Source organism: Equus quagga, chromosome 9, assembly GCF_021613505.1.
Source record: "Equus quagga isolate Etosha38 chromosome 9, UCLA_HA_Equagga_1.0, whole genome shotgun sequence".
Lineage (NCBI taxonomy): Eukaryota > Metazoa > Chordata > Mammalia > Perissodactyla > Equidae > Equus > Equus quagga.
Window position 1 is genome coordinate 99,982,248 of NC_060275.1, and position 72,089 is coordinate 100,054,336.

The following is a 72,089-nucleotide window of genomic DNA, read 5'->3' on the forward strand; positions in this document are numbered from 1 at the left end:
ATTTTAATTCTTTTTCCCCTTAGCTCAAATTCATTTGCTTTTCATCTATTTTCAAATGCTTTCAAAGATAGTAAGTATATAAAAAAAACAAGATTCCTATTTTTGTTAATGCAGTAACGAGTTTATGTCCTGTTGTTGCCGTATTTTCAGGTAAGATTTAGAAGCCTGGTACTTGAGTTCTGAGCCTTGAAGTTTCATAGCTCTATGATCTTATGAAAAGTTAATCTCTCTGAGTATTTATTATCTTATTTTAAAATGAATATATTACCAATCTGCCAGAATTTATATTGAGGAATAAAAATGATAATATGGGTAAGTGCTTTGTGTAACCTGTAAGGTTCTATGTACAAGTTATTTATATGTACTAAAAGGTTTCATTCCTCATCTGAAAACGAAGTGCTTTCAAAGATATTTTAATTGAAATGTTTCATCACGGAAGCTCTTAAAGTACAATAGAAAATGATGCACTAAGATAACAGCCAAAAGACTGTCATATCTGGCTTGACTATTTGTTTTATAAACATAACATTTTGAATCTCTTCCAAATAATTAACACTTTTCCTACAAATAAAAGGGATGGACTATGAATTACATGGGGGATACAGATGTATCAATTCTTCCATTTTTTTGCACTTAAAAGATCTATTTTTAGCTTTATTAACTACTTTATACATTTTCCTTGAGTTGCCATTTTTGATTTTTTTAAAAACCTGAGTTAAATACCTCATTTATTGATTTTTAATTGTTTGTTTTATGACAGTGAAATAGTTTATGCTATTTATTTTTTCTGATATAGGCTTTAGCAATATCCTAGATATTTTAATAGGTTGAAATTTCAATGTTGTAAACTTATGGCTATTTACTTTTCTCTGGTTCAATCACTTTTAGGAGATTTTTCAAATTTAACAATGATTGGATTATATTGTAAAAGCATTTGTATGTGGAGTCCATTATGACTTTCTAGGTACAAAAATATAAAAATTATTTTTGTGCTGGTTTCAAGAGCATGAGAAAACGTGCCTAAATCAGTGTATTTTCAACTTTTGATTGTAATCCACAATAAGAAAGACATTTTATATTAAAATTCAATATATAAGCATATGTACACACACAAAATCGTAGGCATATACAGTACATGTGGAGCAAGAATTTGATTAGAATATGCATGGCTTATAAGATACAGTACACTCTATTCTGTTCCATTCCATTTTACCTATTTTATAACATCTGGGTGTGACATCTTAATGATTTCCCTGACCCATGGTTTGAGAAATATTGTTTGAAATATACAAGTATTTGATTATATTATGGAAAAAATATGAGTTTTTTAATATGTTCATGGGAACATTACAAAAATATATTGATTCCCAATATACCGAATACTCCCTGCATTATCAGCCAGTTTTTCTACTCCATTCCAACATTCTTGGTGCTGGCCACACTTTTTAAAAATAGTTTCATTTAGTGAGAACTTAGAAACCATCACTTTCATTAGTTAGATAATAGTCTTTAATCACAAATTCGTTTTTAAAGCCAAATGGATGTTAGATATTTGCTTCTAGCTTCTCCACTGCATCAATAAGCTCTCCTTTCAAACCTGCTGAAAGGGAACTACGTGCTAATCAAGTTCATCAGGCTGGAGAATTAATGTGTGCACTTATTTCCTACTATTCAAAACTGTCCTTCTTTGTTCTCCAGTGTTTTCTTTTGGGCTCTGTAAGTCATTACTCAATAAATCTGTACTCCACTTTATCCTTGAAAATACACTGATAATTATGTATGAATGAAAGAATGAGGGATGAAAGCAAAAGTTCTTTATTTACATACTTTATTACAGTATATTAAACTAGTAAAGATAAGGTACAAAAATAGAGTATCGATTTAAACTAATATACCAAATAAATATGTAGTTGTTTGCGAATCATAACAATTGACAAACAGCTTTATAAAACTTCATGTTTAACTCTACACTTTAGGAAACTTTGTATCTAAAATTCTTTACACCTTTCATTATTTGTTTATATGTTAATTGCAAAATAAGTATTTAAAAAGAGTAATTTTGACAAAAATCTCACTTCTAAAACAGAGTACGTGAATTATCTATTACTGTGTATTTCACCACCCCAAAATTGAAAACAGGTATTTAATTTACTCACAATCCTATGGGTCAGATATTTTGGCTGCTATGTGCTTAACTCAGAGGTTCTTCTGCTTGTTGTCCTGATATATTCATGAAGTTGCCTTCATCCTGTGGTGTGTCATGTAAGATTGTCTCATTCATGTGTCTAGTGTTTGGGGGTGATTCTTTTTTTCCAGCTTTATTCACATAAAATTGACACATAACACTATGCAATTTTAAGGTGTACAGCATGTTGAACTGGTACAATTATACATTGTGAAATGGTTAGCACATTGAGTTAGTTAACACTTCTATCACATCATATAATTACCTTTCCTTTTTTGCAGTAAGAACATTTAAGATTTCCTTTCTTAACTTTCAAGTATATAATAGTCTTTTTTTTAATTTTTATTTTTTTCGGATGTACATATTTCGAATTCTGTGTACATTACATCATGTTCACCACCCGAACATTAATTATAGTGCATCCCCTCACATGTGAGCCTAATCACTCCCTTTGCCCTCCCCCCTACCCCCTTCCCCAATGGTAACCATCAGTCCAATCTCCAATACTATGTGGGGTTTTTTTGTCGTTTTTATCTTCTACTTATGAGTGAGATCATATGGTATTTGACTTTCTCCCTCTGACTTATTTCACTCAGCATAATACCTTCAAGGTCCATCCCTGTTGTCACAAATGGCCGGATTTCATTATTTCTTATGGCTGAGTAGTATTCCATCATGTATAAATACCACATCTTCTTTGTCCACTTTTCCCTTGATGGGCACCTAGGTTGCTTCCATGTCTTGGCTATTGTGTATAATGCCGCAATGAACATAGTGTAGAATATATTCTTGTTAACTATAATCACGAGGCTATGCTTTGTATCTCCAGAACTTATTCATCTTCTAACTGGAAGTTTGTACTCTTTGACCAACATCTCCCCATATCCCCCATACCCTAGCCCCCGGTAACAACCATTCTACTTTCTGCTTCTATGAGTTTGGCTTTTTGAGATCCCGCATATAAGTGAGATCATACAATATTTCTCTGTCTCTATCTAACGTTTCACTTAGCATAATGCCCTCAGGATCCATCCATGTTGTGGGAAATGGCAGGATTTCCTTCTTTCTCATGATTGAATAATAGTTGTGTGTGTGTGTATATATGTGTGTACTGTATATGTGTGTACTAGTTATATGTGTCATATATATATGTATATATATACACACACACACACAAATACATACACATATACACACTTTTTACCAAGCCTCTCTCTGCATGTGGTCTCTCATCCTCACAGAGACTGAACAGAGTTTCTCTTCATAGCCCTCTCAGGAGTTATGGAACAAGAGCGTGAGAGCCAAAGAGGCAAGATCTCTTAGGGACTATTCTCAGATATCCTACAACATCAATCCTGTGGCATTCTTTGGTTAAAGCAAGTCATAAGGTCAGCTAAGCTTCTAGGTTGTGTAGAAGGAGATCTTATTTCTTGAAAGTAAGAAAATAAGTCATGTTTCAAAGGGTGTACATAGAAGCGTAGGATGAATTTATGCACATTTGTGAAATGCACCCCATAATATATCTCAAACTTTAACAATATTAGGATACTCTTTAAATAGAAAATGAAATTCTTATGCACCAATGTTGGCATGAATTTTTTAAAGAACTTAAATTACATATCCACTAACATAACTTGCTCTTAAAATCCTAACTCATATGATTTTCATTCAAACAAATTTATAAATTACATAAAACAAAATTGAAATCCTATAAAATTGATTTAAATATATTATTTTAATATGATGAATCGTGTTTTCTGCGTGGTTCAGTTCTCCAATCTCAGTTTAATAGAAAACATATGCATTTGTATTTTCTATATTTGCTTGCTGTTGACTTGCTTCTTTTTGATTTTGAGGATGAGGAACTATCCCATTAATCAACATTACCACTGTGGAATAATAAATATTTCCATTTAGCAATCAGTTAATATAACCAATTATTAGCTATGCTTTGAAGGGGCAATGTATTTAAGATCTAGAATGTTGTACCAAAGAAAAAATATTGTTCTATGAACGTTTCCTCATTGAATATTGTAAAGAGCATATTATTTTGGCTGTTCCTGCCATCCATTCTTTCTGCAACGTCTTTATTTTGGTGATACTTTTCCAATCCTAATTCAGTTGATTCAAGTTGGTCTGATTCTGTCACTTTATTTCAGCAATTAACTTATATCTAGGTCAGCCCATTAAATGTATACTTTTTCTCTGGGAACAGATCTTAGTTTGGGCATTGCCTGGTAAATCAACATGGCCAATTTAGAGTGAGACTGGAGACTTTGAAAAGAAATATTGACATCTTGGTATTTGTCTTTATCTGGAGCTGCTGGTGGCAATCTTTTCTACAATACGGACTTAGCTTACTCCAGTACTGAAAACAGAACTAAAGGATATAACATACAATGTCTTGATGACATTGACAATGCCCAGAATCCAGAATGCTTCCCATCAAAGTCATCTCTGGAACGTTTAGATTCATGACCTCTAAGCTTCCAGTTTTGCTTAAGTCACTTAGAATTGGTTTTCTTTCACAAGTCATATAAGTAGTGCCAACAAATGAAATCTTCCTCAAGACTCTTACGTCAATATAATATCACAAGTGGGTATGAGCAAATAGAGAATCAGTGCAGTAAATCTGTTGACTTTGTGGAGATGGTACTTTCAGTTCATTTTTATTTCAATGTCTATTCTGTGTATGGAGCATATTCTATTACTGTCTTTTGCTATTTGGAATATCATAAAACTTCTGTTCCTAGAACATGGTATGAGGCCATTTACCCTTTACTTGGCATGGATGCATAATTGGCATATTAAATTGAATAATTTTATTTATTTCAATTAAAGCATACTACTTCTCATTTTCATTGTGTCAAAACACAATTTCAGTAATACACTTTATAGTACTAAAGTGCAAATACTTTTCAGTCGAGTTTTTTAGGGCAGAGATATAGCAGAACTCAATATTAGCACAGGATGATTTCAATTAACATTAGTATCAAGACATATGTGTATATGAGCAGGTAGGCATGCTTGCAAATCCATCAAAGTGTGAAGCAGAAAACAGTTATGAGCTTTGTGATAAATTTTAGATAACTAAACATTTTTCACTTAATCATTTTTATTTAAATAGTTTCATTTAACCATTTCTCAAAAATGATTTGAGAAACTCAATTTAAGTGACTTTTTTTTTGCTGAGGAAGATGGGTCCTGAGCTAACATCCTTTGCCAATCCTCCTCTTCTTTGCTTGAGGAAGATTAGCTCTGAGCTAACATCTGTTCCAGTCTTCCTCTATTTTGTATGTGGGTCACTGCCACAGGATGGCTGATGAGGGGTGTAGGTCTATGCCTAGGATCTAAACCTGAGAACCCAGGCCGCTTAAGTGGAGTATGCCAAACTTAACCACTGTGCCATGGGGCTGGCTCCCTTTATGTGACCTATTTTTAAATACAAATATACATGGAATATTTTGTCTATTGATAAATAAATGACAATCTGTTTTTCAAATTGCCATAGTTTCAACTTCCTAACAAATCTCAGGGAAATTTGTTTCGTTGATCAACGTCATTAATTAAGATTGGCAACTGTTCTAAAGAGGCTTATATTTCATCTATTAAAACATGATCTCTAAATAAATGGCCTCCAACTCAGGATCAACATCCATTAAGGAGTCTGTAGTTTTCATTTCAAGTGTTGAAAGTGCATGCTACCCCAGGAAACAAGTATACCTCTGTTTGAACTTTGAATCAAAACAAAATAACTCTGTCTCAATACAAACAGTAATAAATGCTTCGTTGCTTTTCTTTAACACAATATAGCCAAATATTGTCTAAGAAAATTGTGTAAAAATTATGTAAAAGTATAAAGAGGGAAAAGAAGATATGGTGGTTGAGGAAGAAGAGGAGGCAGTCGAAGGAAAAGGGAAGCAAAAGAAGAAATTTTAAAAGAAAAAGTAAAACTAACAGAAAATACCAAGTTTCCGGGATATAGCTTTCTGTTTCCATGAAATGTAACATTGATAGCATAGATTTCGAGCGGTTTAACTTCCTTAATAATGCCAGAAAAATTTCTTTAGATACTTCCACTATTAAATTCAACTAAGAATTTAAAGATCTGATAATTTTCTACTGTATTAATACTTCCAAAACAGAAAAAGAAGGAAAACTTTAAAGTTATTTTTAATCGTATATAACATTTTAACTAAAACCTAACAAAGATTGCCCCCAAAACAAGTAATTGCATACCAATCTCGATCATTAATATTAATGCAAAATTCTTAAAACCATTAGAAAACAGAATTTAGCAGACTGTTAAAAACTGACCAAGTCAGTTTGTCCCAGAAATGCAAACATAGTTCAATGATGGAAAGTACATAACAATTAGTCATCATCTTAATAAGCCTAATGAGAAAATTTATCCTCTTCACAGTGAAAGGTGTTTGACAAACTTCAACACATATGCTAGATAAAGACATTCAGAAATAGACAGGAACTGTCTTAATGAGGTGACACACATTTCAGTGCAAAAGCCATCATCACCCCGACAGTAGCGAAACAATGAAACACCTGCGACAAATCCACTAAAGCCAGGACCAAAACAACAATAGGAGCTGATTTTTGTGCCTGTTATTTATTATCCTATTAGCAATATTAGCTTATGTTAGACAAAGGAAGAAATTGGAAATGTAACAATTGGGAAGGAACAGATAAAACTATTCACCATTGATATTACTGTAGAATGGAATGATCTTCAGAGTCAAATGAAAATTATTATCAACAAGAAGAGAATACAATCAAGCAGTAGTGTATAAAGTTAATGTATAGAACACTGTTCCTTTTCTGTGTGTGTATTAGGTGAAAGATTCATTTTATTTAATTTATAAACATATATGTATACACATGTATGTATCTCAGGGGAAATATATGATAAAAGATCCATTTTACAATTTTTAAAAAATCAAGAGATAACATACTTAGAGAAATTAATAAAAACTATGCACTGCTTTCTAAGACAAAATATAAAACCCTACTGAAATTATACAAAAAGAATCAATTTCATTAAAATGACAATTGATTAGAGTGGTGTTTTAAACTAGATTTTAGTAATTTTCTCCGTTTTCTTGACTTATGAATCTAATTAAAAAGTAAAAAATATTTGAGTTACTGATGCAATATAGTTGTGGTGTTGGTCTCTGGGTGAGCAATATTCACTCCAAGAACGTTTTCTGAGTTCTCACCTTCTCTTCCCACCACCTCATGTGACACATCTGTCTTAGAAATAGCAAAAAAGGAACAAAGCTTGCTTTCAAAAAACAGCAGGAATAGAGGCTCATGTGTTGTTGCACAAAGATTTATGTCAAGCAGACAAAAAGGATGCTAACCTCCTCTGGTGGACAGTACCGCCTCCTTCTAAATGATGCTCTGGTTTGTCTCACGCTTTGAAAACTCTCACAGTCAGAATATTCACCACGGAATGGCAATCTGGCAACTGGGTGTGTTTAATGTCATTTATCTATAGAAAAGGCTAAAATTGCCCCAAACAGCCTCTGATAAACAGTACCTCTTCCTGCTAATATTTCTATTATCTGGTTTATTGTTCAATGAAAATGGTTTTTTTCCAAGACAGCAATGCTATTTGTATTCGTAAATGCCTATAAAAATTAAAATATTCATATAGTGATTATATAGAAAATAATCCATACAGCTTAAAAATCATCTTAATTTAAAGGTAGTATGAATTTCATTCTCAGTTTTCAACAAAGCATATGATAATGAAATGACGCTATGAGAAATGAGGCTATAGCATCTGAGTCTCCGAATCAGGAGTCTGGTTTACTTCTGTCAATATATGCAATAAATCAGAATTATTATCAATATGATTCAATGTTAAAATAAATTATAGCATAGAGGATAAAATCATAAATTTTGAAGCCAAGTTGCCTTGGTTTGAATCCTGGATACTCAACATATGACTGTGTGATCAGGCAAATTACTTAGTTTTCTATACTCAGTTTCTTCATAAGTGGAATGAGGTAATAAAAGTAATTCTTCAAATGATGACTGTGAGAATTAGAGGAGATAAATCTGAAGCAATCAGAACGGTATTTATCACTTAATCAGAATTCTGTAAGTGTTAGGTGTTTTTATTATCAAGATTATTATTATTATCCCTCTTACCAAGATGCAGCACATAATAAATTGATTAGCCATAGAACATTAGAAACCAATTACATTGCCTGGTTCTTTTATATTCTGTTTGGCCCATTTCTTGACATTAAACTAACACTTCACTCACAACAGTCAATACATTTGAGATAGATCATATAATCCCTTAAATTATTATCCTAATATTGCTTCTAATTGGCTATTCATAGCCCACGTCAATCCCTGATATGCTTGGTTCTTAAAAAATGATAACATTGTAGCTATCAACTTCAAGGTCGAGTTAGGAGATTGAGCACATATTACCATATACCCACTTCTTACTGCTCAAAACCTATGAATGTAGTTGGAATATATTTTAAAATAATACATCCCCAAATGCAAAGGCAACAAAGAGAAATCTCAGAATGAGAAGGGAGAGGAATCTGTAACACTGAATGTCAGAGAAATAAAAGTTGCAAAATGGATGCTGTGTGGAGCTCAAAGGCAGACATAAGGGAGTGTGGTTTGAAAGCCATTTTTAGACAGGAGCTGGGGCCACTGCCCCAGAGTACCACAGAGAGCCCACTCTGGGCTTCCTGTTGCAAAACAAAGAAGAATTATGCATAAATGCGAACCAAGGTAACTCTTTCATCCTTAGCCATATTTGCAGCAAAAAATAAATCGGCCATTCCTCACCATGCTGATACAATGAAAAAATTGATAGAAGGCAGGAGAATACTTTAAGGTCAGGACAAATTAACACACATACATACATATGCAGACTAAATATAAACCTCCACTACCATGGGATGTGCTGGAGTGATTCCTGGGAAAGATGTTATCGAGGAAAGATAAATTCACAGCAAAGGAACACATACACAAACACAAAGTGAGAAAGTTGAAAATCATAAAAAAACATTGTAGTCACTCCCAAGAAGGCGTGAATTCAAACACAATATATGAGAGTACAGAGCAATCCCAAAAGATCTTAATTTAAATGTATTTAAAATTTTGAAGAAATAAAATCTATTCACATTACCCACTGAGTACAAATAAGGAATTACTATAAACAAAAGCCACATGTTTAAAGTAATCAAGGAGGAATATATCATAATGATACAAATAGCAGCTAAAGTATATTGACTGCTTAACATATTCTTTTTCTAAGGCCTTTATATGCTATATCTCATTTAATCACTACAAAACCATTATCACTAGCCTCGTTTTTACATATGATGAAACTGAGTCAAAAGGTTATACAATGGCAACTATAACTGGAAGTGTCTTTGAGAACGTGTTTAAATGTAGAATTTTTAATATCCATTTTACATCCGTCATCTACAACAGCTAAAACCAAGACACATTGTACTCTGTGAAGCTGCTTCATAGTCAGTCAGCCAACCTGACAAAATTCAAGTGACCCATCTTAATCCTGGAGTAATGCAAAGAGAAGGGTCAGCATGCCCCTTATCGTTCCCAAGCATCCATATTTCAGCTGAGCATCTGCCACGAATTGCGATGATCTCTCTTTGTTGTGGGGGGCAAAAAAAGCAATTGACAAAAATGTGCTAAGTGGAAACAATATAGGCAGCTATTTTCAGATCAATTCTTTAGAGAAAATTCATAAGCTGTGGTAGAATATTCTGTGTCAAATATATATATATATATTTGTTGTTTTGTTTTATTAATTTAAGACTTCTAGAAATATATGCAGAATAATTCACATTGTAAATCTGAGTACAAACATTTCAATGACAAAGAAGCATCTGGATTTTAAATGAATGTATTTATTTGTCTTCTGGGGCTTTTCTATTTTGAGGTAAGGTGATAGCTTTTGCCATTCATGATTCAGACTAATGCCTCACAGGAGACCTTAAGTAATCTTATCATTTGGGCTACTCTGGAATGTTGCAATACACCTGAAGATTCTTACTGGGAGACATTCTTTTTCATTTACTGCAAATAATATATTAAAGCCATTTTTGTCATTCTTCAAATCAAATGATCAATGCGAGTTTAGATAAATATAAAACTATAATTTCTGATTTATTCTTTTCGCTTCACCTCTCCTGCATTTTACCTCAAAAGCAAAGCATGTGATGGTTTCGAAAAGGACTAGATCAAGCTCGTTTTCAGCAGTTACCCACTTCCCCAAATGTTGATTCTTTATTTCCCCCTTTTTGACATTCCATTTTAGGGGTTGAGTGCCCTCTTTTCACTCCGTTGTCTCTCAAGATTTTTCTCCACTTCCCCTGCCCCCTTATCTTCCCACAGAATATTGTTTTGGCTGTCTGACAATGTATTCAATGTCCATACACTTTCCTTTTACCGGCCTGTTTATTCATATTAATATGTAAACAGATTCATGGTCACATCATAATGGCTATGGACAGCTGGTCACTCTCTTTTCCAGTTAACGGGTGACTCCAACAGGATTTCCCGATTTCCAAGCTATCTTTTTCAACTGCACATCTTAGTCATGACAACCCTCTTAGTCTGAGGCAGGTTGTATTTGACCCAAAGAAACATGACAGAGAGGATGTTCAAGTGCTGTGGCTAGCCAGAGGCTTGCTATTTTGGGATAACTAAGTCTTGGGGCAACCAGCAAACATATACTGAAGTCAGCTTATTTATTTTTTATAGTTAAGTGGTAACTCACTCCTCCATTAGAGAAAAATTAATGAGAGAAATAGCGTTCAGCTTTCCCCATGGCCCATTCAAAGGCGGTGGCTAGAACAGCCCCATGTGATGCAGTGGAAATAGATGTGTATCGTCTATGTATATATCCCAGATATCAGAGTGAATTTTTTTTTAAATACCCTACTCTGCTAAATCTGGATTAGGAATCCTAACATTTACTGGGCTTATTACACTGTCCTTCTCCATTCAAAGTCCTTTACTTTCATTGTATTGTAATTGCTTTTTTTGTCTATTTCCCTATTGCTATTCCTATTCCCCCCCATTGCTTATTTTGTCTATGTTACAAATTCTGCGAAGGAAAGCTGATTCTTCACTTTGCTGTGGCACTAGGCACAAATTTGAAGCGCAGGAGATGTTAGTCAACAGAAATGGAGAGGGACTGCTTTAAAATCTCTCTGTATAGTCAGCCTGCTCTCATAAATCCCACATTCACTACAGGTTGGAGAAGTCTAGAGTGTTTAAAAAATTATCCACTGTTTGGTTTCAGACCTCTGAAAACAGGCACATTGTTTGCCCTTTGTTTTACTTGAAAATCTAGAACTTGTCAAAATCACAGTTAACTAGAGGTAAATGTCCCTGAACTAATGCTATTGTATCAGCGATATGTGACACACATGAATGGGTTTGTCAGGACTGTGATATCATTAAACCAGTCCCCAGTGTCCTCAAAGAAAAGTCACTGTTTTCATGGTAATAAACCACATTTCTGTGACATCCCATTCAGAACCATCTATAGGCTCACAGAGCTACAACGACCAAGTCATCAGACAAGAGAAGCCCCAAGTACACTTACAACAAAAGATTTACTTAGCTTTATAGAAAAGTTAGAATCAGCAAGTCACTTGTGTTAACTCAGAATATTCTCACTCAAGTGAAAAATAGTGCATTTGTGGAAAAGAAAGAATATATTTGAAATAGAAATAACTTCCTGAGGTAATGTGGCAGGTCAAATATGGCAAATCATGATGTTTAGCAGGAGAAATAAGGTCTGTTTACAGGGAATGACTGAGCAAAAAAAAAGGTGTTATGAATTGGAAAAGCGTACCATGAAACAGCAGCTAGAGATGTAAATTATTAAATAAATTTTAAATAAGATAATTTGAAAATATTTGCATGTAGTTCGATGAATTCATCTTTGGGCGTATGTAAATACAAGAGGAATTAAATTGTACTTTGATAAAATGAGTGACAAATAATGTTGATTAAAAAAACAAAAAAACTTCATTCTCTCTATATAGCCTATCTCCTGATGTTACATATATTACGTGATATAAAGCTCTCCACTGGGTGCAGGGTTGAAGGCATTTGAAATAACGAATAATCACATAGTGAACAGATAAATCATGCACCCATATTTGGATGATGCATATTTATTCTGCATTTCATAGGGCACAAACATCCCATCTGGTAATGACAATCTTCCTTCAAATATACCTCATAAGATATAACTGCAGAGTTTTATTCAAGAAAATGTAACTCCAAAGAAGACTTTACTGAATGAACAAAAATGCGTAGTTTCTGCAATGTTCTTAGAATAAATGAAACACCACTAAATAAAAAATAAGAAAAAGAACTTGTAACAGAAAACTGAATTTGTGCCACTTAGAAACGCATATTCCTAAATCAGAATGCTGGTTATAAACCACTTTCATAAACGTGAGTCCTCTTGTAAAGTGGGTGTTAAACATGTGCCTTTTTCAACAAAAAGACAGTATAGACACTTTGAATTTCTAATGGATACTTTCCTTTTCTTCCCCTCCTAATTTTTCTCTCCTAGAATATGGTTTAATAGGAATGAAAAGTAAGCTCTATGAAAATGTGGAGCAACTATCCCAAAACTACTTTGTTCCCAGTTTTAATAATTTTACTTTTCATTTGAGAATTCAACCATAAACTTTTTAATAAAAGAACAGAAGTTAATAGAATACAAAATAAATTAAAGATGTGTTTATTTCAAATGTTGATATTTTGTATTTTAACCTTAAATTGAATCAAAATTTAACATAGCTAAAGTGTCCATACTTCCTAAAGCAATCTACAGATTCAATGCAATCCCTATCAAAGTCCCAATGACATTTTTCACAGAAACAGAACAAAGAATCCTAAAACTTGTATGGAACAACAGAAGACTCCAAACAGTCAAAGCACTCCTGAGAAAAAAAACAAAGCTGGAAGTATCATACTCCGTGGTTTCAAAACATACTACAAAGGGAGAGTAATCAAAACAGCATAGTACTAGCAGAAAACAGACACACAGATCAATGGAACAGAATTGATAGCCCAGAAATAAACCCATACATCTATGGACAGCTAATTTTCGACAAAGGAGCCAAGAACATACAACGGAGAAAGTAAAGCCTCTTCAATACACGGTGTTGGGAAAACTGGACAGCCACATGCCAAAGAATGAAAGTAGACCATTATCTTACACCATACATAAAAATGAACTCAAAATGGATTAAAGATTTGAATATAAGACCTGAAACAATAAAACGCCTAGAAGAAAATATAGGCAGTACATTCTTTGACATCAGTCTTAGTAAGATCTTTTTGAATACCATGTCTACACGGGCAAAGCAAACAAAAGGAAAAAAATAAACAAATGGGACTACTTCAGACTAAAAAGTTTCTGCACGGCAAAGGAAACCATCAACAAAATGAAAAGAAAACCCACCAAATGGGAGAAAATATTTGCAAATCACATATCCGAAAAGGGGTTAATTTCCAAAATATACAAAGAATGCATACGACTCAACAACAACAACAAAATCAAACAACCCAACTAAAAAACGGGAAGAGGATCTGAACAATTTTCTGAAGAAGGTATACAGATGGCCAAAGGGACATGCACATATATTCAACATCACTAATTACTAGGGAGATGAAAATCAAAACTTCAATGAGATATCACCGGTCATGGTCATCACAATGGCTATTATTAAAAAGACAAAAAATAAGAAGTGTTAGAGAGTATGTGGAGAAAAGGGAACCCTCATATACTGCTGGCGGGAATGCAAATTGCTGCAGTCACAATGGAAAACGGTATGGTGATTCCTCAAAAAATTAAGAACAGAACTATCATATGATCCAGTTATTCCACTTCTGGGTGTTTATCCAAAAACATGAAAACAATAATTTGAAAAGATATATGCACCCTTATGTACATTGCAGCATTCTTCACAATAGCCAAGACTTGGAACCAACCTAAGTGTCCACAAACGGATGAATGGATGATGAAGATGTGGTGTACACACACACACACACACACACACACACACACACTGGAATACTACTCAGTCATAAAAAAGTTGAAATCTTGCCATTTGCAACAACATGGATGGACCTTGAGGGCATTATACTAAGCAAAATATGTCAGACAAAGAAAGCCAAATACTGTGTGATTTCACTCACACTTGGAAGACAAAACAACAACAACATACAGACACAGAGAATACATTGGTGGTTTCCACAGGGGAAGGGGGGAGGGGGAGGACAGAAGGAGTAAAAGGGCATATGTGTATGGTGATGGATTGTACTTTGTCTTTGGGTGGTGAACACGATGAATCTACACAGAAATCAAAATATAATGATGTACATCTGAAATTTACGTAATGTTATAAACCAATGTTACCTCAATCAAAAAAAAGAAATCTCATCCGGGATATGAAGTAAGGAAAGGTGGTGGGAGATAAGATAATTCTGTGATCTTGGTGACCTACTTTTGCCAACAACTAACTAATTCATTCCTTACTGTAAAATTTTAAATCTCAATTATCAAGAAGTAAAAGTTTCAAAGCTTTAAGATTTGGCAATACTCCAAATGTAAGACCCAAAAAATAAAAAGCCATTTGTTTGAGAACTGTTGGCTTTTTGCCTTATTTGAATAAAACATTTAAATCCTATGCCAGCAATTAATAGCAAGAGCAGGCAAATGTCCAAATATTATAATCTATTATGCACTTTTTAAAGGCTTCTACCACTTACTCTACATTTATTACAGGTCATTATATTCATTATCTCATATAACCTTCAAAAACAGTTGATGTAGATGTTATTGCCTTTTTTACAAACAGGATAACTGATGCTCAGAGAACTAAAGCTCTTTCCCCAGGTGGATAGTGCTGTATTTTGAGTCAAATCTCTTTCCACCAAAATTCCATCCTTTGTCATTTACATTGACTTCCTTTGGTACTTCTAAGTGAAGGATAACTTGGAATATTAAAAAGTTAATAAAGATTAAAACTATCTCAGTTTTCTTTGTATATCTTGTAAAGCATTAAGTGGATTCCTTCTGTTTTGGGGCTGTTCCTCTGAAGCAAAGTGAACATAATTATTCGAATTTATGATTTTGATGGAGAAATATGATTTGAATCAATAGTCATCCATCTGATTTAAGGAAGATCATTAAAAATGATGACAAATAGCTGAATCATTCCAGGAGATCTATTAATTGTTAACTTCTTCAAGAATCTGAGTCCAAATACCTGTGGAAACAAAACTCAGAAGAAAATTTTTTGTTCTAATATTGCATTTCCTATTATAGGAGTAGTTCTAGAAAAAGCGGAAAATAATTTTGAATCCTATGCTCTGTTATGCTTTTGATACATGTATGATATTCTAGTATTTTCTAGAACTTTAATGTCAATAAATTCAAATAAAACAATGCATTTGTAGGTAATTTTGACATGGATTCATAAATATTGAATTTGTGATGCTAGAAAGATGATTTTTGTACTATAGGCTCTTAGAGTTCTTGTTTTAGAATTTTTCCTTCTTGAAAGAAAAAATACAGAGTGGAACTGAAAGTGTTTTTATTGCTTCCAAGATAAATTTATTTTATACATTTATTTGTATAGGATTCAGGCACAATAGAACCTTTTGAATTTGCATATATTTCTCTTCTCTCCATGTTACCACTATAGACCAATTTTTCTTTTTGTAACTTTCCTGAGTGATGCATGCTTATGCCTGGATGTACCAGGACTCTTATTTCAGGACTTAGAAGTAACTGCCTGCATTCTACAATTTTAAGATCGCTCACCTCTCTTAACATATTTGCCCATTTTCTTGGTACATTTTGGGAAATTCATTAGTTAAAGGGATATATTTATGTTGCTAAGCCAATAAATTCAATTAATAGTTTACATTTTTCCAAAAAATATTTCCATTTGTATAGCTGCTTTCAACTTTTCTGAAAGAAATGCTTGATGTTGGAATGGCAAATGGCAAAACTAAGTCAAAGTGGCGGAACTAATAATGGCTTACAACTTAAATGTTTATCTTGTCATTCTTAAAACCAATCCACGAGAGCATTTGCCTATTTTATTGAGGTATAATGCCAAATGTAACTCTCAAAATAGGAGAAATTGATATATATATATTTTAATTTTACTTCACTGCTGCTTTTGCACTTGTATTGTTCTCTGTGAATGGATTTATTTTATTTTATTAATTAGATAATAGTCAAACCAAAAAAATGACAATTTCATTTAATGAGATGATTTGTGGACTATGTTTCTCTATGTTATCTGTAGCACAGATCTCTCCAGTACTTCTGAGCAACCATCTTTCAAGCTTTCCTGTACCTACTTATAAAGTCTGGCGCCTGGACTCTTTTTCCACAACTGGCGCTTGGACTACTGCAGTCATTTGCCAACAAGAACAGAGGTCCAGGAGTACCTGGGAGTTTAGTCCACATACCCTTTCCCCAATGACTGACTGCTCCCGGGGTAGGAAAGCCCAGCTTTCTTGTCCGGACTTTGACCAAATTCTGAACCATAATTTATACGGCAGTGCTCTGCTGCATGATCATGCTGGAGCTGGAACTTCGCCTAAAATCGCGTACATTCTGGGTTTCTTCCTGTCTTGACCTGCTTCTCCCGCTCCCTTATGAATTTTTTTTCTGGTAGCAAATTCTTAATAAATCACTTGCACAAGAATCTTCATCTAAGGTTTGATTTTGGGGAACCCCACTTACAACAATTATACTATACTTTTACTTTATTTCTCCTAAGCTCGAGAACATTACTTAATTCAACAGGGATTGAGTGATAAATATGTGCTTAATTCCTAGTATGGAGAATATGTTAGTGGTAATTAGGTCAGGCTGAGGGTAACAGCAAACCCAAAATAACAGTGGACTCAAAAATATCAAATTTTCTCTCTTTCTCACATATACATAAGGGCAGTTCAGGGTTAGCATGGAATCTTTTTGACCATCAGTGACAAATGCTCCATCTATTTTCTATCTTGTTCAATAAGAAAACTTAGACATTCTAATCAAATATGGTTGATCTGCTTTACAAACCTCCAGAAGATGCAAGAGTAAGGGGAGAGGATTACTCTCAGTTTAAAGACAATTTTCAAAAGTTTCAAAGCTCACCTTTGGCCTAAGATTACCACAGCGACAAGCTTTGTGGCAAAGGAGGACGGGAAATCTAGTTTTTATTTTGAATAGTCATACACCTGGTAAATATTGACGGGATCTTTTAAATAGAGAATAATGGGAACATGAATATTGGGGAAGAAAGAGCAATCTCTGTCACAGCAAGAAAAAAAATGGGCTTCATCTTTTCTCTTAAGCATCAAATTTACCATGTAAGAGTGTTTTAGGTATTCCACAAATGTCAATTAAAAATATCTCAAAGCCTTCTCTCGAAACAGTTAACTGCACTTTTGTTGTTATTTTAATTGAAGTAATAAGTCTAAAATATATAAAAAATAAATTTGAGGCAAGTCTAAAAAGCATGAAAGTCTGTAAATGCCTGCAGATGTATTTTAAAGCCGCTCAGTGTGTTCTGGCATCTAAGTCATTATCCCAAAAGTGTGTCTGAATGGAAGACTTGCTCTCCAGCAAGGATTCATTCCTGCTATGTGACTCTAAAGAACTGTTTAAACTACTCAAAGAGGCAGAATTTGTGGTCTCCTTTGTGTTGTGATTTTCACAGAAAGATTACCATAAATAAATATTTTGGAACCATCAACTCAGGTATCTAACGTTCAGCAAGTCTGTTTAGGAATACGTTTACTGAGAAAATTACCATTTTACATAGAAAAAGAATCTGTATCTAGAAAAATGTTTCATTGGGATGACAAATGTTCACTTTCATGCTGGCTTCTAACAGAGTCCCAGAAACCCTAACAATCATTCAAATTTGCAGAGAAACTTACCTAATTAATATAGTCTACTTAATAAAATGTGGTTTAAAATCACCAGTTTCACTTATTTTTTTAAGGATTTTGAACTCCATGAAGACACAAGTTACGAGACCTTTTGTATTCACATTTTATCACCAGCTCTTAAAATAGTGCCTGGCTTGTAAAAAATGAGATAAATATTTATTGAATTAAGTGTATTAATAAAGAATGAACACTAGTATTTTGCTTAGTTAGTGATCCAAACTAGGAGGAGGAATAATCTCATTACACCAGCTAGGACATTCCAGTTGTCAGAAACTAGGAGGAGGAATAATCTCATTACACCAGCTAGGACATTCCAGTTGTCAGAAAGCTGCACTGTGAGCCTAGGTTTACTTCTCCTGTAAATGGTAAAATCATTTTGTTTATGACCCAAATAGTAAAGGAAACTTGAAAATGAGAGCACACAATTTCTAAAAGCCAGTATACTGTACTCTTGCTTAGCATTTATCCGTGTGCCGCTCTACATTATAAAAACCACAGAGATTGACATCCTAACTATATTATTCATTAATGTATGTGTAAGGTTATAGACACTATTTCCATGATATGATGGAGGATTTAGTAACTATTTTTAATAAATAGATGATTAAGGAGTAAATAAAGTGGATGAAATCCATAAGAAAAGCTAAAAGAACTGGAATTTTTACTGAAAGCTTGCAGAAATAGATGTTCAGGCCTCAGAAATTATACTCTGGGAATTATTCTATATTCAGAGGAATACCTTGTGTATGACATTTTCTATTATGATATAATAGGAAGCACTCCAGTCTCCTGGTGAGAGACTCAACTCGAGTTTTGCAGGCAAGAACACCTGAATTCATGAATAGAGTGTGTAGTCAGATCTCAGAGGTAGACTAGTAAATGGCGTCAAATGATCCAGGGGTTAAAGTCATCACGATAGAGTTAGAATTCAGTAGGGATTCATCCAGACACGGCAGATTCAAATAAGCTATGAGTGGAAAACTAGAAAATGGAATTGAATGCAGCTAATACGAGAGTCCAAACCATTGGGATAAAAGACTTGGGAAAAGAGCCCTCTGATGTACAGAGCATGAGATGCAATCCCTCAAATTCTACAGCATCTTGACTTATGTTTGCAACCTCTAACATCTTTTGCACATGCAATGTTGTCTATAGTTTCTAATATTACAATATGCACCTGCCCCACAAGTTACTTATAAATAGCAAGTAGATTTCTTTTTCTCCATCTCTTACCCCTTTCTTTATCTCAAAGCCCAGTATGCAGTCTCTAACAAGTTCTCTAATCTTATTCTCTGGCATAATGCCAGTGTTGCTCTAGAGAAAGAACTCCAATAAGTCAGCCTTTCAGTAAAGATAGGGACACTAAGTAAAGAAAGGATCCAAGTTGGAAATATATAAACTTATTGAGTAAAAATGTGGATGCTATGTCTCTTTCTGTGTAAAAAACATTCAGCCATGGCTTTACAATATTGTTGCATATCTAATGGTTATCATTCATGTGAAGTAAGTGTAAGATGATTGATATAATATACATATACCAAATATATAGTAAGTACCACTGTGTGCCTGGGCCACTTCTCTGCTTTCAATATAGATAGAATTTCATTTATCAAGTGCCAATTAATTTATATAATTAGTTTTACTTATGTGTATTTAAATTGTTCTTTTGTTTACCTAAAAGATAAATAAAACATTTACAGAATGAATATAAATTTTAAAAAGCAGAAAGAATGAATCTAATATAAGTTGCTTTGTATGTACTTGAGAAATCATGAAATAGATACGTTTAGTCAGTTTTAGAGCTATTTTAAATTTTCAGTTGAGCAACACATGATGGATTACAATTCTTTGAAAGCATAATCACTTTTGATTGTGAACCAAGCAAGGAAAAGGAAAGAGAATAAAATAATCTAGGTTAATAGTCTTATCTTAAATTTTTGTAATTTATAAATAGTTAATTATGATTATGATTTTAAATTTAATTTTAACTATATTTTATTGTCCCTAAGTAATTATTTAGAAATAAAAATATAAATATTAGAAAATTGTTCATTTATTGCTATTTTCTCTAGAAACTGTAATATGCTATGCTTATGATTCAATATCAAGGAAAGTAATCTTTACCTCCCAAATTCTATTTTTTTTTTTTTTTGAGGAAGATTAGCCCTGAGTTAACTGCTGCCAGTCCTCCTCTTTTTGCTGAGGAAACCTGACCCTGAGCTAACATCTGTGCCCATCTTCCTCTACTTTATATGTGGGACACCTACCACAGCATGGCATGCCAAGCGGTGCCATGTCTGCACCCGGGATCTGAACTGGCGAACCCCGGGCCACTGAGAAGCAGAACATGCCCACTTAACCACTGTGCCACCGGACCGGCCCCCAAATTATTTTCTATTAAGAGGTTTGCAGTTTATTGAAAACAACATAGTCAATTGCTACATGTACCACATTTGGTTTGCTTCAGTTAACACTATAGCTCTTTAATGAACATAATTCAAATTGAGTTGTAAGAGTTTTAAAGAAACTCTTCTTTTCGAATTATTCTGTATAGAAGACAAAAATAACAAGAGGAATACAGATGTGATCAGAGATGTATAGTGGCAGCTCAATCATAATCACCCATGGTGAGAAGAAATTTCATGGAGCGACAATCTAAAAGACTTTGCTTGTCTTCCTCTTAAAATGAAAATCTACTAGCTGGAATGAGAATGGGATGCTGACAGGCATGCCTTAATTTACTGAATAATGACTATGCTTTTATGGCAGAATTCAAGTCAGATGAGGGACAGAACAAGTACTCAGTGGGAAGTAACTGTACTTCCCTGGAGCTGATGAACTATGGAACTGAGGTAAGTTGAGGAAAAAATGGAAATCAGGCATCCTACGGTATCTGCAGCAAGCACTCATACTGATAATGTAATAGATATTGATGCTTGCCCACAGAGATGAATGGCTGAAGAAGAACAGAGACATTTTTCAGCTCTTCTTGATTCCATATTGTTCTTCTCATGAGTATAGCTTGAAAGCTAGTAAAATGATTCAAGAATACCATTACCTCTGGAATGTGTCTAATTGGATAAATGGCAGCAGGACAGGGTTCCCACTGATGGAGAGGTAGTCACAGCTATGTCGTATTTTTGTTTAAGGAAGTTTTATAATGCTCAGTGAATTTTGTTATTTTTGAAAGACTATAATAATGATGCTTTTATCCTTATTTCTTTAGACGTGTGTTGTCACTTCAAGCACTGTATCCAAAACCTATCATATTCCATTATCAGTGAAAAACTATAAGATAACACCTACATAAAAATAAAACAAAGAAAATGAAGCCTTTGTGTGTCCTACAACATTTACCTGGTAGTGATTTATTCTTCAGAAAACAAAGCTTTAATAAACAACCTAATTTTAGTCAAGTGTACATGACATTCCATTTCTACATGGTTAATAATTTTCTTTATGATAATCTACTGATAAGTATAAAACAAGATGACATGCAAAAAAAACTTTGGACAGGTGCTCTATTTATATGTCATTTTAAATATTTAACAAAAAATTATCTTCATGGTTAAATTTTTAGTATAAAAATGTAAATGCTCTGTAATACAAGTCCAGTCAGAATGTATGATGTGATGGAAGAAAATGGAAAATTTCTATGATAAGAATAGGAAGAAAATTCCAGATTTTTATGGTCTTACTCCTTTTGAATTCTATGTCATTTTATGATTTGAATGTTCTTTTGTCATTTTGGAATTGATATTGTTAAAATAACTATATAAAGAAAAGGAAGGAGAATGATTATTTTTCTTCAATTTCAAATGAAACAAATTTGCTTTCGCTTCTCAGTATTATGATTGTAAAATATATTATGCACAGTACTTGAATTATGCATATAATATTCTAAAATTAAATCAAAGTTTAGTAATTTAATATTTTGAAGGCTGTTTCATTCTTTGATAGTGAAAAAATGTATGATTATATATGCAGACAATATTTTAAATGAAACACAAATGTTTACATGTAATTAGCATGCATATATGTTGAGAATTCATGCTTTTGTGTGTACACACGCAGATGAAAAAGGCAGAAATATGTCAAATCTCACAATTAATACCTTTCACTTGTAATCATACTTTAGCAAAAATTATATATTTGGTTATTTTATTTTGAACTTGTAAGTTCTTTCAAAGAAGACCGAGGTTTCATTCTCTGAGGGAATTATATAGAGGGAAATTGACCTGTGAGTCACTCACTTTCACAGGAAGAGTCCTGAGTTGTTTTGTTCAAGTTACTTATGCCTAGTGAGCAAGTGGACCCAAAGCCAGAATATTCTCAACAACCAGGAGGAATTAGGAGGATATAAAGACACCTGATAAAGGGAAGACGTGAACTTCTCATCACCCCCACTGTAATGCCCACTCTGTGTATATGGTGTCTACAGAGGTTGTGCATTCACTGGAAATGTGGGGTGGCTGAGAAAGTCCTATCTCCATCTGGAAGTATTTTATCCTGTCTTCTTCTTTATGTTGCTCAATATACAAATATGTTTCCATATCGTCTTTCATAAGGAAAATCTACTATATTTTAACTGTAATTGATGCCATTTTCCATCAATTCTATAACAAACCCACCTGGGAGGTGACTTTTATATCTGTTTTATGATCTGGAATTATGATTAACGCAATCCAAATTAGAAAGTTGATCAACAGTAATACTTTAGAAATGTTTTCTACAGAAAAGAAAGTGCAGATTATTTTCTTTTGCTTCTCTCTATATTTTGCCAAAAGCCTAGTTAATATTCCTTAAATATGTATGTAAATTGAAGAGTAAGTTAGTGCATAAGAAAACTTCAATTTGTTCCAGGCAACAAGTCAAAGATCTTGTTTTTGCTCCTCTTTCCACCAAAAAATAAACAAAATTTATAGTTATTGGAAACATTTCTAGAAATCCTATGTGATGTATAATGAAACATAAAATTGTCTAGTTTTGCAAATACAAAAAATTGTGCATCTTCTTCATTTTGATTATGAGAAGATGCTCTTCTACAATGTTACCATGATTGAATCCAGGGTCAATTTAAGTTATTTTATTTTATTTTACTTTATTTTATTTTACAAACCTTGTAAATATTTACTCAACTCACCAAACTTTTCAATGAGCCTGATTAAAAAGCTATTATTGCTAATAACATTTATATATGTGTGTAAATCACCTAGGTAGCCAACAAAATAATTTAAGCAAATATAATAGACATGGAATTGTTCTAATAGATGGTATGTCTTTGGATACAAGTTTGTATGATAACAGAGTAAAAAGTCATGATAAAATATACGTGTCAAAATAGATGAATTGCCATTACAGGTGTATTTCCTATGCTTAATCTCAGATTACTTAATGCAAAGGAGCATTACTTACAAAGCCTGTCCTTTTGGATTTATTAAAAACAAAAATAGTTTCATAATAAACCTGCATTCCATGAAAGTTTTTTCAACATATTCCTGCAAATCCTGTGTTTTAGGTTCACATCTTAGCTTTGACACTATGATATTTCATAGAATCATCTCTCTGTTGAGCCCCAACATACAACTGTAGTATTCCTTAATTTGTTACAGTAGTACAGATTATATTTGTGTTTAAACATGAATAGTATACAACTAAATCTCATCACCCCATGTTCACAAAGATCCAACTTCAATTTTATCACGATTGTTTTACCAATCTATCCTTTGACACTGTCCTTATACCTGGACTGAATAATTGTGATTTGTTTGAAATCTCAAAACAGACCTTATAAAGTGAAGAACCGTATTCAACTAATTTTTCTTTTCCCATGGCTAAGAAACCACAAAGAGAGATCAAATATCATTGTATACACGATGCTTTCTGAGGAAAGAATGTAACTAAAGGACATTTAATTCAACTAGAATACTATATCCAGAGATTCTGATTAAGATTTCACTATATCCTTTAACAGGATGATAAATAGTCAGCTTTTAAGTAAATTTCTATTACTCTGCAGATTTTCCAAGCTTTTATTTGCTTGCATTTTATTTATTGCATAAAACATCAATTTACAGAGTTGGCAAGCAAAAAATTCTGCATACACTAATCAGCAGACCTTAGTACTTAGAATTTAAAGCCATAAATTTTGCTGATTATAGCCAAATTTGGTACTTTGGAGTTTCATTATATAATTAAATAAATATAAAATGTTATTATCTTAAGAAGAAACTCTAGTAGGAAAGCTCTATTGTATTAAATTACTTGCAATTGCTTGCATAGCACTCAATATAACTGAGGTTCTCTCATCATACGGTGCTTAATAATTTAACAATGGGATTGCCCTCTTTTCCAAGGAAGGAGAACCTTTGTAATTTAGCCTGCCTCTAAAAAGTTAAGACTTTCTGTTTCAGAAGTGTGGACTGTGTATTAGATAGGGTAGAATAGAACATGCCACAGTGACAAGCAATCTAAAATTCTCTGTGGCAAGGGGCTCTGTTCGTAAGACACCTGGTGATCTAGGCTGACAGCAATTCTACCACGTTCTCACGGCAACACCCAGACCATGTGGGCTACCTCAGTTACTGCAATGAAAAGAAAAGAGAATTGGTTTTGTATACTTCGTGTCCCTTTTCAAGCGACATCCATCATTTTCGTTCAGAGCTCACTGGCCAGAATAAGAAACATGACTTTACCTACCTACAGGGAGGACTAAAAAATATGGTGAACAAATAGAATATTTTGGTGAATGTTGTCATTGTGACAATTTGTATAGAACGAGGGGAAAAAAGAATTAAAACAGAAATCATACTTTAATATAGATGTTTCTCTGCTGGAAGGCAAAATGATTTGAAATATAATGAACTGCTTCAAATATGTATTATTGTACTTCACATTTACATGTCTATATTCCCATCTGGCGAATAGTAAGTGCAAAACTAAACTGGACTTTGTAACGTACAAACCCTTTCACATGCTGTTCGAGATACTTTTCTCAAGATCCCTGTGGCAGAAGTTTAACTGAGAATTTCTTTGTGTTCTATGATTTAAGAAGCTCTACTGAAAGCAGTTTTCTCCAAAATTCTCTTTCCTAACTCCCACAACTAAACTTTCTGTACTCATAAATAGAATTCTAGGATTTTAAATCATTTCCCACTCAATTTACAAATTTAAAATTTTATTTTACATATTTACTAATAAATTTACAATTTTTCTCCAATAGTAAATTATAACTGCCTCTGGGAAAGATAAGAAATGAAACCAGTATGAGCTCTTGAAATTGTAAAATGCGTGTTTGTGTTAATCAGCTATATCCTTACAGAAAGGCATTGGGTTAGGTAAGTGGCAGAATGAAGAGAGGTTAAAAGGGTAGAGAACTATGTCCATTGGCAAGCCTCTAAAACAGATTTTGAAACTAAAATTGTTGTTACTATTCCCTGACTCAAAAGGAAATGCAAAAGCTACAAAAATACTACATGTTCTGAACTTAATAATAAAATGTAAAGAAAAAGATATGCTTCAGGGAAAAAAGCTATTGCATTTTACCACTAGGAGTATAAATTGTTAAAGTCCTTTTTTGGAATTAATTACATCATTGTCTGTCAAAACTCCTAAACCATGCATTGCACCACTTCCAATAGTTCTTGCATATTCTTAGAAAAATGTACAAAGATACTCATCGTTGCATTGCTTTTTATACTAAAATAATCAACTTTAAAAAGGAATAAAAAATAAATTATTGAACATGTATTCTATGAAATACTACAAAGCTGTTAAAAAGGTGTGTATGAAGTAACTAAATGTGGACACACGCCTGGCAAGGAAGAGTCTCTAAGGCATAGGGTTAAGTGGTAGAAGCACACAGTAAAACTCCTATCACAGCTAATCTGTATTGGGTTCTTTCTCCATGTTGAATATTGTTATAAACATCTCAAAGATGTTACGCTTACATTCTCTATGTAACTATGGAGCATAGGTGCAATTATAAACTTCTTTTCACAGATGAGGAAACAGAGTCATTCAGAGGTTTTTTGGTGTTGCTTAAGATTGCAGGACTAGTGATGGTGAAACCTGGAAACAAATCAAGGCAGACCATTCCCCAGCCCATGTTATTCACACTGGGAGAGATATGGTTATGTCCCAGTAGAGTGTGTGTGTGTCTCTTAAAAAGAGAGAAAGAGAGAAAATGATCCTATTTAAATGAAAAAAAGATTCCTGTGGGGCCAGCCTGGTGGCGCAGCGGTTGAAGTTCCCACGTTCCCCTTTGAAGGACTGGGTTTGCCAGTTTGGATCCTGGGTGTGGACCTACACATTGCTTGTCAAGCCATGCTGTGACAGGTGTCCTACATGTGAAGTAGAGGAACATGGGCACGGATGTTAGCTCAGGGCCAGTCTTCCTCAGCAAAGAGAGAAGGACTGACAGCAGATATTAGCTCAGGGTTAGTCTTCCTCAAAACAAAAAAAAGATTCCTGTAGCTATATACATACACAAATGCTTTAAAAAAAAGTGATAGGAACCAGACTATGGGCTTCATAAAAGCTGCTGTTGTATCTGTTTTGTATATTGCGTTCTCTCTAGCAAGAGGGCATTGTTGAGGTTAAGCATTTGATACATATTTGTTACTGACTTATTGAGTGATGGGCTGGCTGACTGTTTCCAGTGCTTACCTTTGCATAAAGGAATGCATTTGGGGGAAGTGTGGTGGCTTTATTTCACCTCTTTTATGTTTTGATATTATTTGAATTCTTGAAAATGAGACTATATTAATATTATTACTTTCATAATTTTATGCTGTAATAACAGGTTTTGAAAACTATCTCTAAAAACAGGTAAGTTAGAGTTTCCTCAATCCTTTAAGTTCATACCACCTCATTGTGTCAGGATTTTCAGACAACCCAGTACAAAAAACAACACTTAAAACTTTAGTTTTGTATCAAGTATGTGCTTTACTAAATTTAGTAAATAGTTAAGTTCAAACTACTTAATATGTTAGTTTACATGAGGTTTGATAGATGTCTGTTTCCTTTGAAAATTTCAAATACCCTGGGCACCCTTGTAAGTTCACTGAGCTCCCAGGGGCATCTTAGTGTGCCACTGGGAACCACAGTATTATATTATAACCATATTTAAATTTCTTAGTTGGAAAAAATATTTAATATTGTATAAGTTTTAATTCCTAATGCCAATTGTTTTAACTTAGAATTTGTTAAATAATTAACGTAGCATTAAATAATAGAAATATTTTTATTGTTAATAATATTAATACCTATGCCCTTGGCTAATATATTTTTTAAGTTTTAATGATAATGATTTGATTCAGGTGTAGGATCCCTTCCTGATCTCTATAGTAATTTGCTATTTTATGTTGGGTTTCTTCTGTTTTTAGGAAAGTAAGTTAAATGGATAGTTCTTTGGAATGTCACTTATTATTTTCATGACCTATTCATTTCTATATCAATAACGTTAACCTGTCAAAATGAAGTATGAGCTTGATAGCATCTAGAATAGCTGCTTGAATAGTGACTGTTATAAAAGTAAAGACATAGATGCTGAAGACTTATTTCAATTTTATCATTTTAAAAATGTATTTTGTGTTCCTTATGATGTGGCATATTTTTATGATGTGAGAAACCCATAAGCCTGCTACCACATAAGCCTTCCCTTGAAACTAAATCCTGGATATATTTAGAGACAACATTGACATAAAATAACATCTTTGAAAACGATGTGTGCAAATTTGTGAGTTTTTTGATTATTTAACATGCCAAAATTGGAGGACAATTCAAGTGGAGTAGAGACACTAAATTAGCTGATCCATAAATTAATAGTAGTATATCTATAAGGGAATTAACTTCTCTGTAACTACTGCCTGAGATATAAAATAAAGATGATATCATCCTCCTCACAGGTCAATGCCAGGGTCAACTGAGCTAAACCTGGCACGGGGAAGTCATTAAACTATTAAGTACAGAATTTTTAAAAAGCTTAAGTAATGAAATACCTTTTATAAAGTTGCAACTTAATCTTGTTTCTGAGAAATTAAATTGTTCTATTTAAAATTAAAATTCCTATGTTATTTTCTTAATGAGTTGACATTTCACCAATGTTTACTCAGGAAAATATTTACCAATATTTCTATATAAAGTGTCCATCATTTTAGTTAGCACTCAAGATCATAATTGAGCAAGATAAACAAGTTTTTGACCACCACATAGCTTCCGTTCCCGGTATGTGTCTGAGAGGGGGGGATACAGAAAATTAATTACACACAAAACAAATAAATTTAATATTTCAGAGAGTGATGAAAATGGCAATAAATGAACATAAGAAAAGTAGTGACTGGGAAGTGATCTTAAATAGAACGGTCAGGGTAATGAGGCACCGTTTGAACTAAGGGTATGATGATGAAGAGGAACCAGTCACATAGACTCTTATGGAAATAGATTCCTATGCAGAGGAGACAACAGGAGCAAAGGCTAAGGGATGGGCATAAACCAGGCGTAATTGAGGAGTAAGAAGAACACTAGTGTAGCTGCAACATAGTGAGGAAGGTTGCAGAGGTCTCCTCGCAGGAGGAGGCAGGGATCCAATTTCTAAATCACGACTAGGAAGGTTGGATTTGTCCTAATACAGTAGAAAGGCTTTGGGTGATTTTCACCAGGTGGTTGACATGATTAAATCTATTTAAAACAGCAATCCAAATCTAATTGTTAGGCTTCTTGTATTAGTCTAAGTAGGACATAATGAATGCACAATAAATAGAATTAGTGGAGATGGAGGGAAATAAGCTCCTTTGGGAAATGTTTTGAAGATAGAACCAAGAGAATGCATTTTCTGAGAGTGGTACCTGAATACATAAATCCAGGATAATTTATGGTGTACCAGAATGCTGATGCCATAATGTGAGAATGGATCCATCGTGAACTGATAGGAGGGAAGTGAGAGGAGGCAATTCAAGTGTCCTCTTTTGAACATGTAAATTATGGATACCTATTACATTTCCAAAAGAAGATTCTGAGTAGTCTGTTGGATATATGGACATATAAGTCTGGAGCTCATGGGAGATATCAAGATTCTAGCTATAAATCTGGCATCATTGGAATATAGATTATTTCAAAGCCTTGAGGCTGAATGACATTAGTATGCAATAATGTCATCCAAGATGAAGCTCTAAAACATTATAATATTTTGAAGCCTGGAAGGAAAACCTCAGCAGTGGTTAGGGAGGGAAGAAAATATTCAGGATATTCCATTGTCACTGATGCTGCGGAATGGAGGTTTTTCAAGAAATTTGGAGTGATTTTTAGTCTAATCCTGCTGAGAGGAAAATTAAGGTGAAACATAGTATTAACATTTTATAATGTTTTTTAAGATACTGATGCCTTTAGTAAGGACTCTTTCATTGGCATGTTAAGAAAGAAAACTGGAGTAAACGAAAGAAATAATACAGATGAAAACATGAAGCAGAAGGTATAGACAAATACTTGTTGTATTGATCATATGGTCTGAGGGAAATTAATGGACTTAGATGAAGTTGTGGCACTTCAAGTTTATTTTTATAAGTAACAATTTAGTGGTTAATATAACAATTGTATTTATTCTGCTTGTGGAAATACAGAATGGTAAAGTTTTGTTTCTTTTTCCAGTGTTAATTAATTAATGTTCAAATTCTTTATACTTCTACTCACTTAAATCCCCTAGTTTACAATTTCCCAAGGGGGATTAATTGTCATCAAGGTTATATTTGAGTTATTTAAATAGTACAAAATAGAAATATAATTTAAACCTTTTTTTTAAAGTAGAAAGGATTCTAATTCGTTATCGAGAAATGTTTGGTATATTTATTGACAATGTGTTGTTTTCCAAGACTCAGTTTTAGAAATTCAGCTATATTATTTTAATACAATCCTTTTTATAATAAAAATGCACATATGTAAGTATCTGCATGTATGAGGACAGAGAGAAAGAGAGAGACAGAGAGAAAAGAGGATGACTTTTGGGGACCAATTTTTTAATGATTATACATATCAATTATGTAAAACATTAATATCTAAATCAGTTTAAAGAAGATATATTTTTACTTAGCTTTCTCTACTAAATATAAACCAACTTTTAAATGTAAGTGATACAATTATTAACAAATTGTGAGAGTGTTTAGTTGAGTCCAGAAGATATGTATTTTAAGGACATGCTGTATCGTGTCATATGCTGATTAGTTCTGGAGTGTTGTAGATCATTTTAGATACCATATTTTAAAAAGAATAAATTTAAATTACAAATGAATACTAAATATGAATGAGTATGAAAGATTTCTTAGAATAGTAAGAGAAAGACAAAATAATCACCAAAATAATCACATTCAATGACTCAATGAAGGCACATGGAAGTTAAAAAAAAATTGACGCCCCTCTTCAAATATTTAGAGAGATGTCTTACAGATAATGAAATTTGGCTTGCATTACACCCAATGGTCCAATGCATACTTAAAAAAGAATGGTTGCTTTTTGAAGCTAATTGGATGTGAAGCCAGATGAGAGTAAGGCAGTGCCCAATACTGGAAAGTCCACAGTAGACTCTTAGACTTTTGACAGTGGACTACTTGGAAAATAGAATATTCTTTCTTGGTGTTATTGACCAATTCTCTTAGCATAACATTTTGCATTATTACATTGAAAGATTCCCTTCTCATCAGGTAGCAATGATTGGGAAAAATTAATGAAGAAAAAGGAAAACCCTGTACCACACATTATCCCTCACCTAGATTTTGTGATGACATGGTTAAATTAGAGCCCTTTAACACCAATCCAGTGCTGGAGGAGAGGGAGGAAGGAGAGTTCGTGTGAAATTGTTAAACCTGAACTATGTTCATATTTGAGGCTACTACAAAAGTTTCTTTAAGCTTAAGCATCTAACAAGAATTCAAACTTTCTGTGAAAGGAAGGAGAATTTAATATTTCCTATCACAAAAATATCTTAACACAGAATCAGTTGAAGAAAAGAGAGAAACAAAACAAAATCTTTTGAGGTTAAAAAGTTGAGCTACCTCATTGAAAAATAAAGATTCCATTTCTAGGGTAAGAAATAAGATAAGCAATCAGCATTTTATAATGAACAATAAAATGATGGTGGATAATAAAACCAATGGTCAAGGGGCCGGCCCGGTGGTGCAGCTGTTAAGTTCACACTTTGGTTCTGCTTTGGCGGCCCGGAGTTTGCTGGTTTGGATCCCGGGTGTGGACACGGCAGCGCTTGGCACGCCATGCTGTGGTAGGCATCCCACATATCAAGTAGAGGAAGATGGGCACAGATGTTAGCTCAGGGCCAGTCTTCCTCAGCAAAAAAAGGAGGATTGGCAGCAGTTAGCTCAGGGCTAATCTTCCCCCCCCCAAAAAAAACCCCCAAAAATAAATAAATAAATAAATAAAACCAATGGTCAAATTTATTGTATAAACATTGAACAGATGAATAATTAAATACTAAAGATATTTCGCAAAATAATATTAAAAGTCCTTATACATAATACTTGTATGTAAAAATGTACTGAATAGGATAAATCAAACTAACAGAAAATCTGAATTTCACTGTATTAATTAAAGCCATCATTTATTTAACTTCACATAATCCATTATATTTTTATAAATGTAATATTTTAAAGTCTTTTGCTAGTTTTTCAAAGTATTATTCTTATTTTTAAGAAAAGGAAAGACTCAAAGTTTCATTTGATAATGTTTTTAAGGACAAACAGCCAAAGGAATCTCATTTCCATTTCATTGCATGCTATTTGTCTCATCGCACAACCAAAAACCTATCTCTTCTACTGGACACTCTTGACAATTCTCGTTTTTTAATCAAATACTGGTTGAGGAGTTTATATTCAAATCCAATAGTGTATCATTTAACTTTGTAGAAGAGATACTCTTTTCTTACTCCACAGAATATCCTGAGTAATTAAGAATTAATTCACTGTTCTCTGCAAGTGATATGTTTTAAGCGTATAGTATTTCTGTTTTTGTTTTTGATTTTTGCAAGATAGATTAATGGACCACAGTCGATTATTGAAGGTAAGAATCTCCTCTGGATGTGGCAAGTGTAATGATCTCTTACTTAGGTTTGAGAATTAGGATAATTTCACACCCAAGTTTGTTTCTCTGTGTATGTTATACTTGGCATTTTGACAGGTCAAGTCCTTATGCTTATTTTTTAAAAGTTCTGATAACAGTAAGCAAGATTTCATTAGGAAATTAATAGAGAAATCAATTCCTAGCACTTTTGTATGCTTGAGTAAGTCAATAAATATTTGCTGGGCCTGTATCTGACTCTCCAACATATCTTTCTTATAAAAACCTTATTAATATGTATAATATAAAATTACATAAAATTTATATAATATATGAGACAATATGATATCATATATGATGTATAAATTGACTTAAATGGATACATTAAAAGAAAATAATTTGGTAAGTAAAATATTTTTTTAAATATATATTCTTCCTTCAAATACCAGATCTGCTAGTCTACTTAAAATATAAATCAATTATCAAAAGAAGTTTGTGCTAAAGCTTGTCATAATCTTTTGTGCAAAATATATTTTTATATTAAATATAAGTTAAAACAGGAGTACATAGTGCTTTAAAAAGACGTGATATGATTAATGTGCCATATGTGAACTACGTAAGTGATGTTACATAAGCATATTTATCTAAGCGCCCACTTGGGCAGATAGTTTCTGCTTTCCAACACACCGCCATCATCTCTCACTTGGACCACCTGAATAAATTCCTAAATGATCCCCGCCCATTGCCATTAAACTTGTCACCTCTGCTCTCTTCTCCAAATGGCAGCCAGAGTGGTATTTTTAAAAAGCAAATTTATTCTTGTTGCTCTCTTGCTTAATACTGCTTCCTCTGTCTCTATTAAATTGAGAATGAATTTCAACATGCCTAGCAGACAGAGCGTCTTGCTTGATCTTGTCTTCATTTCGCGGCATTCTCTGCCTCATTCATTAATCTCGAGACGCTCCGGTGTCCTTTCTCTCTGGGGCTTTATTGCTGCAGGGTCTTTGTACATCCTTTATATTTTGAATCATCATCCCCTTTCCTTCACCTCAGGTTTAACATTACTTATTATTTCAAACTAACCTAATGTTCCACTTTTTGGTCCTTTCATAGATTATTATTTTCCTTGTTATAATTTAAGTTAATTTTTGGAAAAAAAAGTTTTGCCCCAACCTTAGGTAGAAAACGAAATGAGTTAGGGAAATTCTCTCTTTACACACTACTTATCACTGGTGGCTGGTCTAGTGAGTGACATAAAGTAGGTATTTAATACATTTTGGTGACTGAAAATAAATTTCAGTTAGCCTCAGTACTTTGTTATCGATAGCTGTGTCATACATTTGGGATGAAAATTTAAATTTGTAGACACAAAAAGGAAAACCTAATGCAACATTTTTATAGGCAGGTTGTACAGAAACATTTTAATTTCTGATACAGTTTAAGTAGATATTTAGTTTATTTGCTCTAAGAATAGTTACAGTATTTGCCAACTACCTAAGCATTTAAAAGAAAAAAGTCAGAGTTTTCTCAGCACGTTAAAGAGATATGTGCTCTCTCATGTTTACTGCATTATTCACAACAGTCAAGATATGGAAACAATCTCAAGCCTCTGTCAATATCTGTATTGTGTATACACACACACACACACACACACACACACAGTGGAACATTATTCCGTCATGAGAAAGAAGGAAATCATGCCATTTGAGACAATATGGATAGACCTTGAGGGAATTATGCTAAGTGAGATAAGTCACACAGAGAAAGGTAAATACTATATGATCTCACTTATACGTGGAATCTAAAAAAGCTAGACTCATAGAAACAGAGAGTAGAATGGTGGTTATTTGGGGCTGAGGGGCAGGGGAATTAGGGAGATGTTGCTTAAGGGTATAAAGTTGCTACCAGTCAATAAAGAAGTCCTGGAGATGGAATGCACAGCATAGTGGTTATAGACAAAAATAATCTTATAAACTTCAAAGTTGTTAAGAGACTAGATCTTAATTTTTTGCATCACAAAAAAGGAAATGAAAACTATGTGACATGATAGAGGTGTTAGCTGGCTCTATGGTTGTAGTCGTACTGTAATAGACAAATGTATCATATCAACATGTTGTACACCTTAAATTTACACAATGTTGTGTGTCAATTATATCTCAATTTTTAAAAATCAGTGGGTATTTTTGTAGCTTTGTTTTTTCCTTTTCCTTGTATTTTTGTTTTTTGGAATTTCCTAGTGGCTATTTCAACGCTCAAAATGATAAAATGCAATTCTCAAAGCCTGAAAAACATTTGGGCAAGTCTCGGTATATTTTATTCTAGATTTCTCTCTCCAATATTAGTGCAAAAAATTACAGTGAGTACATAATAAAACTAGCAAAAATCCAATTAAAGATTTCTCCCATGGATAAATAAAGAACAAATTGAATTAAATTTGTATTTGCTTTTTAAATATTATCTGCGGTTAACTAAATTTTTAATTTTGGCATCTATGTTCTATGACAGAGAAAGTAGCATACAAAAGAGCCAGAAAATAATTTTCTAGGCCAATTTCTCTAATGATACAATTTATCAGGCTTACTAAAATGTAGGAAAAAGCAGAGTTGACATAACAATATTTCATAGGTATTACAGTCTTTGGAAAATTACTTAATTTAAAAATAAGATATTTTGGTTATGGTTGATTAAAGCATTTAAATAATCTCTGTTATTATGTGCTGCTTGTCTTTAGATAATTAAAATAAATACATAAATAGAAAATATTCACATTTCAAGGTGAATATATGTATTTTTTCTCCTGATTCATTGCTCTGTGTATTCTTATTGTTTTAAATGCACATCAGTGTGGTTTTTAAGCTTAGTCTATTCTAGACTGGAGATGAATATTTTACATAGATGTTACTCTGTCACTTTCCAACTGTTGCCGTAGATTGATTTGCATAAAAAGGAGAATCTCTTTCTTTGGCCTTCTTATTTTTTTGATTACGTTTTAGGATTAAATTATTTATAACATTTTAATGTAAATTTATTTGACCCTCTTGAGTTTATTCTAAAAATTGTGAAGAGTTTACATGTCATCTTTATTTATTCTCATCAGTCCCAGAATTATCCTGAATAATACAGTACTTATAATTGCTATTTTAAAGTCTTTGATGGAAATTATGTTTCTATGTTCATGATTTCAAATAAACATGTTTGATAATAACCAAAATTGCCAATTCCAAACATTCTACCTTCTCCATCCCTGTGATTGCATTAACGTGAAGAAAATTTGTAAGTCTATATAGCAAGCAAGATTTACCGTCACTTTTATTTTTATACACTTTTATTTGGAAGTGTTTTTGAGGTTGTCTGGTTTGGTGATTCCTTCTGTATTTCCAGCCTAATTAATATTCACCAGTCTGTGGATCCAGATTACAAGTTTGGGTTACTAAATGCAGAAATAAAATCTCTTATGGAGTTAATCTGACTTTTTTTGTTTCATTGCATTTTATCACTAAGTCCTAATCCACATTCCTGAAGATTTTGAGGCTATTTATGTATATTTTGGGAGGCGAGCAATGCAAAATGCCTTTGTGCAGGATGAGTCACTCCAAGGAGTTTGACTAGAGACAGCATATTAGTATTGCTTGACAAAGCCACTGATTATTCAGGCTCTGAAAGGGACAAGAAATTGTATTTGAGTGAATGGGAAAGGAGAGGCATAAAAGAAAAAAACATCAATGCAAACAATGGCAAACAGAAAATTACATGAAAAGAATGAAGTCAAAGTTCTAGGAGGAATACCAAATATGAGCATAGCCTGCCACACTACTTATCAGCTCCACACAGGCCAAGCTCCTTAAGGAAATCCAATTTGCTAGAGGAAGTGACCAAAGAGGTAGAACCAGGCAAATGATCTGATGAGCCCAGTAACAAAACATACCAGGGAAGCAGCTCTCCACAATTTGAAGTGTTTCCCATTAGGTTTTGTCATTTATAAAAACCACCCACTTTATAACGGCACAAAGAATTCCTAATTTGGCCTGAGTTACTATTATGTATCACTTTTCTTTTTTTTCAGTTATGTAATGAAAAAAGGTACTGACCACTGAAATAGTGAATTCACATTTCTTAACAACAGAACCCTTTAAAACCTGTACCAGCTTATTCTAAGAAATTTGAAAATCTAGCCGAGATCATTTAAAGAAATTCAAACCTAATTAGAGACAATAAAAGAAAATAGTTTGGCAAGAGGTATTTCAGATAAAGATTCAAAAGTGAAAGTAGGCTAGATGGACCAGAAGATGGCATTGCCCTAAAAGACAAATGCTGTACTGATGGAGATGTGGGTGCTATGGCAATATACAAGGGAACTACCAAAGTGGAAGGAGATGGAAGGAACATTTTCCCAATCATCTCGAGAACATATACAAAAAAATGATACACAGCAACTAAAACAAGAAAAATGTAGGCTTAAAGAAAGGACGCATTTTGCATTGAGGAGGTAATTTACACAGCACAATAATCTACAAAGTTGGTCAAGGAATCATGAAATCACCAAATTTCAAGGTACGTCTATCTATAGATACAATGCTGGGTTTGCATAACTATTGGAACCATTAACAGACTGGTATCTACGTGTTATATAAGCCTTTATCTCTAATTTTATCAATTTGGAAGCAAATCAACAGAAATTGTGCTGTGGATTCATATACTTACATGCAAACCAGAAGAACGATTGTCCTTTGCCCCAAGTTTCTTTCGATTCTAATTCACTTTGTTCTCCATTTCTGTATTTGCTGTGTAACTGCCTGAATGGCACCTCTATGGTTATTAGCTGCCTATGTGCACAGTGGAAATTAATTGCATCACAGTTGTTTAAAAGTACTGCAGCATCAAAAATTCTTGAAAGCATTTGCAGGCTTAATGTTGTGCAAAATGATCTATTAGTTAGAACTATATTCAAGCCTATGTTGTCTTTTGCTGAAATGGAACAATTTTTCAGCTTGATGGAAAAATGCTCTAAGTATCCTCAAAGTATCATTTTCTAATATGTATGAATTAATATTCTGACAATAAATTTCCCTTTATAGCAATTACTTAATTTTTCATGGTTTCTTTCATCTATATTGTGTTTGCACTTACAGTCTCATCTCAAATGTGGGAATGAGCAAAACCGCTGAATTTCTCATCATATCATATAATGGAAATATATTTATTTATAATTTCTAATGTAATGTATTCTCAAAATACTTGAAGTGCTTAGAGGGAGAAAATAGGTAGGTGTTAGTTTAGATGGAGTCTTTTCAAGTTGTTTAAAAATACTTAGAGACAATTGACTTTACGTGCACACACCCAATCCACTCACGTTTACTTGGTGCCTGTTATACACAAAATACAGTTTGAAGATCGGGGAATTCATCTCTGAATAAGACAGACTCTTCTTTCTTACCAGAAAGTTTGCATTCTTCTGAGCACGGATAAATAAACGAAAAGAATTAATGATCAAATACCCAATTGAAAAGTATGAGTCTATGATTCATACTTGACAATTAAAACAGGGTAATATAATCAGAGGTGAACGACAAATGTCGATTAGTTTGATATGGGAGAGTTCTCTGACGAGGCCATACATATGCTAAGATATGAATAATAAAGAAGCAGTCATGAAAAGTACCAGATAGAACGGCGTTTCAAGAAGAGGAAATAGATAATATCACATTTTGTGACAGATAGGCCAAGTTGTTATGAAATATTGGTTCTGCCCTTTCTCCATAGAGCTCCTTATAGGGTATATTCCTTGTGTGAGTAAGATTTGCATGCACACATGTCTAAATTTGGTCCAAGTAATTGCAAACAAGAGTGGCATGTAATAGATACCAGGAGCCCTCCTTATAGATAACCAGCTCCTTCCCTTTGCCACCTCTGTGTCTCTTCCAACATCTTTTTGTCAAAAAGAAAGAGGAGATGGCTAAAATTAAATCCTAACTACCATGGTGAAGCATTTAGTAGAAAAAGCTTGACTCCTTCACCATGAGGACCATGAGAATTTCATGAAACACGGGCACCGATGTCAGCAATGGACTGGTCACCAAGAAGGTGTTACAGGTAAAGAGAGAGGCTATGGTTAACTCAGCTTTTCCATTGGACAACTAAGTAAATTCCCAGTTTATTCATTTGTTTAGGATTGTCCAACTATAATAACACAGAGAAGAAAAACTTGAATAACTTTGCATTGGGAAGAGTAAAAAAATTTTTAAAAGTGTATTAGTCATGCTTAGCAAAATTATCAAAGACATTGCACTTCTGGAAAAATCGCAGACAATGTGTCATTGGATTTGCCTTCCAAATGAAAACAAAGAATGCTTGTGGGCCCCCAAATAGGTGGTATTCTTGCTATACTTTGAATAGAAGAGACGTAGTCTTGCAGATAGAATGTTAATTGACTTCAAACCGTAATTTGATAACTACCTTGCAGTAAAACTGGTTGGGTGTAGGGGTAGGTAGTATTGATAAAATATTAAGAGGGAGGAAACTGACAATTATTGGTCACTTAAATGTCTCAAGAACATTCATATATTTTACTATATATGAAACATATTCTGAGACATTGGCATTGTTTAGCCTGTTTGTAGCCAAAACAAATGTATCTGAGGCAATTTAAATAAATTTCCCAAGGTAATAGATTAGGAGTTCAGAAAAGTAGTTGGAACTGATTCATATGATTTATTATACACTGCTATCTGTACAAGATTAACCACAAAATGATAGTAGTCCAGTCCTTTTTTTTAAACAATCCAACTATTTTCAGTAGTAAATCATAATACTGAAGACAAGTTGGTGGAGAATATATGTGGATATTAAATAATTATGTTAAATTACATATTTTGCCACTGTTACCTGTGATATCCATTATCTACCCCTGAAAGAATGTTCCAATGTGCAAGATATACTCCCCATTTGATGTTAATGATCCAAATTTCCTCATCTATAAAATTTAGAAGATTATAGGATTACTACAAAATTAAACGAAATAGTGACTAGTAGGTATTAAAAACAAATTTTAGCATTATTTTTAATTTTTATATGAATAATAAACTTAATGAAGATGATGTGCAATCTTAGTTAACTCAAATTATAAGGGCATAACCACCAAATCATCAAAAATCATAGGGAAATAATCATTTTTCCATTACTGAAAATCACTAAGCCAATCAAATATTATTTTCTATATGATATACATATTTATGCTAAAATTATATTTTATATTAAAATATAAACATGTATTTATACAAATATTTAAATGTATAATTATATATTTAAGATCTATTTAAGATAGTTATGTATTTATGTGTATATAAATATATGAATTAAATACATAAATATGTAATACATATCTGTATATAAAATATTATATATATATGTTTGAGACCAAAAAGTATATATCTAAAAGACATTATATATTACAATATCATGGACACTTTAACAATGTGATCTGAAATATCTCATATATTTCTCTTAAATTTTTGTGTGCTCATTTGCTATTACATATGAGCTAGGTTTTTAGCCTATGATTCATTTTGTTACATAATTTTATTTTCATAAATAATTTTAGAGGGTCTGAACAGATGGATGCATTTCTTTAAAAATGGCTAAATTCCTTAAGTTTTCTGAAACTTAGCCTAATCCAGTTATGGAAAAAGATGAGATTATGCAAGGAGAGAATATATACCAGCATTAACTGTTGTTCAAAAAAATCCCATTTGGAAGATGGGCAAATGCATAAATAATTTAGGCACTATAATTGAGCGTTAAATAATTTGAACTGATACTAACCTATTACATAAGAAATCAGCTAAATTATATATATATATATGTAGCAGAGGAAGACATTTCCTCTACCCACTGTGGGTTCTTCTGGCCTGAGAACAAATTAAACTCACATGAGACAGAATAACAGGAGAAAAATAAACAAAGCTTTATAGCATGTATACATGGGAGAGGCTTAGGTAACCTGAGCAACTTGCCAAAATGGCTGAAACCACCACCTTAAATATCATCTTCAGCTAAAGGCAAAGGGGGATGTTGGGGGTGGGGGGGAGTCAATCATGGGAGATTACTACACAAGTACAGTAAACAAGATGCAAATTTAAGTCCTTGCCTTTGGCATTGATTAAGAGTTTCTAGAGATAAGGTCATCCCCCCCTCTTCCTGGTACAGAGAGAGAGACACCTTTACAGATAGAGATTTCCTTTACAATGCAAATATCTCTTAACAAAGGCTAAGTAAATTCTACTTTTCAGAGTTGCTTTTCTGTCTGCAGTTTATTAAAAGTAACCAGCTCCAAATAATCCTCATGCCAAAGAGACATATCTTGAGGTGGCCAATTCCAGTCCACGACACATATAATTGTCTACATTATTTGTGCCACCCTTCACTTTTGCAGTTTATAATGGAAGTTGATCTAGCCACATTAGATGAATTATTAGGAACAAGAAATAGAGTTGAAGGAGGCACACAGTTTCTTTTATCCTACAATGTGTAAGGTGATTATTTATGAGTTTTCTGGTTTATTTTTCCTTCAAGATGGCAATGTTAATAGTAAGATATCATCAAGGCATGCTTTTCTACAGAGAACATATTTTGAATTATATGAAATGTTTTATTAGCTCACTTGAAAATTATATTTCATTTTCAAAATAATAAAACTACAGTTGAAGGAAACCATTTAGTGTTATTTTCTAATCTCAGTGTATTCGTTTTATCTGAAATGTCTCAGAAATACTTTGCTACCTCATGCCAGGAGGAAAAAAAATTCTTTTTGATATCCCATCCTTAACTAAAAACGGTACTGCGGTTTGCACGTTTGTATGCAGAATAACGTTTCAATACTTGTTGCAACAGGGGAGGAAGATAATTCCTTTACCCTCTCTAGGTCCTTCTGGTTGGCCTAAGAATCAAATTGACAGAATAACAGGAGAAAATCAGACAAAGTTTAATAATATGTATATGTGGGAGAAACCCACGAAAACTGGGTAACTCACCAGAACGGCTGAGGCTGCAACCTTAAATACCAATTTCAGCTAATTAAGGATGATGTTGGAGGTAATGGTTTGGAGCCTCAAAGGGGAGGAAGGCAATTCACATGGAGATGGAAAAGCAAACGTTTGGTAGACAGAACTTTGATAAAGGTGGGCTTACCAAGGACCCTCACAGTCTACTGACACCCAGAGTTATCCATGGTGCTGGCCTGTCCTAAGGGACAGGCCTTTTATCTTAAATTCTTTTAGGCAGTTAGGGGGAAGGTCAAAATTTCTTTCACAGTCTTTCGTTCTTAAAAGCAATGAAGGCAAAGAGACACCTTTTGAGGTGGACAATTTCCATCCCCTACATGGTTGTGTTCAAAGATGCGCATTACAACATTAAACACAAACCAAAAATTTTTTTAGTTTAGTTTTTTTTCTGGTGTCAAAAAAGATATAGAGATATATATAGAGAGAGAGGAAAGATATCCTCTATACAATTTTCTTTCAGTATTTTCCTAGAAAAATTGTATTTGTAACTGTTTGTCTGTCTCTTCGAGATGCGGTTAAGTATTTTTAAAGGTTAAATGAGCCTCATGCCAGTCTAGCATTCTAAGGGTGTCTTTCTTGTAGAACCTGGAGACTTCTATTTGAAATGTGAACATCACGAGGGTGGCACGCCTGTGGGCATTTAACCTAGGCACACGGTTCCAAGTTGCGACTTCTGCTTGTTGAAAAGATACAAGTTTTATAACTACCTTTGGATAAAGACAGCATGTACGTAATAGATTGTATCTGCCTGGCACCAAAAAAGGTGAGATTTCTTTTGGTCCTTGTTATCTCTTCAGCAGATGACTTGTGATGCACATTATAGTCTGGTTTACTGTTTATTCCATGATAAAACCATTTTATTCTTTTATTTTTGAGTAGGTTTACTGCATTGGTAGGAGATTTTATTTTATGCTATATTATTATTTTTTGTGTATGTGAGGAAGATTGGCCCTAACCTAGTATCTGCTGTCAATCTTCTTTTTACTTGAGGAAGATTGTCCCTGAGCTAATATCCGTGCCAATTGTCCTCTATTTTTTGTATGTGGGATGCTGCCATAGCGTGGCTTGACTAGTGATGTGTAGCTCCACACCTGGAATCTGAGCCTATGAACCCTGAGCCACAGAAGCAGAGTATGTGAACCTAACCATTTCGCAACCAGGCCAGCCCCAGGAGATTTTATTTTTAATTATATTTCTCCAAAAATTTGACAATGGGGATGGGATTGGTCTGGCAGGTCTCGAATTGAGCATACCAGCTGAGGGTCTTATGGCAATTCAACAATCAGGTAAGATATCAAATTATGAAAAGTCTCCCTTGTGGCTCTTCGCTTTCTTGGAATAGCAAGCAGATGAAAATCTCCAAATCAGGATTTTATGATCAAGTAAGCATCAGTAATGTAGGCCCTTAAACCCTGTCAAGATCACCATTAGTTTTGATGGTGCAAAAATATGATAAGCCAGGAATGTGTCCTGTAAGTCTTTCTCTGTCACATCTGAAATAGGTAAATATATACCAGTCTTAGAGTAATCTGAGGATGGTGCCTCTGATTTGGATGAAAGAAGATACAATGTTTATGGGGGTTCTTAGAAGGAATTTGTCTCAAGTAAATGGAATGCTGGTATTTGTGGGATGACTATAGTTCTAAGAGGAAAGTTAAAAATTAGATAACCAGAAGAAAATAGAGAAAAATAGAAGACAAAATGTGGAATTAAAGTCACTTCTTTTTCATAGAACCTCTCTTCTCCATCTCTTACTGTCCCTATTCCCTTTCATCCCTTTGCATCTCTTAGTTTCCCCATTCCTCAAATCAGCTCCTAGGAAGAGGGAGGCAATGATCTTTTAGATGAATGTTTCTCTTCATAGGTGGATTTCCCTACAAAGAGGGACAGGTGCACAATATTATTAGCTGGGAATGAGTCACTGGCTCTCTTTGAGGACACAAGTTTATGAATTTCATGCCCTGGCTCTGAGTCCACTTCATATATTAGCCCAGATTTCACTTCCAAGAACCCTTTATCATACATGCGTCATGTAGCAGAAATGATAGAGATGTGATTAGGGAATAATTGAGAACATGGATAAAAGATCATGTCCCTACATGAGGGCAACAGGTCGGACTGTACTCATGCTAATCACTTGGACAAGGCAAACAGAAATGACGCTAGCTGGAAAAATACCAACACAGGGGAAAACAATCAAAATGCCATAAATTCTACATTTTTCTTGTCTCCATGTGATGGAAATCAGCCCTTCCTTCCTATTCAGACTGTCAGTGGATCAGATGCCATTGAGAAGCTACCCAGGGCTCTTGGGTAATCCACCTACCTTCCTCACCTGCCGATATTACCAAATTAGAGGTTTTTTGCTTATTTTTCCCCCTACTGTCTTGCTGACTATTCAAATTCATTAGCAAAAAGGTAGCAGGACTGCAAAGAGACTATTAGGCAAATCTTAGCAACAGCTAGTCAGTTTAGGGACAAGCTAGAGACAAGACGAGCAAGAAAAGAAGAAATAATTAAAACAACAACAACATCATGTTAGCTGCTCAGTTACAACTATTTACCCAATATAACCCTTAGCCTGGACATTTGAAGGGAGCAAAGGAAGAAAGAAAAACGGTATATCATTATTGGAAAAGGCCAGGAGACTGGAAGATGGAGTGTAGAAAGAAATTCTGGGAAACGCAGAAATGGCAGGAAAAAGGGAGTCAGGAAATCCCAGGATAAAACCTTCAGCTAGGGAACAATTGGCAAACGATTTAAAATTGACGGGTTGGGGGAATCTCAGAGGTAGCAACCAGTGAAATATGTTTCAATAATTTTCCTTTATGCTACCCTCTGTTCGCCTTTTCTCGTAGATGCTATTTGGTGATATTTGTTCCATAGAAGTTTCTTTCTTTCAATCTGATGATAAATCAATAGCTGGTTGGTATTGTCGTTGTTGTTAGTATTTTGAGGCAGCCTTCTAATTTTTTTCTTTCTTTTTCTTTGCCTTTTCTTTTGTGGTTTTCATACAGAGTTTCCTGTAACTGATGAACATGTTTTCTTTCTCCTGATTCATTTGGAAACCAACTGGGGAGACATTTGCTATGCAAATTAAAGGTCTCCATGTTCTGTACTCCAGATGGAATGTTTATGGAGCTCCCTGGGGGGGAAAAACAAGGCATCTGATTTTGGTTATTTTGTCCTTTCTGCAAGGAAAGGGATATGGCAGAGAGTATCCCTCTCACCCAGTGTTGGAAAAATACCCTGAATGGAAACAAATCAATGTATCACTTTGGGCCCTGGAGAATAGTGACACTGGTTTAATGTAATATATAAAACTAATAAAAATAGCTAACAATAAGCCATGGTCATATATAAAATTACATCCTTTGTCAAGCACTCAATTAGAATGAGTCAAAGGGTTATAAAAGAATTAGAAAACAAGGGAGAAATAAAAAGAGAAATCCCTCTGTAATGTTTCCATACCGCTAGTAAAGAAGGAAGGTAAATCTGATCAAGGTAAACCCAGTCAAGGTGGTCGCCACTCAACAACTATATGGACTTGTGTAAGATCTTAGTGAAACAAACAAATATGTGATTCCAATAACTACTGTAGTCCCTAACCTTGCAACTATTCTGATTTTGGTACCGTCATTTGCAAAGTTTTTCTCTCTAGTTGATCTGTGTTCTGCTCACCCTTCCCCGCCTCCTGCCCCCCCCATTCATCTAGTGGATGACTATTAAAGTTTTGTTGCCTTTTGCTTATAAAGGAGTCCAGTATTTATGGCAAAGGAATTCGAAAGGTTTCAAGAGTCTTATTTTCTCTAGTCATTTACAGGAAATCTTAGAGAAACTTGTCCCACCAGAGAGCTCTATGAATTATTTACTAGGTAGACGATTTGCTGGTGCCCTCGGAAACCAAATAGCAATACAAAACTGATATGTCGGCTTGGCTCCAGTTCCTCGATTCACAGGAGCATAAGGCCTCACTAGACAAATCGCAGTATTGCCAAAGCGATACAAAATATTTGGGGCATCTGTTGTCAGCTGAAGGCAGCAAGTGTTACAATGTAAGAGACAGCTAATTCTGTGAACGAGATGGCCTACTGAAAAACAAAGAAGCAAACAAACAAAAAAATCCCCAAATAGACAATTTGGGGACTAGCAGGGTATTGTAGACGGTGGACCCTCACTTTTGCAGAAGTGGCAAAACCATCGAAGGAACAACTGAATGGTAATTCTCCAGATCCACTGAGTGAGTTCCTAGGAGCTGAAGAGATTTTGAACAAGTGAAATGGGCTATAATCTCCCTCTCAGCTTTGGGAATTCCAGATTTTGTAAAGCCTTTCCACTTGTTTTGTCATGAGAATAAAACTACTGCTAATGAAATTTTAACTCAAAACTCAGTAGTGGACTAGAGATCAATAGCATTTTTCTCCGTTCTTCTGCAAGTGGTGGCACTGGGAACGCCGGGGTGCCTCAAAGCAGGCAAATAGAAGCTCTTCTTTTTGTTTTTTTTGGGGGGGAGGAAGATTCATCCTGAGCTGAGATCTGTGCCAATCTTCCTCCATTTTTTGTATAAGTGATGTTGTCTCCACAGAGTGGCTGATGAGTGGAGTAGGGCCGCACCCGGGATCAGAACTTGAGAACCCAGGCTGCCAAGCAGAGTGTGCAGTACTTTAACACTCGGCACGGGGCCAGCCCCAGAAGCCATTCTTCTGAAGAAGCTCAAACCCTACCTTGGGTTACTTGACAGCTACCTTATAAGAGCATAGGACTCAGCATTTGTCAGAGCATTGTCAGACTAGCTCTAAATGAGCATTATTTTCTAATCATGATATTTACTTAGGAAATGCAGTTCCGTAAACCTTCCTGGATTTTTTTTTATCAGATCCTGATCAAATAGATGATCATGACTGCGCAGTGATAATAGGAGGCACTAGTCCCTGACTGGACATATCTGATATTCCTGTTCCAAATGCAGAGAGAGAAATACTAGGATAGTGTTTATGTATTGGTCTTATCCTCGAGATAAAAATGGCCGAGTTAATTTTCCAATGCTGTGGAGACTTCTGAAATTCTGGAAGCTTATGTTTTGTCTGGAATTAAGTGGGCACAAGCAGCTGAACTTATGGCAGTTACATGGGCTAAAATAGTTGGTTTAGGATTTAAAGTTATTTATATATAAATAAATATATATTATATATAAATATATATAAATGTTATAAATATATGTATAGATATAGATTATAGATAGCGTGTGTGTGAGTGTGAGTATGTGTATTGGGTGTCTTGTCATTTAACAGGAAATATTTGGAAAAACGGGATTTTTGATCAGAACTAAAATGTCTCATGGAAAACTCATAGCTGATTTGTGAGATCTTTACAACTAATTGCCTCCTTAGATATCAGTAATCCATTGTAGAGCTCACCTAGGGTAGAATGATGCAATTTCTGAAGGCAATGGTTTTGCTCACAAAGTTGGAAAAGAAAACAATGTTAAAACATGGCAGACTCCCAACTTAGAAGCCCTACTTTTAAAACAATAAGAGTTTTCATTTATTAAAAAAAAAAAATGATTCACAAAGGAAATGAACAAATGGATTTAGGAAGAAGATAAAAGGAACTCAATGAATAATGGGAATTATCTGATGAAATAATTCCTATATCACAGTATTTATTTGCTTGGTTAAAATTGTGGTCTCACCAATAAAACTGTCTGAGTAACTAGACTTTTATTACATCTATCCAAAAGGTGAAATTATTCAAAACATATTAAAGACATGCCATTTGTCCGAATTCTTCACAGGCCACTCCCAGAGTACACGTAGATGTTTCCCCACCAATTTTACAAGGAACCTGGTGGCAGCTGGGTTTCACAGAATTAATGTCTGTAGAAGGTAAGAGACTGGGTCAAATTATGGTGTGTATGATGTCCATATGATCTGAAGTATTTTGCTCTTCAAAAGCTGATTGTCAGAAAGCACTAATAGCTCTCTTAATACACAAAATTCCTCTTTTTTGGGATACCACAGCATACTGAATCGGACAGAGAAATTTCATTTCCACTGTCTTCAAGGAGTTACGCAAATTCCTATTAGCTATCATATTTCCTTATCCTCGGTTCTTTGGACAATTAGAATGGATGAACCGAACTCAAAAAACAAAACTCTACAACTACAATTCAACAATTCATTGGCTAAGATTTAACAATCTACCAGGTTAAAATGGCCTGGAGCTTCACTATCAGCCTTGTTAAAAATTACAGTAATCCTGCATGCAAGAATGGTACCTCTCTGGGGCCAGCCATGTGGCCTAGTGGTTAAGTTCAGAGTGCTCCACTTTGGTGGCCTGGGTTTGGTTCCTTGGGTGCAAACCTACATCACTCATCAGCGGCCATGCTGTAGCAGCAACCCACATACAAAACAGAGGAAGATTGGCACAGATGCTAGCTCAGAGTGAATCTTCCTCAGCAAAAAAAAAAAAAAAAAGATGAATAAAAATAAAAAGAGAATGGTACTTCTCTCTTTGAATGTATGTTTGACAGGTTTATGAACTTAGGTCTGAGGCCCTGTCTTGTGCCTGATTTAAATGAATCATCTCATTCATTCTCAATATTTAAAAAAAGTTTTGCTCTTTCCTAGAAGCCAGAGACATAAGGTCATAAAGACCTGGAAGGACCCAGCTGGAGAAGTCTGTCACCATTGTCTACTGGGAGATTTCATCTAAATAAACGTGTTCCAGAGGAAAGGTGTGCTCTCCCCACGCTGCGCAGGACCCTTCTGAGTGCTGGTGATCATTGAGAAAGCTAAAACGAAATGAATACCCAGCTGGATTCATGCTTCCCACATGAATCCAGCACATTAGGAGGACTTGGCTGTGGCTTCCACAAAGTACTTGAAACCTGGTGCTGAACTCAACTGAAAGGAGTATTCTAAAGAACTCACTACAGTTCTCATATTTTACCTTGCTCTGCTATTCACACTGATGGCTACTTCAATTACTTTAAGGATATTTTAGTAGGAAAAAAATGTCTAACTTGTTACACTACTTTTTCTTCTTGTACTCCCAAGTAATGATTCCTATAAGTATTGAAGGGAAGAACTGGGTACCGAGACTGTGGCTATACCAGAAAAGATAGAGAGATGCTGTTGCATAGAAAACACTTCAAATTAGTAGACAAACAAATGTGGGATTTATAGACTAAGGCTGCAAAAGACAAATCTACTGTCACTCAAGTCACTTTGGGATCTAAGTTCTCTCCAGTAAAAGGATAGGTAGATATACAAAGGTGGTTTCCTATTATTCATAGAGTCATAATTATCTATTATTATAATATAGCTATTGATTTTGACCAATGTGAAAAATGGCCCATAGGGTGTGTTTGTCCTAATGACTTCAAGTCATTAGAGCCATGTATCTTAAACACTAGAATTGCAATCTGTTCACTTCAACGATTGCCTCATATTAAGACTTTAAGACTGGATAATGGCTGTGGGTGTCTTTGTGTTTCACATCTGGCAAAAACTATTTGGGAAGAGAGAAAAATTACCGAAGTACCTAGATTAGTGTGTAAATGTAATATTACTTATGTGATTGATGAAAACTCAAGAGAAAATTTATTGGGCTTTACAAGAAAAACCCTTAGCTAAAAATTCAGATTATCAAGCTCCAGAGTCAAGCAATAAAGACATCACAAGAGTGTGTGTAATTAATGTATGAAAAAGGACAATTTCATCATATTGCTAATCAAGAATCTGCTTTAACCATTCATTATTAGTATGAGATACTTAAAGGTAATTCTCCCAAGGGAAAAATTGTACTGATATTTGAAAATTCATCCTATTGTAATTCTGACAATTGCTTTGCTTTGTATTTTATTAAGGACTTGCTACATATTTAGACAGATTTCTCTGTAATTGCCCAGACAAGGTAGAACTAGCCATGGAAATAACTTAAAGAATTGTAGCGTTGCTGTCCAATAGGAACAAATGGGAGACATCAGAAGGGTAAATACTAATCTAAAAATAATAAGAAATTTTACATTTTCCTAGTGCCAAAGAAAAAGAGAACTAATCTTCTCTTTTCTTTTACCATTTTCCTTAAAAGAAAAACTACTGTATCTGTGAGTCATTTCTCTATAGAGATGTATGCAATTTTCTAAAGAAGATAAATGAGTCTCTTGGCAGCTTTGCATTCCGGGGGTGTCTCTCCTGAGGGACTTGGGGTATGAACATTGAGGACGGTGGCAACCTGTAATCCACTCTCTGTGGGAGTTTAGCTGCAGCACTTGGCTCCAGGTTATAGCTTCCGCTTGTCAAAAAGTTACAAGAAGTTAATACAGTTGCAAAAATAAACTCATTTTCTGAAACTGAAACCAATAAATTGGATGAAAATGCATTTTAGAACATTGACCGTGTTTACAAGAATAAATCAATAGCACGGTACTTTCCTTCTTAACATACTGACTCTCATTACGCACCATTGGACCCACTTCCACTATTGGGTTTTCCAAATACCCATAAATATCAGTAAATTTGAATCCCTAAAGTATAGAATATAACAAAATGGTATACTGTATTAATATGTAAATATAATATAGTATAAGTATTAGAAAAACCAAGTGAATAATTTAGTTCCTGAACATATTTTCAAATTGTTATATATTGAAATTTTCTATATCTACTTGTAAATATTCCCAGTAGAAAATGAGTGTACAACTGTAGCCTAGAGAAATAATTACTGCTCAAATTATTGTGTCCATAGCATCTAGTGTGTACCTGTAAAGTTCACATTTTCTTTAAAAAAAACTACACATTAAACTTCAGAAGATCTTAATTTATGCCACTAGTGCGGAAAATAATTTCCATGAATTCACTGACTTATGAATTACTATTGAGTAGATGATGTCAATATTTCTTATGAGTATGAAGAATATAATAGATCTAATAAAGTAAGAGGCTGTAACAATTGGACTTTGAAAGAATGAATAGCTCTTTAGTATAGCACTCTCTTTTTCATTTCATCTGCATCTGTTAGAACTAGTACGTGGTCCAGGAGTCTGTGGATTGCCATTTGCGAAAGGGTTAGATATATGGGTTCCTTGAGATAATACATTTGAAAGTAGTTACTTGACAAATTGAAGTAATTGGTTTTACATTTGGTTTATACAAATAATATTTTGATGTACTAAATTTTGATTAGCCAAAGGAACTGACTTCCTTTGGAAATTGAATATAATACTAGTTTATTAAATTGGCTAGGTCAAGATTTACAATAATAAATTAATGTATTAATTATGTTAATGGTACTTTTACTTTGTTGTTGAGAAACAAAAAGTTTATGTATTTTCACTTAGGTACAAAAATCAATGCAGAGGGGAGACAGAGACTGTACATATTTTATACTAAAAAACCCAGTTACACAGATTTAAAATGTCAATTTGAAACAAAAATTAGAACATGGTGCTGCATTAGTCATCCTACAGATAAAATTTTACTTTACATTCAGATTTCTAGCAGTTTCATGTAGTTCATTCTAATCCGAATATAACCTGAACAATATAGATAGGCATAACTTCAAAAAGATATACTGTCCAATTCTGGAAGGAAGAAGATAAACATGATATATTTTGTATCCTGTGCCTCTATCCAATTTGCAGTAGTGGTGTCCTTTGGACATGAGACTCTGGGGATAATTTAAAGGTAAATGGGATCAATCTGTTTTAGAGAATTTTAGGAGCCGCCTCCACCATCTTGCCCCATCTTAAATTTCTGTAGCACCAGGGATTTCAGGATATGAATAGATTGTTCCCCCAACCAAGTTTTATTTTGAGTTTCACTTTCATGTAATTGCCTAACTTATACTTCAATCTGTATGTCAAGGCACTTCAAAGATTCCAGTTACTTTCTATGACATGATATTGAAAATGAAGGATTGGGAGGATAGGAAGCAAACAGACAGACGCTTGGGTGAGTAACATAGTAAACGATAGGCCTGGGAGTGAAAATGGACATGGAAATTATGATGATAAAAGTAGTAAGGGCTGCAACAGAGTTATGGTTATAGTTCCTAGAGGCCACAGGTATGGGTGAATATATTCTCCCTTGAACCCTGAGAGAAGAGAACCAAGGTTACGACCCTAAAGAACATATTTAACGAACAAACATTAGATACAGTTAGAAAATAAAAATATAGTTAGAGAATCAGACTTCCTTGTCATGGAAAAGGAGAAACAGAAGAGAAGTTAGGATGAAAAGATTTCCCCCCAAGAATATTGTCAGCCAAACAGATGGGTGCCATTAAAGATTGGGTGCTCAAATCGGCCCTTGACATTGCTTTCTGTCAAGAGGAAGATTTCTTGAGAGAGAGAGGGAAAGTGTGCCTGGGTGTACACACCCAGTGAATAATGTACATAATAGCACAATTGAATTCATTTAATTTTCTTTTAAATTAAAAATTATTTCCATGCTAATGTTTATTTTGAAAGAAAAATGTTGGACTACTTTTAATAATGTTAGTTGTTTAAATTCCTCTATGCTGCTATTTGAACTCTATATTTGTATGAAGAGGAAGAAAATACATTTTTGCATTAGGAATGATGGCTTTTTTAATTATTTTTTTAATTTTAATTCATCTTATTGGGTGATTTATTCCCTTTTTACATTTCCATTATTTGGAAAAATTCAGAAAAACACAGAAATAATTGATTGCTAATCCTGCACTCAATGTTACTCATTGCTGATGTGTGCATTTGCACACTCATATGCATACATATATAGACATATTTAATTGATGATATATATGATTTTATAGGTTATGTTCATTTTCTTCTTGTTATTTATTCTACATGTTGCAGTATAGGCTGAATATTTTACTATGCCGTTAAGCATGTTTTTGAAAAATGTTTTCACGGCTGCATCATATCCTATATAAAATAGGATATATTTATCTGTTATTTAATCTGAGATTCCAATTTCCTCTAATTGGACTGGTAGGCTGTTACCAATATTTGTTATCCAATATAATTATACAATAGACAAATTAGAAACATTTCAATATGCATTTTTAAAATCAACAATCTTTGGAAAACAGGCATTTACATTTTTAATTGTATATGATATATATCAAGATAATATATCAAAACGTATCAGTTATATATAAAAATCTCAATTATATATACGTACATACATATTTAAAGTATATACAGAAATATATATATATATAGTAAATTTTCCTTAAGAAACATAATACCAAATAATCAACAATTCAGTTGAGTATGTGATGCTCATTACTAGTTTCAAAGCAAAAACAAGATAATTTAGAATATTTTCCAATTCCTAGTAAGCCAATCTTTCTAAATTTGTAATTACTGATACTTTAGAATTGTTTTCAATTACCAATAATTTATACTGGCATGCTGTAGCAGTGTTATTGCTAACACTTTCACCTTTGGTAAGTTGGGAAGGGAAATGTAAAAAGATTGTTGCAGCTTTGGGTCCCCATTAGCAGACAGAGGTGGAGATTAGCATGTAGAAGGTTTAGTAGAGAATGCTTTGGGATCAACAACAATGGAGCAGAGGAGAGGAGAGGAGAGGAAACCAAACTTGGCAGAAGAAGAAGAAGCAATGCAAGTCACAGGGCCTCAACTGACCGTGTGGGGAGCTCTGAACTTGGGATGAGCCTTTGAATGTTCCAAAGTTGGAGCTAGAGTACTGGGCCATTATGTTAGTCCTAGGGCTGCCATAAGAAAATACCACAGACAGAGTGGCTTAGCAACAGAAATTTGTTTTCTGTCAGTTCTGGAGGCTTGAAGTCTAAAATCAAGATGTTGGAAGGTTTGGTTTCTCCTGAGGCCTCTTTGGCTTGCAGAGGGCTACATCATTGTAGTCTTACGTGGCCTTTTCTCTGTGCAGGCACATCCCTGATGTCTCTCTCTTCTTATAAGAACACCAATCCTATTGGATTAGGGCCCCACTCATATGACCTCAATGATGTCAAAGTCATATGACTCATATGACTGACTCACCTCTTTCAAAGCCTTATCTCCAAATGCAGTCACATTGGGGTTTAGAGCTTTTGCATATAAATTTTTAGGGGATGCAATTCAGTCCAGAACAGCTGTTAGAGCCCTGAATTGATCAGTCATCACATGTGAGTTTTCCTGAGAAGTTGGCAAGTCCTTATCTGGGATGCTCTTTAGCTCAATTGAATATTCTGCAACTTTCTGAATATATAAATGAAATGAACGTGCTTAGCAATTGGCAGAGACTTCACATTGATTCTTTGATCTGTAGAGTAAGATTTATCATAGTACGAAGGTCCAAATGGAAGAACATAAAGTTGTTTTCCCTCCACCAAGGAAGGAAATTAAAACAAAAGAAACCACGTCACCTCTCAGGGACAATGGCAGATCAAATAATTTTAAAGATACAAGAATATGACCATCCCTTGAGAAGAAAATTAGCCACTCAGCTGTAAGATGGTTACATCAGGCAATGATTCATCCTGACTGAGACTGACACATATTCCAGATATTAGTTTGCCTTTACTACCCAGAGGACTTCAGCCAGCACTACTGCCTGAGGGAGCATAGAGTGTCTGATCTACTGATATGAAATCCCATAAAGCATAACTTCAGACTAACAGACCCACCTTTCACAGTAGATGGTATGGCAACAAACATATGACCAGGAGATACACAGATCCTTACACTTACTCCATCTGTGGGAACTGTCACCCTATTAGAATATTGGAAAAGCTTCTTGAAGATAGAGTCCAGGTTCCCTTTCCATGCTGGCACCAGTGAGGCAACATAGCTCACAATGAGGAATACACTTTAACCAAGAGTCATTATATGTATTAAGTACTCTATTACTTCTCTGATACATCAACAACATTGTCATTGAACACAGAAAGATGAAATATATTAGGACACTCACCGAATATAACCACAACTTCGCTCACTTTAAATGACACAGTTCATTGGGTTGCCAGATGGGTTTCCATGCATAATCTTCACCCAACACACACACTGGTTTTTTTTTTGTTTTTTGGGTTTTTATTGAGGAAGATTAGCCCTGAGCTAACATCTGCTGCCAGTCCTCCTCTTTTTGCTGAGGAAGACTGGCCCTGAGCTAACATCCATGCCCATCTTCCTCTACTTTATATGTGGGACGCCTGCCACGGCATGACTTGACAAGTGGTGCGTAGGTCCACACTCAGAGTCCAAACCTGTGAACCCTGGGCTTCCAAAGCGGAAAGTGCAAACTTAACGGCTGCACCACCGGGCTGGCCCCCCAACACACTTTTTTTATTGCCTGAAAATATTTATGACAAAATCGATTTTATTTTAAAAGTCACTAAATTATTTTAAACATAACATATTAGATCTAAAGAATACCACTATAAATAACATACTGGGTTGCAATTACTTTCTTTTTAAAACTTATTCTGTCATTTGGGTTTACTGCATACATTAATAGCAGATTGGTGAAAGCCAAAATATATTATAAAAATGAAAGTCAAGTTTATGTATTAATGGAGATTTTATACACTAGGAAAAATACTATTAGTATTAAGATTGAAGAAATAATGAATAGGTTCTCTAGAGTTTTAAGAAGAAAATGAGATTTAAGGGTCAAGCAGTCTTTAGTTTCCTCCTGAGAAAGTTTTGTATCTTTCAATCTTATATAGTGTAAATATCAAACTCAGACTTTAGAAAAAATAACAATATTTAGTCTACTACTAAGTCAAACATTAAATTATACAAGCACTGAATCAGGACATTTATTTGAATAGGGGAAATATACTGTTATTTATTATGTAAATATTTTGTGAGGTTATAATGTAAAAATAGTATTCTTATATAGAATGATGAAATGATCATTTTTAATCTTAAAAATATAAAATTAAGTTTTTGAATGTGAAATAATTTTTTATGGCATATAACACAAATATTGATTTTTTAAACTTTTACAAAATAACTATGTAAACAGAAATTAGCATAAAATGAAGCAACAAATCAAACACTTCTCATTAGTTTAGTTCATATATATAATCAAATTAAGTACAGTGTATTTTCAGTTTCTTTACATCATCTTCCTGATAGCTTAAATATATTTGAAATACTTATTAGTAAACTAATTAATACATTGAAATAATTACATTATCATTATATTTGTGATCTGGGGAATCTTTGAAATGTACCATCACAACAACAAGAAGTAAATTAAAGTCAATGTCAAATGCTAATTAGAAAAAGTACATTACACTAGGAGTTCAAAAGGAGAAAGGAGTATAAATTAGTTGGAAGATGTAATGCAGAGCAAGGACACTTATTCTACTGAACACCAGGACCATTGGAATGTTCAGTCATCATTTATTCAACAAATATTTGTTGAACTGTTACAGGTGCTAATAATGCAGTCATACGAGTTGTTAAAATTTGAAATACTTATGGATAGGTTATTTCATAGCTACTGTCTCAATGCTCCCACTAGTGCTCTTCTTCAACATACTGAGCTCTACCCTTGGATCCCCAAACTCCCCACAATTAAAGGCCTCAATCCAGGTAAAAGAGGTGGTCTCCAGGACACTATTTCAACTCTATGAGTCCTATCTACTGCGAATAGCCAACACTAGTATCATAATGGTATTAAATGTTCTGGATACTATTGTAGATTTGTGTTGGGTTAATTCAGCTACATTTCCAAGAATTCCTTTCCCTGCATAGTCCTTATTATTCTGGGCCAAAGGGATACTTTTTTTGAGACGTAGACGATGGAAGTGAGGCAGCAGACATATTTTCTTTGTTCTTAAAAGACTGCAGAGCATGAGACATTGTTGCTCATCACATAATTTTCTCTCCTGCCATTAGTGTAAGGCAGCAACTAGACCTGAATCTCTTCTAGCCCCGATGGAGTTCTTCCTTAAGGTTGACCAACTCCTGGACCAGGTGTAGGTTTTGCTTGATGAAGAAGGGCATCATCCTCTCCCGTAGAACATCCATATCATTGAGGGTGAAGGTATACAGGTACTGAGAAACTGAGGAAGATTCCAGAACATCTTCACTGGTTCAGGTCTTTCCTCACTTCCCCTACATCATGTTTATTTTTCCTTGCTGATGGCTCTGCTGACTTGAAGATCTAGCTCAGATGGACAAGCACCAGCCTCACATAGACTTTTTCACTATCCCCTGTGATGCTTACAATAAATGCTTTTATACATATTCCCCAGTGAGTTCTGCTTCTCAAATTCTGATACAGAATTTAGTACAGAAAGTGTTTCTAGTGGAACAGAACTTTAAGAATGGATTATTTGAATTGGGTACAGTTTATCTGCAATGATTTATCATACATGATTACATTTCAAGGCATGAATGACAGTATTTCCAATGGTAAAGACAGTGTTAGCAGTTCATGGAATGTGGAAAAACATGGAAAGTGACAAAACAATGACTTAAATTTCACCTGTAGATACCAGTAATCAAGTGTTTACAGAAAGAAAGGTATTAGGTGACAAATTATTTGGTGTCATAAAAATTGTAGTGGAAATAAAGAGTATAATAGGGTTAGATGATTACTTCAAAATATACTGGAGAATTTATGGAATGCAAAGATGAGCTCATGACTTTAACCACCAAGCCCAAGGTCTTGTTTCTATAAACACTCTAAAATAAACTCTAATAGCTCCCAGGTTAAGATTTCTGAAAACAAAACCCTGGATCTAATTCCGCTTGTGACTTAGTTATAACACAAGAGAAATTCCAAAATTTTAAAGGTCTCTTATGTTAAACTAGGGAATCAATTTTGTAGGAGCAGAATTTTGAAAATTAAGATATGTCTGTAGATAAATCCCAAGGAACTTAAACTTCTAAATTGTTCTAATCGTCCTTCATCAGTCGAGTTATCTCTTTGAGCCTCTATGAGGAGGTTAATCTTCCCTTGCCTGAAAAAACTACAACAACTTCCTCTGAAATAATTGCTTTGCAAAACACTGATGATCCTCTTCAGGATTCATTACCCCCTTACATTAGTTTTCTGTTGCTTCTGTAAACACATTACGACAAACTCTGGGGGGTCAACATTCCTTTGGGAAGCTCTAGGGGAGAATCTGTTTCCTTATCTTTTCTACCTTCTAGAGCTTGCTCACATTTCCTTACTCAGGATCCCTTCCTCCATTTTCAGAGACAGCAGAGTGGCATCTTCCAGTCTCTCTCTGATTCTGTTTTGATTATCACATCTCCTTATCTGATTCTGGCCCTTCTACCTTTCTCTGAGACCCACCTGAGTAATCCAGGACAAACTTCCATCTCAAGGTCCTTAACTTAATCATATTTGCAAAATCCCTTTTGCCATATCAGTACCATATTCAGAGGTTCCAGGTATTAGGACATGGATATCTTAGAGTGGACATTATTGGCTTATTTCTTTCCTCCACTTTTCATTAATTCTACATCATCAGACTCAAGTTAAGGAGAACTTTGAGGGTAAGTGACAAAGTATGACCCATGAGATGTGATACACAAAAACAGAACTGTATGATTTTACCAATTGACAACAATAGAAACATAGGGAACATTTATGCGGATGTCTTTCAGGATGGAGGGATCACTATGGGAAGAAGTCAAGCTGGATCAGGTTGAGTTTATGGACATGAGCTCGTTAAACAGAGATTTACAACTAGCCGCAATTATGTGACCCAATTCAGAATTAAGGACTGTAATAGGTAGGAGAATTTCTGTTTTGAAGTAAATAATTTGTACACATATTATTCATTTTTTCTCTTCTCCATTCTTTTTTCCTATCACACTCATAATTGTTTTTAAGAGTAATTTTCCATATAACTTAATATTCAGCTATAGGATATTAAAGGAGGAATTCCACTCAGCTATAAGAGGAAAACTACTCACTTAGGATGGGGAAAAGTACTTTTCATTGTATTTGGAGAGAAAGTTGTTGTATTCTCAACTCTAAGAACAGATATTTTGTTAGTGAGAAACATGAATTTGTGAATACATTTATTTGCAATATGTACGAAATTTGGTTGAAAAAAGTATTTGTGGACATCAAGTTGATGATGTCTGTTTGTGGTGTGATGATGTCTATTTAAAGCATCAGCTAATTAAGCTACAAGTCCATTTTTCTGCGTTCTTTTGTTTGCATTGTTTCCAATAATTGTGAGCTATAACTGATATTTTATGAGACTTGTAGGGCAGAAGTGAGGGAAACATTTTTTTAAAGGTCATAAAAGTTATCTGCATTTTTTAAAACCAGAGAATTAAAATAATCGTTAAAAAAAAAGGAATAAAGGAAGAAAGGAGTTAATTTAGGAAGACAGCCTAAGAGGTAAGAAGTAACCTAAGAGATAATTAGCATCGAAAAGAGGAAGTAGAGACTAATGAAAAGGAGGCAGGTTCCCATGTGGTGGCACTGATGAGTTCCTCATTACGCGTAGAAGAGATTTCTACAGCACTTTGAAAGAAGAATGGGTAGAATATTGTCACATTATATGCATCAACATAGAAATATTGGAATTAGAACTGGAATTAATTATTAAACTCTCTATGCTTGATTCTAGATTTCCTTGGGACTTTCTAAACTATAGTAACAGTCCATCTCAATAACCTAGAACTCCACACATTGTAATCTACTCATATTCCCATTTACTGACAGATATTAATCTTTGTGATTCAAAAGTGAGAAATCAGAATTCCTTGGAATTCTATGGAATTCCAGAAACATGGAGTATTCTTAAAATATTTCTAATTTTTTTACTTTTTACTCACTATTGTGGATATCCAAAAATTGCTTAAAGCCTAAGAAATATTATGTCAGGTGTTGCTTATATTGCTTACAATGGACTGTAGCCCACAGTGAACGTGGATGCACTGCAAAATATTAGCAAATGTTATGGGGTAATATTCAAACAAACATAACCTTCAAATTTCCTTGCAAAGTGGCAGTAATGGCACAATTTGCTCCAAAAACCTGTTATTCCTTAGAACACCACTCATAGGGTTTGTATAACATGCACTATATATATAAACATTTTAGTATTGATTTTATTTGCAAAATGATTCACATTTTACAAAAGAGAGAGCCACAAACACACACATAAAATGGCAACAGCTAGAAGCAGGACTCCATGAGTAGACCATGACCACTTCTTTCCTGTCTGGTCCTGCTCTGGGTCTCAGAAACTTTGAACTTAATCTTTGACGGGGCATCAACATGTCCTGCTCTTACTTTGGATTTGATGTCAGTGGATACCTTCGAACCAATAACGCCTCTGTGCTGGTTGTTAAAACTCTAATTCCCACAAGAGAATGATACTTTTCCATTTCTAACCAATTTTCCTCAGAATATGCATTCAGAAAAAAACATTAATTTCCTAAAAATGCTGAGAAAAAATTTTTACATGGAAACTACCCTACTGGACATGTTAGGGTCTTGACATTACTTCCCCAATATTAAGCAATAAAAGCTGTCTCCCTTCTATTTAGATACAAGATTAAGAGGCAGAAAACTCTCTCCTAATCCTCTCTTATTTGCCTGCCCTGAAGGATGTAGGGTGGTCTTTCGTCTTTCTCCTCAACACTCCCTTTCAGTTTCCTGGTCTCTGTCTCTCAATCAAGCAATAAAGTTTTTGTTTTTGTTTTTTTTTTTGACTTATCTAAACTTTCACTGCTGTGTAATCTATTTTTCCTGCAGATGAGTGATATTTTGTAATCCTCTCAGTCCGATTTCTTATCCAAACAAAAGCCAATTGTACTTTGTCTTTTCAGAAGGTAAAGATTTGAATATGTGGGTAATGAGATCCTTATAAATATTTTGGCTTTTTGATCTTGCTAAGAAAATCCATTTGATCTTGCTATAAAATACAGGTTGCTTTTGGTAGGAATAACAACTGAGAAAAGAAATGTAAAATAATTTAATACATTGTAAGGTAGTATATATCTCTTATGGGAAGTACAAAAGAGAAAAGAACACACAAGAGGAGTCACTTTTTATTCTGGAGAAACAAGGTGAAGGAGAGCATTCTGCAAATTTTCAGAAGAACAATATAGAAAAAGGACCTATTCTGATGGTAGAGGTGGGAGTGTGAAATAAATTCAATTTATAGATGTTGTATTTGAGGCATTTATGTGGTATCCAAGTAGGCATGGGTTATATTAGCTAGAAATTTGGAATCAATTTTAAAATGAAAACCTATTTTATTTAGAGGAATAAAAGCATGTTGATGCAAGAGAGAAATGTCTCAGGTATTTAGTGAATGCAAAATAAAGAGATGTGACTAAGGGAAACAAAAGAAAGTGACATTGAGATGTAAGTAGAGAAATTAAAGACCATTATTATTGAAGGCGACAAAGGATTAGCTGGGATGACTAATGAGCATCATCAAATGTTGAAGGAAAGTTCAAGGGGATGCGACTAGAGGAAAGAAATTTTATTTGACTTGGAGAAGATAGTACAGCTGCACAGAAGTCAGGTTACCAAATACCAACAAGAATAGAGCACACTGGAGCTTTGCAGACATTCACTGTTGAAAAACTAAGTGATTCCCAAATGCCCACTAAATTTTTCAGATATACCATATTAGTCTCATATTAGTCAATAATTCTTATGCAGCAACTGGAAGAAAATAGACATGTAATTATATTTGGTAAATGATCATAACATTTATTCCTCTACAATTAAATTCTTATATCAAAATTGTTGATATTAGCAAAGAAAAATTTAATAGCCAATTAAATTGGTCAATATTTCTAAATGCACTGGCCTAGAAATCAACTGAAAATTCTGTTCATAATTTTTGTCAGTAAAAAATATCCCTCTCTACTAAGACTCAATAAATGCATGACAAATTCATCCCAATTCCTTTAGAGAAAAATCAATCATGAAAAATAGTTCTGAAACCCAATCTATCATTGCCCTTATATTTTTCCTATTTTCTCACTCCCAGAAAAAAATATGAGCGGATGCAGTTATTTTATCTTATCTCATCCTAAAAATTGCTGCAAAAAATAAAGCACGTGAGAATTGTCTTGATTCTCAAAATCTGCAAAAGGCTGAAAATAAGAAAAACTATTTTTCAGCGTTTTTCCTCCCTGATGATAATCACTGAAAGTACAGTCTATTGTATAAAAGGAAAGAAACACAGTTCTTGCTTTTAATAACAAAATAATCATTTGTATATATTTGTTTTCTGGTGACGTGTATTTATAAGATAATCTGCAACTGGATAAATAATGATAAAGTAATAAATTGAAGCAATTTTCTTATGTCTGCGGCTTGAATTAATGAAGACAGAGGCTTCTCAGCATGTCCATGACTCACTATTCCAGGATGCTATGCTTCTTCAAGCCTAGGCATGGGTGCACAAGCACTCCTGTCAGCAGGAAAGCAGCTCTCCTAGAACGATGGACTCAGCAGGATCACGAGATACAAGCTCCATAACCGACTCAATTGTTACGAACGTTCCTTTCTTGTCTTCATATGGCAGTTCGCAGTCTACATTTTCCAGTGAAGTATGTATCATATATAAATATAATGTATGTGCATATACATATTACATATGGTGCATATATATGTGTATATATACATACATGCATAAATGGTATCTCTATGATATATATCATATATAAATATATACCATATATACATATGTAATATATAGATAATCCATCATGCTAATGAATATACTAGAGAAGCACTTTCGTCCAATTCAACAAGTTAGATGCCAAATATTCAGTTAACTTGTATCATGTTTTTGTTACTATTCTATAGGAATTTGAATTTATAAGCCCCTTCATTAACTCTCTTAATAAATAAAATATGGATTAATCACCAGAAATTGAACTCCATGCTACGGGCTCTAAGATTTGAAGAATAATTGAACTATACATGGTTTTAAACCTGTAGGTGCTCAAAATTTAGTGGGGCAGATGACAAGAACATTAATAATTAATATCGAGCAATATAGTGTGGCAGCATAGCATTACAAAGATTTATGGTTAGATAGAGCATGCACTCGAATTTCTGTCATGCACCCACTCCTAGCATCAGATTAGTTCCTTTTCGAAATTTTAACTCTTCTGAAAACTCACAGAATGCTGTACTGCCTCTTGTTTCTCCAGGAAAAATAAATCAATTTCTGTTAATTTCTAGTAACCCTGGGAAAGCATCTTAAGTTTCTCAGCCCCAGATTCTTTATCTCTAAATAGGACTGAGAATATCTATCTTGCAAAATTTATTTATTAAAATAGAACATAATAATTGTGACATTTATAACACATAAAAATGAGCATTGGGCAATTGGTCCGAGATTCCTTACAACAGACCTCTGCTGAGACACAAATATGTCACCATATTACAGATAAGAAGAGAAATAGATCACCGAACACTGACTATAATGTTCAAGTGGTTTATATTTATGTTTTTATTCACCTATTTTGACTGAATAATCTTCCAACATGCTTCCTATTTTTAAGTTTCTTAGTGCAAAACAATGTCTAATGGATTAAAACAGCATATGAAAGAGCAAGATACTTCCTTTCACTGCCCCAGAAAATGGGAAGAGGGGCATAGAAGCTTGGCCACCAATTTGATGCTTTTCCCTCAAATCTTCAAAACCATCCTATAAAATAATGAGACAATTCAAAACTAGTTGTCGTTCATGTGTAGCAACTGGAAATCTCATTCATTGCTGGAGGGAATGCAAAATGGTACAGCCACTTTAGAAGACGGTTTGGCAGTTTCCTATAAAACTGGATATAATCTTATATACCAATCCAGCAACTGTTCTCCTTGGTATTTGCCAAAATTTCTGTTTGGTTCTATTTTATAATGTCTCTCTCTTTATTCATATTATCTATTTGATGAGATATTATATTCATTCTTTCCATTAGTTATCACTTATTATTGCCTTTAGTTCTTTAACGTATTTAATAACTGATTTGAACTTTGTTTCTAGCGAGTCCTTGTCTGGGTTTCCTTAATGACAGTTTCTATTGATGACCTTTTTCCTGTGCATGAGCCATGTTTTCTTGCTTCTTATTCTCATATTTTTTTTTTACTATTGTTCTAAACTGGACATTTAAAATAAAGCCAAAGCTCTAGAAAATAGGTTCTCCTCCTTCCCCAGGGGTGTTCATTGTTGTTTACATGTTTAGTTACTTTTCTGAAAAATTCTGTGATGTCTCTGTTATTCCCCTCATGTCGCTGTTTATGGCCACTGATGTCACTGATAGGCTTGGCCATTGGTCTATGAATGATTGGACATAGGTTTTTTTTAAATGTCTGGAACCAATGCATCTCCCAGTCTTTGCTGAGAGCTCTGTGAGAGAGTCGGGACACGCCTTCAACACTCAGGCAGTTGAGCATCCCTCCTAGCCTTCTTTTCCTGCTCGCACAGAGTCTCTGAGAGCCTATGAGGTCTTTTCTGTGACTGTGCATAGCCTTCTAGATTCTCAGGAATATGACATAGTTTATGCAAGGTTTCATGTACATCTCATTCCCCAGCTTTTCCTTTGTTTAGCCTATTTTTGGCCCTACCCATTATCCTACAATACAGAAATCCAGATTTTTAAACAATTGCATACATTTTTTGGGCCAACACCCCCAGGGGAAAGCCTTTTTGCACTGGGAGAGCTCCGATTCAGGATAAAGACAGCCTTGTGAGTAGAATCTTCCATGGCAACACCAACCATGTAAAATGATAGTTTTCTGGGGATAGGCTCCAACACCATTCTCTCTTCACTGGCTTCCTGGCTGCTGGTTTTCAAGGCGACTGCAGGGCTGGGTCTTTAGGGATAGGAACAAGGCAAGTTAAAACACCATACAAAATGCTGTTGATACTGGCATTCAGTTTCTTTTGTTTTTTGTTTTTTTTTTTGAGGAAGATTTAGCCCTGAGCTAACTGCTGCCAATCCTCCTGTTTTCACTGAGGAAGCCTGGCCCTGAGCTAACATCCATGCCCATCTTCCTCTACTTTATATGTGGGATGTGTACCACAGCATGGCTGGCCAAGCGGTGCCATTTCTGCACCCGGGATTTGAACAGACGAACCCCGGACCACTGAAGTGGAACGTGTGAACTTAACCACTGCACCACCGGGCCAGTCCCATCAGTTGTTTTTTTAAATAAACATTCCCCACTTTATACAAGCCTTGATTTCCAGAGTTCTGGAAAAGTTGGCTCTGACCATTTTTGCCCATTTTCCCTTGTTATGAAAGAGAATTTTCAGAGGCCTTTTTTTTTTTGCCATGTTCACTGACATCACTCCTTGGATGTATGCTAGTGATGTACTTTTTGTAAATAAATCACGAACAAGAAAAATTCATGGGAAAGAATGGTATAAATATAGAATTTCAGATTGAAAAGTTCATTAGCTTATGTAACTCAAACCTGAAATTGAACATGAGTATACTGAAGAATTATCAACAGGGCTGGCCCAGTGGTGTAGCGGTGAAGTTCACGTGCTCCACTTCAGCAGCCTGTGATTCACGGGCTTGGATCCTGGGCGTGGACCTACACACCACTCATCAAGCCATGCGGCAGTGGCATCCCACACATAAAGTAGGGGAAGATTGGCACAGACATTAGCTCAGGGACAATCTTCTTCAGGCAAAAGGAAAAGAAGATTGGCAACAGATGTTAGCTCAGGGCCAATCAGCCTCATCAAAAAAAATATATAAAATCATTCATATTTTCTGTAAATTCAGCTTTACTTAATATTTTACAACATCCTTAGAGAGTATATTTATGCTGATAAATTATTAAGTTTAAAAATAGGTGAATTATTTCAGGAAAGCCGTGCACTTTATCTAACAAGATTTAAATGAGACAACATTATTAATAGCCCATTTATTCTAACACTCTTCTTGATCTCCAGTATTTCATATCTTTTTATCAGTAAAACATCATTTCATTTTTTAAAAAGTTTAAAAAATATTTTTAAATCTAGATTAAATTCATGATGTTGTCTAGTCCTGTTATTTTTTGTTTGTTTTCTCTCAAACTTTTTTTTCCTGTGGTTGACAGGAAGAGTCCTTGAAAAGCAATCTTAATTTTTTGATTCTTGTAGTGTGGAGATATATTAATATCTATTCTATTTTTCTGTCCCTTGAGATAGTCTAACTTTTAAAACTAATAAATGCAGTTTAATGTTAATATATTGTCCAAATTAGACATAAACACTGAATTTCTTATTTGTCTAGGATGCGCTTCCATAATACACAGCATTTTTGTTTTTCTACTTCTTATTTACAGCACACTACTTAAAAGAATTTGCCTCTAATTTGTGTCCTAAATCTTCTCTTCACCTTGGCATATAACAATGTTATTACTGGGAATTAAGCAAAAGGGAGGAGGCTTTCCTTGTAGAAATCAAATCCATCGCTCCACTGCCTGACTGTGCCCCTAATTTCCACATATGTGAAATAAGTTTTAAAAAGCAGTTTTGTGCTTTTTGAGATTTCTTTATTCAAGGAATTTTTATGAAAAACAGAAGATCATTTATCCATATCTGATATTTGCCCCCATTTACATATTTTCAATGTGAAATGGAGAAAGCAAATACTAAAATGAACACCTTAAAAAAGTCTGTCTGTGATTATGCATGCACGCACATGTGTGCATGAGAGGGGGAGGGAGAAAGAAGGAAAGCAAGGGACAGCGAGGGAGCCATTCGTTCTTATTTAATTACATTATTTAAATACATGTCCTCCCGCTAAATAAAAAACTATTAATCAACATAAACAATTAAATAGTTAAAAATTTTTCTAACAGAGTTTATTCTTTATTACCATCATGAAATCTACAACTAAAGACAAATGATGTCAATCAATACATAACAATTATTAAACTATTATAAACATTTTCATCAGTTCCAACATATCCTATATGCTAAAAGCTGGCTTCTAAATTTCCTTCATGAGTTTTACATTATTTAAATATTAATATTCAATTAGGTAAAATTCTCTTTAAAATAGAATACATTCAAAATTGATTTATAAAGATCTTGCTAATTTGCTTAAGGAATTAAACTCATACCTGGACACTAACGGTAAAACTTGTTTTGCAATAAGAAATATCAGCTTGATCATTTAATAATAGTAAAGATGGAAAAAAGGATCAGAAGTATACGTCATTTTCTATTCCTTTGGCTTATTAGGAATTGTAGATCATGCTCCAGGTAATGTCTTTAAGGAAGCTATTTTAATATGCGTTGTTTTACATTTCAGTGTATGAAGGGAAATCAAGCTCTAAAATTGTCAGCTTGCATTTTTAATCAGCCTGTGTGCTAAGATATAATTAAGTTGTTTACTTTTCTTCCGTGTATTACTCCAATATTATACCACTTCTGGTATCAAAATATGTATCATTCAGGGATCAACCAGGGAAACGAAGCCGGTAGGAAATAAAAATTAAGAGATTTATTGCAAACAATTGTGTTATGTGATGGTTGGGACCGGCTATACAAGTCCAAAATGTGTAGGGTATGTCAAGAATGATGAACTGGGACTCTCTGAAATTAGCCAAAGCCGCAGTGCACAGGCGGAATTTCTTCCTCAGGGAAGCCTCAGTTCAGTTCTTACGGCCTTTCAATGGTGGAATCAGACCCATACAGATTATCTAGAATAATCTCATCTAAAGTCAATTCATTTGGACTTTTATCATCTTTACAAAATGCCTTCACAGTACCACCTAGATTAGTGTTGATTGAAAAACTGAGGACTTGAAGCCTTACTGAGTCTACACATAAACTGACCATCACAGACCATGTCTTCTCAATTTGGCTCACGCACACATCTCTTTGATCTATGAATAATCCCAAATCAAGACAATAACCATGTACTATTTCCACTTAATATCATACAACTATCCCACACACAAGTGAAAACATGTTAACCCTTTCCCCAAGGAGGATGCAAAGTCTTTGGGTGATGTTTACTTTTCTGCTTTGATAACCTATAACTTAAATATTATGACCAAGTTAACTATTAATACATTCTTATGTTAGATAATAAGAAAATAAAAATATGTGATTTATATACAAACATATTCATAATAAAATTAAGAACATGCACTCCTACAACAATCCTCATTCAGCAACTGGTCATCTATGACTGATATTTATAACTACCTTCTTTTACTACCGTTCCATATTCCCTTTGCCCTCAGCAAGCACTTCAGCTGGTCATAGATCTTTGCCTGGTGGGGTAAACTAAACCTTAACCTCAAGAGTCTAGATCATTAGCAGTCCTACATTAATTGGATCATTAAAGTTTTTCGTTGATTTTTTTTGAGAAAGATTAGCCCTGAGCTAACTACTGCCAATCCTCCTCTTTTTTTCTGTGGAAGGCTGGCCCTGAACTAACATCTGTGCCCATCTTCCTCTACTTTATATGTGGGACGCCTACCACAGCATGGCGTGCCATGCAGTGCCATGTCTGCACCCGGGATCCGAACTGGTGAACCCCGGGCCACTGAGAAGCGGAACGTGCAAACTTCACTGCTGCACCACAGGGCCGGTCCCTTTCATTGACTTTAATCACAGGATATGGTGAGGGATCCCTAAAGGATCTCCTGTGTTGCAGATATATTTTCCTTATGTCCATTTTATAGTAATAACACAATTTCCCCGTGGTAATCATGAAAAATCATCCCATTCAGTACAATAACTCTTTTTACTGACTGCTGATTTAGAGGTATGAGGAACTCAATATGACCAAATGATAGTTAAACTTCTACTTCAATGCAGTCATTATTGTCTCTCCTGGTGGAAGCATTTGTCCCTTTGAAACTTACACTTCTAGACCATCAGAACCTAAAGTGGTGGGGATGAGAAGTAACTATTTTGCTAGTGGATCAATTACTAAGTAGTGCCACTCCCCTTTCCACACATTGATTCCGGGACCTGCAACTCTTGGCAATGGGAGTAACAACACTATATATTGGACACTGATCTAGAGCATATACAGCATCCTGGAAGACATGTTCCCCACCTCACTAGGCATTGCCACCAAGTTGGTGCTATAACTGAGCCTTCGAAAGGCCATTCCACTCTTCTATCTAGCCATGGGCTTCAGGATTATGGGAAACATGATATGAATCCCATGAGGATGAGGCTACTGTCATACTTTGCTGCAAAATGAGCTGTTTGATCATAAGAAATGCTGTGTGGAATATCACGGTGGCAGATTAGGCATTGTGTAAGTCCACAAATGTGTGTTTTGGCAGAAGTTTTGCATTCAGTGCAAGTATGTCCATATCCAGAGTAAGTCTATCCCAAGAAATGCAACGCTGCCCCTTCCATGGTGGAAGCAACCCAGTGTCATCAACCAGCCACTAGGTACCTTGCTGACCACCCCTGGGAATGAGGTTCATAATCAGGCACTTGTTTTTTGCTGCTGGTATGTTAATCATTCAGCAGTGACTGGAGCAAGGTTGGCCTTGTTTGGAAGTGGTCATCCCATATATTTTCTTATTAAAACTCTCCCCTGGAGCCAGCCCTGATTGCCTAGTGGCTAAAAGTCCAGCACTTTCACTACTTTGGTAGCTGGGGTTCGGCTCCCAGTCACAGAACCACATGACTCATCTGTCAGTAGACATGCTGTGGTGGCAGCTCACATAGAAGAACTGGAAGGACTTACAACTAGAATATACAACTATATACTGGGGCTTTGGGGAGGAAAAATAACCAACTCTTCCCTGACAAGTTCACACATTGATGATACATGGGACATGCATATGTTCACACTCTTTCCTACTCAGAGAGGACTATCCAAATACATCTTCCCCAGATCTTCTCAACATCAATTCCCAATGTTTCTTCCAAGTCCTTGACCATTCAGCCAAACCATTGGCCACAGGCCATATAGACCACTTCTTCTGGCCATCTATCCTTCCTGGTTAGATGAACAACCAGGTGCACCACTTGACATTCTGCCTACTAGAGGGTTTTACTTTACCACTGTCCTTCAGAGCTGTCCTAGGAAGGGGCTATAGTGTTCCAGTTCTCTACTTTCAGGTGGTGCCTGGATATTGTGCAGAAGCATCTGTAAGCCAGGCCAGAGGTTTCTCTTTCTCAGTCAACTAGTTGTAAGGGACTCCCCATGAGTTCATAGGTGCAAACTAGAAGAAAGAAAGAAATGTAGTAGGAGCAAGGGTAAAGGGAATTTGGAGCCCTATCTTATTCTTACCTAAGCAGATCCTGAAAGCACCAGCCTGATCTCATGCAGGTATACCACTTCCATTTGATTATGGAGTGCTGCTTGGAATGCTCAACATTATGACGTGATGGGTCAGATGATACCTGGTTCATAATGAGCAGCTCAAGCTGTTTGGCAATGGTAGCCCATGGTTAAGCCTTCAGTCTCTACTAAGGTCCAGTAGCAAGTCCAAAGCTATTTCTAAAAAGGAGAGTAGTTATCCATAGACGTTGGCACAGCTTTGCTCCTAAGAGTTAGCATTGTGAGTCACCTACATGGGCCTTCTAAGGGCTCCAAATAGTATGAGCATTCCCACTGATAGTTCAAGCATCATTGGATCTGCTGGATCATGAGGCTCAAGTGGGAGAGCATCTTACACAACAGCCTGGACCCGTTGTGGAGACTTGTTTTGAGCCCTACTTAAAAGTAGAAGTTTTGGGGGCTTCTTGGAACAGAGTAACACCCCAAAATGAGAAATACCTTGCTTCCAAAATTCAAAGAGGCCCAGTAGGCACTGTGTCTTTTCTTTGGTTGTAGAAGTAACCAGATGTAATAATTTACCCTTCAGCTTAGAGAGAATATCTTGGCATACTTTGTACCAACAGACCACTAGAAATTCCCAAGGTGTAAGGCTCCTCTATGTTTTGGATTTATTTTCCAATCTCTGAGATGAAATGTCCCAGCAGTATGTCTAGAATAGCTGCTACTTCATGCACACTGGGTCCCACCAGCATAATATCACCAATGTAACAGATCAGCAAGATTTTATGTGGAAGGAAAAGATGATCAAATCCTCTGAAGACTAAATTCTGACATGGAGCTGGAGAGCTGATATACCCCGGATGTACTACAGTGAAGGTGAATTACTGGCCTTGCTAACTGAAAGCAAACTACTTCTAGTGATTGTTACTAACAGATCTAGAGAGAAAAAAAAAGGCGAACAAAAAACCACATTTTCCTAATTATAGCAACATACCAGGTATCAGGGTATCTGTTAATTTACTCAAGCAATAAAATATCATCTGAAACAGCAGTTGCAACTGGAGTCACCAACTGATTAATTTTATGACTATTGTCATTGTCCACATCTGTTTTCTTCACAAGCCAAACAGGCAAGTTGAATGGGATATGGAGGGAATCCCAATCCCTGTGTCTTCTAAGTCCTTGATGGTGGCTCTGAACCTCTACAATCACTCCAGGAATGACATTGCCTTTGGTTTACTGTTTCCATAGGTAGAGGCAGTTCTAGTGGCTTCCACTTAGTCTTTTGTATCATAATAGCCCTCACTTCACATGTCAGGGAGCCAATGTGGAGATTCTGATAGTTGCTGAACATGTGTTTTTTCAATTATGCATTTTAGAACTAGAAAAAATAACCCCAGGATGGGTTTAGAGACACACTGGGCCCACTCTGAGACAGACTTAAGTTAAAACCTCTTTGATCAACCTTCAAAAGCCTTTACTAGGACTCACGGCCTGTAAATGACGTTTTCAGTTTCCAGGAATTAGTACCCATTCAGAGCTAGTGTCTACCAATCTTAGAAAAGCATGATTATTTTCCTCTCCCTAACACAATATTACCCTGGGAAATTTCTGTAGTCCCTATGGGGAAGTCTAAGAGATAGATTAACAGTATAAATTTTGACAGTTTAGCAGGATCCTTTTTCAAGGGGACCCAGTCTCTCTTTCATTCAAAGGGTTCTGTATCTGCAAACTACCTTAAGTCTGAGAATTGATTTAAGGGCCATGATTCTGTGTTTTGATGATTAAAGTTAGATTTCCACTCATTCAATCCTGAGCTCTTTTGCTTATACAGATCAAAAACATATTTAGTAGACCATCCTTCTATTTATTTTCTAGGGACACCATGATCAACCAGTCAGCTGCTTTCACTCCATTTACCATTATGGGAACCACACACTCCTTGTCTTTGGTGATTAAATGTTATCAACAACCCCCATTGAATTCAAGGATCCCAGTTCAAGGATAGCAATTCCCATTGTAATTTCTGACCGCCAGAGAAGTGTTGATAGAGCTTCTCAAGGATGATGGGCCTTCCCTGGCAGTTGTGGTGAAAGGTGGGTCCTCTGGATCTCACTGAGGTGGGTGAACAATTCTTATAAGATAAATCCACTTTAATATTCCAACCTCTCCAAGCTTTTTGATATTTTTCTTTATAGTATATAAAAGAAATTCTGGTATTTCAACTTATTTACTTTAGACCACCTTTGGGTCCATGTTTTAGCACACAAACCACACAAACTGTCAGAGCCCTTTATAGACCTTCAAGCTAAAACATTGAATCCGGACTCTCTGTTCAGTGGGTACAAGTCAATAAATTTGGTTTGATCCAAGTTTATGTCCCTTCTACCATGGTCCCACATCCCTGTGATTATTTTCCACACGTATTCCTCAGATTTCTGTTTACATAAATTGGAAAAATCATGCAGTTCTTTTGGTGTGTAGCACAACTCTCTGTGAGTCCCACTTTGCTTTTCACGCTTTGTGGCCTTATGGGACTTGTTATCGGCCTGGAAACAGATAAGATTGATGGGGGTAGGTCCTGAGG